The sequence below is a fragment of the Nuphar pumila genome, chromosome 3, assembly GCF_984573655.1.
Source record: "Nuphar pumila chromosome 3, dmNupPumi1.hap1.1, whole genome shotgun sequence".
NCBI classification, from domain to species: Eukaryota; Viridiplantae; Streptophyta; class Magnoliopsida; order Nymphaeales; family Nymphaeaceae; genus Nuphar; species Nuphar pumila.
Genome location: NC_143251.1, coordinates 132,778,170 through 132,850,258, shown reverse-complemented (window position 1 = coordinate 132,850,258; position 72,089 = coordinate 132,778,170). Strand labels below are relative to the sequence as shown.

At 38.9% G+C, this 72,089-nt stretch overlaps 2 protein-coding genes and 1 pseudogene across 6 annotated transcripts; 2 read left to right on the top strand and 1 right to left on the bottom strand.

Moving 5' to 3' along the window:
• Positions 1 to 14,882: 14,882 nt before the first annotated feature.
• On the top strand, positions 14,883 to 15,608 carry LOC149843895 (RING/U-box superfamily protein). The gene has a single exon (XM_090001984.1). It carries the CDS (start codon positions 15,004 to 15,006, stop codon positions 15,505 to 15,507), a length of 504 nt encoding a protein of 167 aa, XP_089858110.1. The 5' UTR covers positions 14,883 to 15,003; the 3' UTR covers positions 15,508 to 15,608.
• Positions 15,609 to 35,626: 20,018 nt separating this feature from the next.
• Positions 35,627 to 40,702, bottom strand: LOC149843894 (glutamine synthetase cytosolic isozyme 2-like; annotated as a pseudogene).
• Positions 40,703 to 41,718: 1,016 nt separating this feature from the next.
• Positions 41,719 to 71,726, top strand: LOC149843893 (transferases/nucleotidyltransferase). Of its 5 annotated transcripts, none has more exons than XR_016430931.1 (15): positions 41,719 to 41,889; positions 42,056 to 42,151; positions 42,507 to 42,584; positions 67,930 to 68,010; positions 68,116 to 68,335; positions 68,404 to 68,462; positions 68,643 to 68,692; positions 68,774 to 68,861; positions 68,978 to 69,241; positions 69,356 to 69,448; positions 69,562 to 69,666; positions 69,853 to 69,969; positions 70,042 to 70,150; positions 70,353 to 70,408; positions 71,402 to 71,726. XR_016430931.1 is itself a non-coding variant. In XM_090000140.1 (14 exons), the coding sequence occupies exons 1-13, from the start codon at positions 41,815 to 41,817 to the stop codon at positions 70,114 to 70,116; spliced, it is 1,401 nt and encodes a 466-aa protein (XP_089856266.1). In that variant the 5' UTR covers positions 41,719 to 41,814; the 3' UTR covers positions 70,117 to 70,161; positions 71,402 to 71,726. The 5 variants fall into 5 exon arrangements, 2 of the variants coding, with proteins under 2 accessions (XP_089856266.1, XP_089856267.1); XR_016430930.1 differs by having other exon boundaries at positions 70,042 to 70,161; XR_016430932.1 differs by having other exon boundaries at positions 70,042 to 70,171.
• Positions 71,727 to 72,089: the final 363 nt, after the last annotated feature.

Genomic DNA, 72,089 nt, shown 5'->3' with positions numbered 1-72,089 from the left:
TATGTTTGCCCAAGACCGTCCAATTGTACTTCCCATGACTCGCTGTCCAATTACAGGTTGATTTGTACAAGTGGGTGACTTAAGGCCACCAATATTGGTGAGATTGCACCGAAATGTAATGGTCTTTTGTTTAAGAGCCAACTACAATTCCGGCCCCAGTGAAGAGCTAGCTGCTTTGGTTCTATGGGTGTAAATGGGTCGGATCTTCACTAGACCCGGGTGAATCCAAACCCAAATCCAATTCTGAAGAACTAACGCTAGCTCTTGGCCTGGGTCCAATCAGATCTACTGTAATAAAGACATACCCGAGTCCTATAAGGATTACATAAAACATAAACAGGCGATGCCCAGTAAAATAATATATATTTTGTATTTTTGACACTGAAAACTTATGGATCTTAATTGGAACTTGGGTCGAACTTGGGTCTTGTATAAAATTTCACAAACCCTACACGGCTCTTGATGCTATTCGGACCATAGGGGTCCTAACTTAGATAGTTAATTTGAACCCATTCTTTGTTACCAAACAATTACCCTACCAAACCTAGTATGATTCAGAATTAAATCGTACTCTACCCATTAACACCCCTATTATTTGGTTCCTTGAATTAGGAAATTGGTGCTTGGTTCAGGAGACCTAAAATCCCATTTTGCAAAATGGGAAAGTTTGTGTTTAGAGATTACATTAAAAACAAAATGTATATTCCCCAAGAAAAAGCAAAAAACTCCATTATCCTCCTCAAGGTTGATCAGTTGGTTAGGGTGAGCATTGAGATGTTCAGAGGCCCCGAGCATCACGAGTTTGAATCTTCGTGTGATCAAAGGTATGGATCTGCACTATAGAATTGGTTCACTTCATTGAACCTTACCATTACTAATTAAGGCTTGATCATGGTGGATTTCTTGTCACTAAAAAAAAAAGAAAAGTAAAAAAAAAATCTCATGCTCTTGGTTTTAGTAAAATAATCTTTTGACATTTTTCAAAACAAAAAACAGAACCGGAATGTGAAAGCAACAGTACATGCATGTAGACTTCATGGATGAAATAATGTGCGGGTGCTTGCTCGGCGTTCTCCTCAGCCTATCGACGCCCACGATGAGCCCAAGCCTTTAAGTCAGTGGTGAGCAAGACCCTAAACCCAATGAGAAATGAAGATACCTTTTGGTTGTTCTCATCATCATGTTAGAGGCTTGTAGTGGGAGGAATGGGTGGATACCACTACTTACTAGTAGCTACCTTGCATGAGCATCATGCAAGTTACAATAACTGCCCTGCAACTTCCGTGAGTTATTCTGCTCCATCATGTACCTATGTCAAACTGTCAGGTTGGATCCTATCCATATTCCAACGTAATCAAGTCATTATTTTTGTTTGTTAATTAAATTGGACTATGGTGTAAACAAGGTTTTTGAAGGGCGTGCTGCCTATTAAGGCGTTTCTAAAAACCATGAATAAGGCATAAGAGTTGAGACGTATTAAGGTGTAAGCCTCAATGTGTTTCAAGGCATAAAGTTTAATAAATTATAAAAAAAAAAAAAATCTAAGTTGCTTATTTTGCCCAGCTTAAATTATGTTCATTTTTAGACAGCACCTAAGCCAACCTGATCAGATTTAAATTCAAACAGAAAAAAGCTAATATCAAATTTAGATCTGGCTAGCTATATATGCTAATCAAACCAGATTCAACTCAATGTAGGCCTTATTGAGTACGATTGATAATCATGAGCCCAGATTCTAATTTAGATCCAGTTTTGGAGCTGAGATGCTCAAAAATCAAAACCTTATTAATGATGAGGTTACTCTATAAGTCTAATTAGTTGGATATTAGAATATCCAAACTCCAAGTTGGCATCCTTATATGCAGGTGCAGATCACTAGATTTACGTTGGCTAAGTTGAATTCGCTTTGAACAATTAAAATAATATATAAGTTAAAATAAAAGAACAAAAAGTTTGAGGAAAAAATCCCTAATTCATTATCTAAAGAAAATTTATCCTCTTTGATTTTCTTCTTATCCGTCAAATAGCATTGTGACCTCATATCTTTTTCTGACTTTTGAATCGTTTTTAGGCAATTCATATTTTATAAGGGTGCTAAAATATGCGTCCCTTTTTAAATTTTTATTATATAATGATTTAATGTGGGAATAAGTGGTGCTCAATTAATTTTTATGGGATCCGTTGTCATTTAACTTAATCATTAATGGGTTAGGGCTAATTAGTTTATGGTACATGGCACCATTACCATACAAATACCTTGTACGTGAGACAAACTGAGAGTTTCACGCCTTTCATAGAGGTTTAAGCCTATTCAGGAAGCATGTTAACCTCAATATGCTTGGTTCGAGTATGAAACATAGGATTAGCATCAAGGTATGTGGCACCCAGATTACCACACCATAGGTTAGGGGCTTTCTTCAAAACTATGTTCAACTCTACCAGGAATTGTTTGAGCCAAACAAGCTCAGAGACACCTGCTACTTCCTTGTACTCAGGCAACTGTGTGTTGTTTGGTAGAGTTCTAAAACAACAAATTTGGTTCCATAAATGTCAAATAGCTACTAGTAGACTTACGATCATCTGCTGCCCAGTTACCATGAGAGCATGCAGACAAGCGAAGAGATTCAGAATTGATTTGCTCAAATTTAAGATTCCCTTGAGATATTTCAGAATTCGCTTTACATGAGTTCAATGTCCTTCCACAGGTTCATGCCTAAATTGACATACCTTGTTAACATAGTATGTTATATTTGGCCTGGTGAAGGTGACATACTGCAAGGACCCAATGATATTTCTATATCGGGTGGCGTCTTCTAACAGTATCCCCTCTTGCCTAAAGAGAATCACATTAGGAGTAATTGGAGTAATTGTTGGAATTATAAGCTAGACTCTTCGTATTCCTCCCTCATTTTTGGGAAACTCATTTTACTTTAAGGCTTGTTAGAATTATAAGCTAGACTCTTCGTATTCCTCCCTCATTTTTGGGAAACTCATTTTACTTTAAGGTCTGTTGGAATTATAAGCTAGACTCTTCGTATTCCTCCCTCATTTTTGGAAAACTCATTTACTTTAAGGCTTGTTGGAATTATAAGCTAGACTCTTTGTATTCCTCCCTCATTTTGGGAACTCGTTTTACATTAAGGCTATTTGCAGTTTTCTATGCAACTCTTTGGGTTCCCCTCTCATTTATTTTTTTTCCTTGAAAATGTAATAGACTTTTAGTTTTTCTATGGTAGGAATTTATTACGTAATTAAATTCTGGTTGGGCTTGAATTCTATATATAGCGCCATGTATCCTCATTTTGACAAGTCATTGGAATGTATTGAAGCCTTTTGTAGCCTTCTCCTTCTCTTGCACCATTTCTGTGTGTTTTTCATTCTAGAGAACAATCTTCTTCTCTAGTTTGTTGCTTTATTTCAAACAGTAACCACATGTTTACATTCTGTCATGCTTGTTCTGAGCAAAAGATCCAAAATATATTTTCTATAACACAATACTATTCCAAAGGACTTGTAATCCACTTCAATTCCAAAGAAATAATGTAGTGAACCCAAGTCCTTAATAGAGAATTCACTACCAAAATCGTGAATGACATGCTTGACATTCTTATAAGATTTTTCAATGATATTGATATCATCAACATATATGAGAATAAACATATGAAAATTAGTATTATGTCAGATGAACAAGGACAAATCGACCTTGGATTCAATAAAACATCAACTTTTCTAGGTACACACAAAGTCTCTTGAATCACGTTCAAGGTGCCTATTTCAATTGATAAATGGCACAATTCAATTTGCATACAAAATTAAAGTGACTCTTATCTTCAAACAAGGGGGTTGATTCATATAAATTTATTTATTTTAAATACCATGAAGAAAGATGTTATTAACATCTAATTGATGAATGGGCCAACCCAAACTAATAGCAACTGATAAGACCATCCTAACATAAGTGGGTTTGATAATAGGGCTGAAGGTTTCAAAGTAGTTGACCCCCTCTTGTTGATCGTACCCCTTGGCAATAGGGATGGCAGTGGACAGGAGGAAAATGGGGCCCTGCCCTACCTCGCCCCGTTTGGACCGGGGATAAAGGACATGAAACAGGGATGGAGGCGGGGATGAAGGTTAAAATCAAAATCCGTGCAGAGATGGAGCCAAGGATGGACTTACGCTTTCTCCCACCTCGCCCCATCCCATCTCGTCCATGTCCCCGCCTCGCCCCCATTTGGACCGAGAATAGAGGACATAAAATGGGGGTGGAGGTTAAAATCCAAACCCGTGCAAGGATGGAGGTTCAGATTTTGAGACAGGGCGAGGGTGGAGACCTTGCCCCCCGCCCCAGTTCACTACCATCCCTACTTGGCAACTAGACATGTCTTACACCAAGCTATGGTTTCATCTGAGTGCTTTTTAATCTTGTAGATCCGCTCATACCTCACAAGGTTAGAGGCTTTGTCACGAAGAACAAGAATTCTGGTCTTATTTGGGTAAACACCTTAATTTTTTTTTTAAAGTGTTACACCACTTAGATTAGATAAGAACTTGACGAAAGGAAGGTGGTTTGTGTTTTTCTTGACTCATTTCACTTAAAAGTAAAATTGGATATTTAGAGCCAAATAATAGTTTAGGTTTTAACATACCATCATGGGACCAAGTAACCATGTGATGAGTCCTAAAAAGCGTTAGACTTGGGAGATCAACAACACGATCCATCTCTGATGACAAGAAAACAAATACGTTACAACCACTTGAATTGATGGGTTGGATAGGCATTGGGATTTCAATATCATTTTCAGATCAAGACAAGGTTGGGCAAGCATTTGAGGAAAGGGCGCATAGTGTGGTTCAGTAGGTGATACTATTTCAACAAGACTCACTAAGAGTATTGAGTTTATGGAGTGACTCTCTTGAGAAGTTTCAATTGAGGTTTGACTCTCAATAGGACTAGGTTTCTAACTTTGGATCCACTTGAATACATTTTGTGGTATAAGAGGCTCTTTTTTCCATGCATGAGAAAATTTTTCTTTATTAAAGACAACATGCATTTAAATAAACATTTTCTTGGCAATAGGATTATAATATATGTATTCTTTGCAATTGAAACCATATCCTATAAAAAACACAAAGTTTGGACCTTGGATCAAGTTTGAACTTGACATAGATAACCAAATAAGGATAACAAGTGCATCTAAATATTTTTAGATGTTCCTACCCAAGTACATGTTTTAAGAGAAGCTTGTATGATAACTTTAGGTCTAGATTTAGTGTAGGAAGCTTGTTAATAAGATATACTGCAGTTTTGAAGGTATCTACCCAAAATTTATGATCCAGAGAGACATGATATAATAGAGTCAACCCCATTTCAACAGCATGTATGTGTTTTCTCTCTACGACACCATTCTGCTCAAGGGTGTGAGGACAAGACAACCCGCATTTGATGTCACCGCCATTTAAAAAATGTGTAAAACTCTTAGTGACAAATTCTCCCCCACCATCATTGTGGAATATCTTGATTTGACTACTAATTTATTTTTTATAATATTTTTAAAATTTATAAAACATGAAAGAGCATTAGACTTCTTAACTAACGAAAATAGCTATAAAAATTTTGAGAAGTCATCAACAAACAATAAATAAAATTGATAATCTTCATGGAATAACATCGATGTAGGCCCCAAAGGTTTGCATGAACCAGCTTCAAAAGTGCTTGAGCATAAAAAGTTGGGCTCACAAAAGACAACTTATGAATTTTACTTATCCCACAAGAAGAACATAACTCATGGATATTCTTGTTCAAAAAAATGTAATTTATTGTTCATTAATGTGTTTAAAACTTTAAACCCAGGGTGACCCAACTTGCAGTGTCACACTTCATTAAAACATCTAAATTTATTTAGACTAACTTTAGCAAAATTAACTTTAGTAGATCGATTGTTCTGTCTATGTTGTCTTCTTGGCCATAGGTAAAGCCATCCCTTATTTTGTCTTCTGAGGAGCATAGTCTGGTTCCATATATCCTTAACAGAAAAACCATTAGCATCAAACTGAAATAGATAATGTTGGGATGCCCTTGATTATCTCTATTTTCATGGTTTTGAAAATTTTAGAAAAAGAGATTAAAACACCCAGCCCATCTTCCTCCACTACCATGGCCTCGACCATGCCCCTTTTGAGTAAAAAAGGCGATTGCTATGATTCAGTTGGTTAGGGAGACTTTGGATTCAACATTTGAAGTCTCTTTTTTTGGTTTAGCAAGAGGTAAAAAATCTTAGATAACTTAAGCAGCTTATTGATAACAGAAGTAGTAACTATTGTTATAAAACTTTCATAATCTCGAAAGAAGACCATTTAGGGTAAATTGAACTAGGTCTCTATCAAAGAAATGTTTGTTAACTATACAAAGGGAATCTGCAAAGAACATAATATAATTTAAATATTTCAACATGGTCTTTTCCTCCTTTTTCATATTCTGGCGATCACACTTCAACTGGAGAATATGAATACTTGAATGAGATGCATAGAATTGTTCTAATGCAATCCATGCTTCCCTAGAAGATGGAACACGAATAATTTATCCCAGCACGACTTTTGTAACAATGCTCTTGATCCAACTCAATGCAAGTTGATCAACCTATTTCCATGAAATAAATTATGGGTTGAGTTTTAGCTGCTCACTTTCTCTGACGTATGAACTTGGCACAGAAAGAGAGCCATCAACATATTTGACAAGGTCCTGACTATACATCATAGACTCAATTTAAGAGCATCACAACAGGTATTTGTCTATATCCAGCTTGATGGATACCAATGAAAAAAATGCATTCCATTGCACTGTTGGATTGGGAATCTGGGAGGACAAGCTTGATGCCATACTATTTATCTAGGATTGGACAAAATGAATATAAAAAATAGAACACTGGTTTTGTTTGTTTCATAACAATTGTATTAAGTCCAACATTTGTTTGGATTGTACTAGGATGTTATGCTCCAAATGTTCATTGTTCGATGACGATGTGCGAACAACTAGGACAGACATCGGGATCTTGTCGAACCATGAACAACGAGTCACAAAAGATACAACCAACCACCAAGGAAGAAAAGAGGTAAATTGAGCAAAACCAATACCAAAATTTTCAAACATAGTTCAAAAAGAAAACAACAGAAAACACCTAAATGTCAATTATTCAAAAAACCATACCTTTGCTTGAAAATGAACAATATGAAACTGCAGCGAGGAACACCATCAACGAAACGCCTGCTCCCAAGTAAAAGATACTCATCGAAGATACGAACCAATTTGCACCCATCTACCTACTCCATCTATCAAAATTAAGCAAGGAGAAATGAGCAAAGAGAAACCTTTATTCTTATCCTTCGACGAAAACTCGACAATCGACCAACCATTGTAGCCATAGGAAGGCAACCAAGAGGAACCAATGCCACCCCAATGCCTTAATTCTTAGAAGACGAAAACCAAAATAAGTAGATTTGGAGTTCAGCAATCTGCTGAAACTATGAGATTTAGGAAACTCGAGACTTCATCGCCTATCTAGCCACAAAAGGGAAGAAGAAGAAGAGGAGTGCATAGAAGTAGCCATCCGCCCCTTTGCTGGCCTCGCCTCTTCCCTTCATTAGCTGACGGTGCACTGGAGAGAGAGAGAGAGGCATCATTGGGTGTGGCTCTGCCCTCCGCCTGGCCGCCACTAAACAAGAGAGAGAGAAGGCATGCCCATAGAAGCATTTGTTTTGTTTTTACTTCACTCCTCCTATCCCCATTCTTTTGTAACAGGGTGTGGAACGAAAATATCATACTAATGTAGACAAGGAGGATAGTGTTTTGTGTGTCCATTGTATCCCATGTTTGTTAAAAAATATATAATTTTAAGGCTTTTTGTTTCGCGCAATGTAAGGGATGTGTTGGATCATAAATCCACTGAATACTAAAACAGGATCGATAACATGCTCTCACTAAACCGTTGAAATCATGAACAAAATAAAACCAAAAGCGGAAGTTATAATTGAATTCATAGCGCTCTGGTTAATCATTGACGGGTATGATCTCCCAGAACCTGTATATTTGGTTATTTTCCTTTCTCTAAACCTGATGAGAGGGACTCAAACTCTTTCTGACTTATGGGGAATCTGAAGAGAGAGGGCCTTTATATATGGTTTTAAGAGCATAACCTAATGTATTTAGGAGTCTTTCTCCAACTCTACCCATTATAGAGTTGTAAACATGGCAGGTCTCTCCATATAGTGTTATATACCATTTGAGATATCACAGATCCCATCCGGATTAGACCATATGAACCGAGTCTGAACCAAAGACAGACTTACGATGTGTGGTTCAGCATATATATATGCCCACATGATTTTCTAACAATCTTTCACTTGGGCCACATACGCAACCTTATAATCACACATTGTAACCTTATGAGCTTAAAAATATTGTCTTATCAATTGAAATCTATACCAATCTGGTTCATTGATCATGTCAACATAGAACCAAAGTGATCTTCATTACAAGTAACGTAATTGGACCCATCAATGATCACATATACTGACACAACCAAATGATATGAATCAAATATGGATGTGAATCATGGAAATTACATGCAATGCGATCAAACATGCCTATTTCTAACTGGTCCTGCTGAAAACTTTAGTGAGATCACAACATAATGAGTACAAAATGCAACTGAAACTTTAACTTTATATCAAAGTGGTAAAAGCAACTTTATTATATCATAGAACGTCCAAATACAAACTCTCACTAAACCAACATATTATAAAATGATAAAACACCCATGCAAGCAGTATGCTCATGAAAGACATTGGGTGGCAAACCTTTAGTAAGCGGATCTGCAATCATGGACTTTGTGCCAATATATTCTATCGATATCTGACTATTCTGCACTTTTTTTTTAACAACAAGAAACTTAATGTCAATATGTTTTGAATTCGATGAGCTCTTTTTGTTATTGAAATATAGCACTGCTAAATTATTGTGACAAAATAACTTTAGTAGTCTTTCAATATTATCCAGAATCTGCAGCTCAGTGACAAAATTACATAGTCATATCCCATGGCTGGATGCTTCATAACAAGCCACGAATTCTGCTGCCATAGTGGAAGAAGCAATGAGTGTTTGCTTGACACTTCTCCAGCAAATAGCTCCCCCAGCCAACAGAAAAACATAGTCTGACGTGAATCTACAACTGTCTTGGCATCCCGCAAAGTCAGAATTAGAATATCCAATGATCTCCAACTGATCTCACTTTTTGTATATAAGCATATAACCTTTTGTTCTTTGCAAATACCGCACAACCAGTTTGACTGCTTTCCAATAATCCATACCTAGGTTACTAAGATATCTGCCTAACATCCCAACGATGTATGCTAAGTCTGAACGCATACATACTTGAGCATACATGAGACTCCCTACAACAAATGCATAGAGAATCTGTTCCATAGCCTTAATCTCATACTAGTGTTTGGGGCACTAAGCGACTTCTTTAACAAAAGGAGTATCTCCTAGTTTGCAATCCTTCATGCCATATCTTTCTAGAATCTTTTCGATATAGCTCTTTTACGATAATCTAAGAATACTCTGAGAACGGTCTTGATGTATCTGGATCCCTAATACAAAAGAGGCATCACCAAGATCTTTTATTTCAAATTTCTTTGTCAGAAATCTCTTGATTTCATGTAGTATGCACATATCATTATTAGCAAGCAATATGTCATCCATATACAAAACCAAGAAAATAAATTTACTCCCACTGAACTTATGGTATATGCATCATCAATCATATTCATCTCAAAACCAAACGAGAGGACAACTTGATAAAATTTATGATACCACTGACAGGAAGTTTGCTTAAGTCCATAAATGAATTTCTTTAGTTTGCAAACCATCTTCTTGGCATCGCCTAAGACAAAATATTCTGGTTGGACCATGTATATTGTCTCATCGATGTTCTCATTAAGGAATGCAGTTTTAACATCCATCTGATGTAGCTCTAAGTCAAAATAACACAAGTGTCGTCATAATTTTAAAAGAGTCTTTTGTAAAAATCGAAGAGAAAATCTTTGTGTAGTCAATGCCTTCCCTTTGAGTAATTTCTTATGCAACAAGACGGGTCTTATATCTTTCCACATTACCCTTTGAATCTCTTTTGGTTTTAAATATTCATTTGCAACCAATGAGTTTCACACCTTCAGGTAATGAGACAAGATCACACACGTCATTATCATTCATGGATTTAATCTCCTCATGCATTACTTTAATCCACTTTTGAGAGTTTGAAATTTGTGTGGCTTGATGGAGGTTGATCGGATCATCTTTCATTAGCCCAATATCACCCTCATATTCTTGTAGAAAGACAATATAATCATCCAAAATTACCCTTCTTCTTTCTCTAGTAGATTTCCTTAATGGCACTGGTTCTCGAGGTGTTTCTTTAGGTTGTTGAGTTTAAACTCCAGAAGTAAAAGCTTGATTTTGGACAAAGAGATCTAAGGCATTACTTTGATCCAAATTTGTGGGAACAATGTCAGGAATGAGAATTGGATCATTGTCATCTACAACTATAGGAAGAGAAATAGACTCTTCTTCAAAAGCAATGCCTTTTACTTTATCACTCTTCCCAAACTCAGCATCCTCAAATAAACAAGTGGTTCTCATTTCGAAAAATAACTTATTCGCAAGATCATAAAACTTATAGCCCTTGAACCTTTCAGAATACCCAATAAAATAGCAGCTAATCATTCTGGAATCCAAATTCTTTTCATATGGCCTGTACGGCCTAGCCTCAGCTAGACATTCTCAAATATAAAAATATTTTAAACTAGGCTTTCGGCCTGTCCATAATTCATATGGGGTCTTGGTTACTGCTTTAGAGGGTACCTTGTTCAAAACATAGGCTGCAATCTTTAATGTTTTTCTTCAAAGGGAATCTGGTAAGGAAGAATGAGAAATCATGCTCCTTACCATATCCTTAAGAGTCATTTTTCATCTTTCAGCAATACTATTCATTCTAGGGGTGCCTGACATGGTATACTGAGAGACGATCCTAAATTCCTTTAAAAATTTAGCAAAAATCCCTGAATGTTGTTCACCGGATCCATCATATTTGCCATAATACTCACCACCATGGTCAGATCTGACGGCCTTAATTATTTTCTCAAGTTGGTTTTCAACTTCGGCCTTAAAAGATTTGAATACATCCAAGGACTAAGACTTTTCATGAATCAAATATATGTACCCATAACAAGAATAGTTGTCTATAAATGTAATAAAATATTATTGACCATTCTAAGAAGTTGTAGGGAAGGGTCCACAAATATATGTATGAATTAGTTTTAAGACGTTTGTTTTCTTTTTGGCACCTAATTTTCTTATGTTTGTTCATTTTTCTTTTATACATTTAACATAAACCTGAAAGTCAGTGAAATCAAGGGAATCAAGAATTTCATTTGACACGAGCCTTTCAATTCTTTGTTTAGAAATATGACCTAACTGTTTATGCCATAACAAAACAGAATTCTTATTTGTTAATTTTCATTTTGTACCACGAGAACTTAATTGCAAGGTTTCATTAAATGAGACAATAGTATCAAGCATATAAAGGTTATCAACTGTAAATAAAGAACCGGTCCCAATAAGATTTGAATCAAGAAACAACTTAAATTCATTATTTTTAAATAGACAAGAATAACCATATTTGTCCAAAATGGAAATAGAAACTAAATTTTGCCTAAAAGATGGCACAATAAATGTTTCTTTCAAATCTAAAAAATTTTCAGTCTTTAATAACAACCTAAATGTCCATATTGCCTTCACTTCAATTATTTTGCCATCGCCCACATAGATAAATCTTTCAGCATCAATTGGCAGTCGACAAGTTAGGCAACCCTGCATAGACACACTTATGTGAGTGGTAGTACCAGAATCTATCCAACAAGTGTGTTCGGGCACAGAAGTCAAATTAACTTTAGAATAAACCACAGTAAAGAGTGTACCTTTCTTATCACGCCATGCATGATACTTGTTACAGTCCTTCTTCATGTGACCCTCCCTTTTGCAAAATAAAAACTAGACTTTGGGTCCTGATGTCTTTTCTGTTTCTTCTGCGATTAAGAGTCAACTGCAGCTTCCTTAGTCCTTTCCTTTTTCTTAAACCTTTCTTTAGAGGCTACCGTCAGATAAGCATTTTCAGTCTTTGCTTTTTTCATCATATCCTTTTCTTGCACACAGTGTGAAATGAGCTCATTAAGAGTCTATTTTTTCTTCTGGCAGTTATAACTGACCTTAAACATATTGTACTGTGCAGGAAGAGATATCAAAACCAACTGCACGAGTAAGTTCTTAAACAAGTCTAACCTTAGTGCCTTGAGTTTTGAAGCAAGATGGGACATCTCCATGATGTACTCCTAAATGTTTTATTTGCCCTTATACCTCATTGAGACAATACTCGAAAAAAGAGTACTTGTCTCAACCTTTTCATTTTTCGTAAAATATTTTTCAATTTTTTCAAGAAAATGTTTGGTATTGGCTTCTTTAGACATGGTGCCCCTGAAGAATTTTGGAATTGCACATTTCATAATCATGAGACTCATGTGATTAGATCGATCTCACCACTAAGAGTTCTTTTTATCCTCAGCAAAACTCTTATTCTGTAAGAGCAGGTGGTTGATCTTCTCATAGTGCAAGATCTAGATTCATACAACCAAGCACAATCATAACATTTTCTTTTCAGTTCTTGAAATTTGAACCACTCAAAATAAGGATGAAATTAATGTTTGCAAATGTCATAGAAGCAGAGGTATTAACTGAATAAGGAACAAGCAAATTCATAATTAACACATATTTTCACATGCAATAACATAAAACGATATATTTTTTTATAAAGCTTAAAGCACGGTCTGATCAGACCCACCTAAGGGTCATGGCTGGTCTAACCCGAATCAGATCAGACCCAACACACTGCAACCGAGTGCGGGTCCATGCAGAGGGTCGAGTCTAACTTGGATCGACCAGTACTAAAGGCATGGCCTCACTTGGACTGAACATGTCAGTGGCCCCTACTCGGCTCGGTTCAGCCCCTCAACAAAATGGGGTTAAATCAAGTCAGCAAACCCCACCCCTAAAAGATCCTCAAGCCGACCTGGCCCTAGACTGGGCATCGAATCGGTCTGGACAAAATGGCCAAGTTGTCGTGAATCAAAATCTCAACTCAGTTTCCTGAAGGGTTGAATGGGTCAGAACTGGATAGTCGACCCGCTTGGTTTCTGTATTGTCCGAGAGCTGAATCGGTAAACCTATCTGAGCAACCCACTTGACGGCCAAGACGTCACCGACGAAGATGGAAGTTGGATGCCGACTACCGTCCACCCAAAAAATAGGTGATGCTCGGATGTCCCTCTGGATGAGTGTCAGCTATGAATCCCCTTTCGACAGTGGCTGGGGCAAAATCGAATGCCCCACCGTTGTCATCGAAGGTAGCCGATTACCGGCCCCAATCCATCCAACACAGAATCACCGATCGAGGTGTGGAGCAAACTAAATGCCTCACCTGCCAGATCCCTAAAACAGATTTGGTCACCCACCGATGGCTGGGGTAAATCTAAAACCCTAGTCACCATCGTCAGACGTCCGACATGGGTGAGCAGTCGGTAGATAATCCGGCAACCCCGTCCGGAAGCATGAAAGAAGGAAGGGTCAAACGACCCTTCCTGTAACCATAATCAAAGCCAGAAAGGGATTCGATCGGCCCCTTTCCATCATTTTAATCCAGAGTGGATGGGCCAAATCGACCCTCCCTCTATCAGGTTGCATCTGAACGACGCGAGGAGGGTCGATCGGCCCTCCTCCATAAGCGCTATGCCTGAAAAGATGATGGTGCGAGGGGAGGGGAGGGTAGTATGTGGTGAGGGCTCCATGCCTCCTCAAATCGACAAGAGGGCTGGACAGAGTCCAACAACCTATTAGACATCGGTCTCAACAATCTTCTAACGATGCCGACGGTGGCGGCAAACAAATATTTTTTTTTTGATTGCTGAGAAAATCCGAATAGCCCTACTATCCGATTGGCAGTCAAACGAAGAGCCCGATGGCCCTTTCTGCCCAGTAATCCAAATGAGGACGAAACCCCTTGTCGCGCCGCCCGGTGGTGATACCCGATCATAATAGATCATTGTCGAAAACAAAAAAAATACACAAAATACATGAAATCATTTATTTTCAACGATTCAATGGGAACATATGCTCTGATACCGATTGTTGGATCATAAATCCATCAACTACTAAAACAAGATTGATAACATGCTCTCATTAAATTGTTGAAATCATGAACAAAATAAAACTAAAAGTGAAAGTTATACCTGAATCTATAGCACTTTGATTGATCGTTGATAGGTATAATCTTCCAGAACCTGTATATTTGGTCATTTTCCTTTCTTTAAACCTCATGAGAGGGACTCAATCTTTTTCTGACTTATGAGAAATCTAAACAAGGAGAGCCTTTATATAAGGTTTGGAGACCATAACTTAATGTATTTAGGAGTCTATCTCCAACTCTACCCGTTACAAAGTTGTAAACATGACAAGTCTCTCTACGAATTAGACCACGGTTCAGCGTATGTAGGCCCACACAATTTTATAACAGGGTGCGCCATCAAATGTACCCTCAATTTACTGAGAGTCCTTGTGTCACTTGGGACTCGTAGTATGAGAATCTCAGTAGGCATTCAAGTTGGACGTGGATCAGCTGAATGCGGGCCATGATCAATTACCTTAACATATTCAAGTCCCGTGCCAACCGCCGACCCTCCTCTTTAAAGAGTTCATGGATCTCTCTCGCTCTCTCTTGTATGACCACTGAAACGACCATTCTCGTGTCAAATAACCAGCAAAATCTCTCTCTCTCTCTCTCTCTCTCTCTCTCTCTCTCTCTCTCTCTCTCTCTCCACGACTACGACGGCAACCAAGGAGAGATGTCCTTGTTCAACTACTCAGCTTATTCTTCCCATAACCCTCCTCCCTCCGACGCCGCCACCAGCACCGGCCTCGGCTACGGCATAGCCATCGCCGTCTCCATCCTCGTCCTCGTCTCTACCACCATGCTCGTCTCCTACGTCTGCATCCGCCTCGTTGGCCGTGGCCGCCCGCCCGAGCTCCCACCACCGCCCCGCCTCCTCCCCACGACCGTCATCGTCGTCGTCCCCGGCCTCGACAACGCCACTATCGCGTCCTACCCGAAGCACTCCTTCAGCCCATCTCTGGGAGACGACGCCACCTGCGCCATCTGCCTCGCCGACTACCGTCCGGACGACGTCCTCCGGCGGATCCCTGACTGCCGCCACCGCTTCCACGTCGACTGCATCGATGCGTGGCTCCAGAAGAGCGCCACGTGTCCCGTCTGCCGCTCCTCCCCAGCCCCAACGCCAGTGGCTACACCTATGTCCGAGCTGTTGCCCCTCGCCGCCCACGGCCGATGACTGGAAACATGACGTCATATCAACTCCTTTTTTCTTTTCTTCTTTTCTTTTTTTTAATTTGTAAAAAATAGAAAGATAGAGAGGTTGTTTAATTGCGTTAATCAACGAAAGGACGAGATTACCCTTGACATGCTTTCTTTTTCCTTTGATCTGAAAATGGATCGGGTCAGGATCATGTGTGAAAACCAGTGTTGTCAGTATCAGTGCGAATCGATCATATTGGCCAGAAATCGATACGGTATAGGGATGATTCGGCTCCTTTTAAAAAATTCAAAAAATTGGTTAAAAATATTTTTAATACTTTTTTAATGTTTTATGACACGTGTCATTTTCTGGTTAAAAGTTGCCTGATCCAATTTGATTCAGCTCCAGGATCTTGGGATGTCAACGGGTTGGATTGGAGTGAAAAAAGATAAAACCAAATTGGATTAGGAGTCAGGTGAAAAAAAGTTAAAATCAAATCCGGATCTGACTAGCTTAAAACCTGATATTTACACTTAATCAGGTATGAGTTTTAGTCCCATTTGGATTTTAATCGGAATTGGATCGGGTTTCATCCAATTTCTGATTGGATCTGGATTTGGATACTAAATCCGACTAATCAGATTTGGATTCTGGTACATACAACCCGTTGACATCCCTGTTTGGATCACTTAGGGCTAGCTCTAGCTCCGACTAGAGACAGAGAACTCGGCTATGTTCTTCAAGTTGAGCCATGGAGTTAATTAGATGGAGTTAGGCTGGTTAAACGCGCCAAGCAATTCGTATCTTGGCTTGGTAATGAGTTCATTCAGGCTTGCTAAAGGAGCTCATACTTGGTTCATTATGAGCTCGTCAAGTTAAATGAGTTGAACCTGAGGGTAAGCTGTTCAGCTTGATTTTGCTCTCTCTCTCTTACGTTAATAATAGGGGTGTCAACTAGCCTGGTTTACCTGGACCCGATCCTAACCAAACCTTATAAGGTCTGAGCATGGTGATAAATAAGACCCGATTAAGACATGGGTCTGGACCCAAACATCCAATTAATACATGGACTCGGGTATAGTTTATGAAATTTTATAACAGACTCGACCCGACCCAAGTTTCAATTAAGACCTGCAATTTTTCAATGTAAAAATGATAAAAATTATTATTTTATCGGGTATGATCCGGGTTTGGTTCATGTAGTTCTTATCAGATCGGGGTATTGTTTTTCTCATAGTGGACCCGATATCCTACTCAAAAAATTGGTCTAAGTTTGGTTCTACCTGAGTCCAAACCAAACCCAACCAGTTGACACCCCTAGTTAATAATGAGAGGGTGCACCTTGGACGCATTCAATCACACTTACAAGCTGCATCTACTCAAACTGACCTCATAAATGTATTGAATATAGCCTACTTTAGGTATCCCATCTTGGATTGTGTTTTTTATATGTAAAAACATGATTTTGAAGTCGCTAATTTTGCCCCATTGGGGGGTTGGCATAGTGTGGTGCGGCCTTGGCTGCTAGACGTTGCAATCAAGGTTCGATTTTCATGGGCGTCCCCAGCCTGCCGGCATGACGAGTGTAGTTATGATAAGCTGAGCGAGCGTGACCAGGTCTTCGTGCCAGATGCAGTTTCTTCGGGTTATAAATTCAAAAAAAAAAAAAAAGTCACTAATTTTTTATTCATTAGGTGCCATTGATTTTTGAAATTCTTGAAAAACTTGCATTATACATCTTAATCACATGATGCAAAACTCATTTTCTACTAAACCATCACTGTAGATCATTTTGTAATGTTTAATCTACCAAAAAACTGGAAAAAATTATTTCCTCTACTAAAAGAGAGTAAGTCCACTTGGTGCACTCTATCAAATCACGTACACATACAAGATTTTTTTTTTTTTTTAACGGAGAAACCGCAGATCAGAGACCTACCTACCGTACTTACGATCACTATTCTGGTAGCATAAAACTGTGGGCTTACCCTTTGCCCTCAAAAAAGTCTGAACACTTCGGCTGACACAAAAGATGACCCTCGTGAGATTTGAACCTAGACCACCTGCCTAGCGGCCTAGGCCCCATCCCACTAAGCCAAACCCGTTTTGAGGCTACACATGCAAGAGGTTGAGAGTTGATTTCTTTGAATTTTTTCTTAATAAGTACACGTGTTTTAATAGTTCACATTTTTATTTCTTGTCTCTCTTCAGATAGGTTAGGCTTGGACTCAACTCATACTCGTAATGAGCCAGCTCAAACACAACGGTAGGCTCCAGTTCATATTTAATTTTGAACAAGGCAAGCTAGGCTATTTAACTCCTTCACCAGCCCTATGTTTGGAGACCCACACTGCATTAATTTTATTGACTAATGTGTACATGCAATAAGATAAGCACTGCTTAGATTAGTCTGGAATGTGGAAGACGTGTCTTGGTACAATTGGGCAGTAAGCGTGTGATCGTCATTCCTCCTACTACTACAATAATGTGAATAAATTGTCTTGACGTAAATCTACGTAGTCTTTTGTCCCTATCTTAACCACCGTTTTGTCCGAGCCTTCAATTCAGTACTCTTTTAAGGGGCGGGAAAGCTGTCAGGCAGCCCAATGGGCCAAGCCGACCTGACCCACTATGAGTCGGGTTTGAGTTAAAGTTTTAAGCCCTAACCAGTTAGTTGTTGGGTCGTGTTTCGGCCTTTTATATACATACCTTGGCCGGTCTTGGGTTGGCCTACAGGCTACCGGTCTGACCCGATAAGATCAAGCTACCTAATTCATTTTTTAGTCATATAAAAAAAATAGTAACTTGGTAATTAACTATTATCATTACCTAATTAGTTACATTAATTTATTAAAAACTAAAAACATAATTAGTTGGGTACATAGAAAATTGTTGATTATTACTATTTACCTAATTAATCGCATTAATTTTGTCAAAAATAAAAATTTAATGAGCTGCCTTCACGAGACTATTAGCTTATTTAAGAATTGGAGTTGATGACATTAGAAAATACCCTAAAAATGAGTCCAGCCCGAGCCACACTTAAAACCCGATGGGCTGAGCTCTAAATAAGCTTGGGCTAGGCTGAGCCTATGCCAACCCGACTTTTCGTTTTCATGATAGCACTTGTACAAAGTAATGGGGCGCTCAATTAAGGGGAAGCAGATCAGGTCATGCTGAACATGAACGTTTTTGCTCATGCCGACATCGTGGCCATCCGATTTGCATTTTAAAAAGCAAACGGACGGCCACGATGTCGGCATGAGCAAAAACGCTCATGTTCAGCATGACCTGATTTGCTTCCCAATTAAGGTGGCTGGTGCCTCCCCCACACCCACCCCTTCTTTAATAGGAAGGTTTCCCTTTTTAACTGGACATTGCCTTGTTGATGTACAATACCCCTGAGGTAACAGGCAGGAGCCTAACCTCAAGCTAGACAATAAGAAGAAAATTAACTTTGTGTCTAGTTCACAATATACAATCTCAATGGTGTGTCTCTTATGGCTTAAGCATGAGAGATTCATCCACGCCGGGTTTGGACCTGTGTTTGATTATCTGCATTTTTTGGGGGTAACAATGCCGACTAGGGCGTGCTGTAGCCTTGTGACAAAGGACACATACCTATGAGTACTTTTTTTTTAAGGCAAGATGGGGTTTGGCAGACACCTATAATGATACCATTGGGATTTGAACTTGCAACGTCCCAACACAGGTGACGTGCACTAGCTCTGCTCCTACCAGACAACCCGAGCCCCCATTAGTACATACCTATGAGTTTTGAATTCGTGGCATTACTACAACTTGGTGAAATTTACAAGTCACCCTTACTAGATGAGTCAAGCCCACATGGTTAGTCGGATTTGATTAGAATTCAGTGAAATCAGACTTGAAACCAATTTTCGAGCATGATATCGGGTTTGGACCCGGGTCTAATGAAGTCCACTATAAGAAAAAACCATACTCGGACCCGGTAAAAACTACATGAACCAAACCCAAACCCAAACCATATCAGGTAAAACCATATTTTTTAACATTGAAAAATTGTGGATCTTAATTGGAACTCGGGTCGGGTCTAGATCTGGTATAAAATTTCACAAATTATACCCTAGTCCAGGTATTAATCCAACTGTAAGACCCACAATTTTTCAATAAATTCATAAGCTATTTATGTAAAAATAGCATATGAACCTAAAATGTGAAATGAATTGATTTCAACGAACCAATTATGTTTATGACGTATATATCCTTGCAAATATATTCTCAATTAGTCAGGGAGTCATAACTTTTTCTTAGAGTAAAATTAAGAGATTTCAATTAGTCAACTTTCTTAGTTTCGTTGATATGAAGAAAATGGTGTACTCACAATTTTTCGTAAAAAATACCAGCGAAACCTTAAAAATCTGGGAGACCCACAAAAATATTTGACGGGTCTCATAAAAATATCTGACCAAAAATATCTTTTGAGTCCCACATAAATATCTCATAGAATTAATTAGGTGGGCCCCACAAGGATATATAAGTTATTTCGTTACTTTATCCCTAAGTTTGGGTATTGCATCAAGTAAGGAATTTTGGATTGAATCTACACCACATGTGGATCCAAGATTTATATTTTTGTGTATAAATAAGAGGAGACCCCTTCTTTAAAAAAAAAAAAAAAGCCCTCTCTGTCGCTTTTTCCGTAGAACCTCTCCTACCTAGCCTAGCACATATGCAGTGAGCTTGGACCTACTTAGCTCAGGCTGAGACTAGTTGGTCAAGACCCACTTGACCTGCCAAGTTAGCTTTTTTCTCTCCTCTTTGATTTTGGTCTTAGCCTAGGTCAAACCCACTTGACCTAGACTTAGCTTAGTTAAGGTAGGCTTGAACCTACTTAACCCAGTTTGAACCTAGTTTGGACATGACCTCTTGGTCTTGACGGTTTGATCTTCTAAATCCTTTCCTTGCCTAAACCCAACCCATCCGACTAAACCTAACCTAGTTAAGGTAGGTTTGAACCTAGTTGGACCTAAGCTAGGTCCAAACTGATTCTTGGTCTAGACTACATCGGATCGTCATTTCGTTGAAAGCTGCAAGAGATACTCTTAGTTACGATGATAACGAACGTAGAGGACATGCCAGCCACGACTTAGGAGTGCTTCAACCACCTTGTTGGAGCACCATCACATATCTTGGTAGGTTTGCCCACTAATTAGTGTTAAGGTTTTACTTTTCTTGATATATACATAAATATTTTTTGCATATTACATATATATTATTTGCTTAGGTATTTAAGATTACCGTCACGTCGAACGATGTCAATGCTCTTATTTTCTATAAATATATACATATATGCTTTTGCATATTTTATATATATATATATATATATATATATATATTTGTTTATTCTTTTAAGATTATCGTCGCGTCAAACAATGTCAAGGCTTCTGTTTTATGCAAATATATACATATATATTTTTCGTATATTATATATATATATATGTATTTGTTTATGCTTTTAAGATTATCGTCGCGTCGAACGATGCCAAGGTTCCTGCTTTCTGTAAATATATATGTATATGTTTTTCGTATATTATATATGTACTTTCTTTTGCTTTTAAGATAGTCATCGCGTCAAACGATACCAAGACTCCTGCTTTCTGCAATTTGCTTATGCATTTAAGATTATTGTTGCGTCGAACAATGCCAAGGTTTTTACTTTTTGCAAATATATATGTATTTGCTATCTGCAAGTTATTTAGTTTGGTTTTTCTCACCGAACATTAAATATGCTTTCATTTACGCCACCGGGCTATATTGCACAGGCTCCTACTTATATTACATATAGCTGCGCATAAATGAGACTTCAAATAGAGATAAACTCTTATCATTAATGTGATTCCATATGTCGCTCCTCAATCAAGTTTCTGATTGACGAAAGAAGTCTCTATTGAAAAGGCTTTGCTCTTGTGTAAAATCGTTTTTTCGTAAAAACCTAAGTCACTTACGCATGGCCTAGCTAAGACCTAAAGTTCCAACAAACCTTGATAGATAGAAAGTATGCACAACAGTGCACATCTATTCTCGAGTTAAGCATAGCGTTTCCTCTATCAAAGAGAAAAAGTACTGTCAAATTTTCTGAAAAAAATGTTTATCGGGCTTAAAAGAGCGCAACACTTTTTCCGTTAAAGAAAGTGCTACCAAAAATTTTGGAAGAAGCTCAACGAAGCTCAGAAAGATCGTAGCATGTACTCTGTCATACAGAGGAGGTGCTGCCTAATTACTAACAAGTACTTTCTATGGGTAAAAACGATCATCACGCTTCCTTTGTCAAAGAAAGGAAGTGCTACCATAGTTTTTGGCAAAAGACTTGTCTTGACTAGTTTGAATGGCATGATGATGCCCTTGTTGTTGGAATGCTGCCGAAATGGATCCCTCCACCTTCGCCTATAAGAGCACCTTACTTGTAAGGGCTGGTGCATCAGAGTAGTTATTGCACCTTAACTAGGTCAAGTGTTCATGGCGACTACATGCACCGAGTAGTCGATTCAATGTGATCGTGGTATATGCATGCTTATGTAGAATATTGTTGCACAACTAGACTTGTAAGAATCGGAGTATCAAAGTTTGTTGTCCACCCAAAAGAGGTGAAGTGCTCGTGAAAGTCGTTGATGTCGAAAGTAGAGTCATGCATGCATATGAATAAAACTTAATGATAGTTCTTAGACCACACGATTGGATCGTGCTTCGAAATACTGAATGAGGTTGGGCTACATATTTAATTAGTTTAGAACGCATTGGTTGCCTGAGTGGCATTCGAATGTCCTATAAAGAACGATTATACCACCGAACCTCTTCAGGACTTACGCTAGTTGTGGCAAATGGTGATGGTACATCCACGAGTAACACATATTTATTATAAATCAAAGAGTTAAAGAGACCTCCCTGTCACTCAAAAGGTTTTGAGGTTGGGTTATCCTTAAGATCTAAGGATTGAACTCGACTACTATAGTAGAGGATTCATTCAAAATGACCTGGTGGGGTTGATTATGCATAATATTTGCATTTTAATAATCATTATTTATGAAAGATCCATGTTAAAATTACTATAAAAACCCATTTTTTTTTTAGTTTTGAGAAACTGCATTGAATTGAATTTTATCAGAAAATCAGGTTTTTCAAAGCTTTCCCTGCAGTTTTAGTGTTTTTATTAGATTTAGATTTTTTTAATTGTAGTTCAATTAGTTTAGGCTTGTATTAGCTAAATTTTAATTAGTTTAGTAAGTTTTGATTTTTAGAAAAAACATATTTTTCATAAGAGACCTTGTTTTGGAAACTAGCAAAAATCTTCAATCTCTTTTTGAAAAAACTGTTTTAACCTAATTAGATCATTATAAACTCATCTTTTCTAGCCATAGAAGCTATTTTTCCAGCAGCCCTTTTTGCCTCCCTTGCCTCGTGCCTCCATCTTTCCTTCTCCTTTCTTCTCCATAGTTGATTTCTTCTTCTTCTCTACTACTTTTTCTTTCCTTTCTTATTCTTAATTTCATTGTTCCTCTAAACCCCATCTTCATCGGCTTTTCTTACCTTTTTCATCGAGGAAGTGTGCGGGCAACTTGGATCAACCACTTTCTCCTCTCAACCAGTCAGTCGGAGGTGATCCGCATGGAAAGCGTTGGAACGTGCTGTAGAGCCCTTTTCGCGCCCTAAAAGCGCCCTCTGAGGTATCTAAAAGGTTCTCTCAAGGGACCCTCAAACCCTCAGAAAGACTCCTCAGGGAGCCCTCAGAAAAGCAAAAGTTCAAGAAAACATGCATAACCTCAAGAATTGACAAGAAGACTCGAAGCACTGAAGCCTTCTCTTTTCTTTTTAGATTAGGGTTCTATTTCTGATATTTATTCATTTAATTGGGTCGGTAATAAAACCATTTATTTTGTTTAAGCCCTCTGCGTAGGGCCATACTCCCTTAGTTATTTAATTATTTAATTTATTCTTTTACTTTTGGCAATAAAGAGTAGTTTAGCTTGTGTGTTTGAATACAAGTATTTCCCGTTCCCTGAGATCGACCTAGACTCCACCACTTGTGCGAGCCGGTTTTTATATTTTTTGTGTCTGGCTTTCACTGAATTTTCATTAAAAAATATTGTTTTAAAAAGGGTTTTCATAAAACTCACACCAAATTTTGGCGTCGTTGCCGGGGAACGGCGAAATACGAGTATTTACTTTATTGCCTAGTGTTTGTTTTGCATTTAGGTTTTAGAACCACGTATGTGCATACCGTAGAGACAAGCTTATTTTTTTGCACAGCTCACCCACTAAGGTCCCCTTAGAGGTGACTGTGTACGATTGGTACCGTACACAGATTTTATTTTCTTTGCATAATCCCTGTTGTGTGCAACTGCGTGGTGTTTGTTTAGTTCTTGTTTTTTTAGTTTACTCGCTTTGTGGTTTGCGTGGTTTGGCCGCTAGCGCGTTAGTTAGGTAGAAAACCTCAAGTTAGGACGTGTGCTACACCGGTCTACTCCAAGGTGTATGCAATGGCTGACGATCATCATTTGATCTTTCCTTTGAGGGAGTACTTCATGCCAAATACGTATACTCCCGCATCCTGCATCACGAGACCTGATATAGGAGCAAGCCAGTTTGAGATTAAGGCCAACGTTATCCAAATGCTACCTTCATTTTATGGCCTTAGCAACGAAGACCCCTACCATCATCTCGATGAATTCCTCGACATTTGCTCGACTGTGCGAATCAATAACTTTGGAGATGACGCGTTAAGGTTAACGTTGTTTCTGTTGTCCCTCAAAGATAAAGCCAAGCATTGGATAAAGGATCTTGAGACGGTTCAGATTACTACTTGGGAATGAATGCAACGCGAATTTCATAAAAAATACTTCCCAATTGGTAAGATGAATCAGTTTTGCAAAGCCATCACCAGTTTTTCACATATTGAGGGAGAACAATTTCATGAAACTTGGAAGAGGATGAAGGATCTTCTCTGCAAGTGTCCCCACCACCAGGTGCCTCACTGGCAACTGGTGCAATATTTCTATGACGGTCTTACTGAGAAGAACCGTCAAATGGTTGATTCGTCGTGTGGGAGCACTTTTATGCTCAATAGTGAGGACGAGGCTTGGTCTTTATTTGAGACCTTAAGTGAGAACATGATGCATCATGACTTGTCTTTACGGGTCGATAGGACCACATCTGTGCCTAGTGGTCCTAGGAAAGTAGGGATTTTCGAAGTAAGGTTCGAGCGAGATTTGCAAACTAAGGTCGACCTGTTGACTAAGAAATTAAATCAATTCCTAGCAAATTCTTTGCGAAGTCCAGTAGGAAGAGTGTGTGAGCTATGCGCTAGCCCTGCACACTGTGTTTTTTATTGTCCGGCAATGTCGCTATATCCTGAATTCGTTTAGGAGCAGATGAATGTTGCCTAAGGTTTCGTTGGGCCCGAGCCTGATTCATTTGCACCCTCATATAACCCAAGATGGCAAAACCACCACATCAGTCCACCCCATCAGCCCTCCCAGACAAAACATAGACTGAGTAACTTTTTACAAAGTTACTCGTGTCCCATAGATTCACAGGTCCACACCCAGTATATTCTGCATTCTCCTCAGGAGCCCACATCGCGCATATCATTTTTGGAGAAGATGTTAGAGGCCTTTTCTGATATTAAGGCCACTCTTTGTTCCCACACACAGTCAATAGTCAAGCTAAAGACTCAAATGGGACAGTTGGCTCAGGCCTTCAGTAGGCAAAGCGAGGGGGGCCTATCTAGTCAGTCTGTTGTCAACCCAAAGGGAAAGGATCCTATGTCATTTGACCTGCACCCCACAGATTTACATCCTGCGCAGGTTAAATCTGTTGCATCCCTTAGGAATGAGAAGGCGTGTCACCCCATTCAGAAATCGATTCATGAATCCAATGTCATACTCACTGATGAGTCGATTTCCTCCATTAGGCCCCAGGAGAAGGGGCAAGGCCCACAGCTTCTACAATCATCATATATTCACTGAGCCCCAGTCTCCCAGGCATTCAGACCGCCGACTGCTTTTAGCAAGCAAGAGGTGCAGATGCAAAAGATGCTTGACCTAGTCAAGAAGGATCATGACCACCACTTGTTTGAGGTTGCATATATCGATAGTCGATCGGTCCTAGACTCTCCTTTTGAGATTAGTCTCTTAGAGGAGACTAACCTCTGTTCTTCCTGTAGCGAGAGTCATGATATTATTTTTTGGGGTCGAGTGGGCGAAAATACAGTGTGCAGTGTCACAGATGACACTCTTTTTCATAGAGAGCCCGATTGAGTGAGACTTCATATCCATTGATCTCATGGATGATGAAGAATTCATCAAGAGATCCGTCTGGCTGGAGACGTAAAACTTAGCACTTTATGGGAGGCAGACCATATTTGTGATGTACCATTAGTAGCTTTAATATTTTTCTATTTTTTTAGGTAGTTTTTCTTCATGAGCGTCAAGCCTAGATCATGTATGCATTGTATTCTTTCGCATATTTCTATGAGTTGTGAACTGTGAGACAGGTGAAACCTATGCAAACTCATTCACATGTCGTATCAGGTAAGATTCCACAAAGTGACTCAGATGACTTCTACTCTTTTTTTCTCTCATTTATTTTCGTTTTCATATGCATTCCCTTAGTTTCACACAAGCATGGCGGAGTGCCACTGAGGACAGTGTCATTCAAGCATGGGGGAGGGTGTAGTTTGCACACCTAAACTTTTATATCTTTGTACTTGCATTTTTTTATGTCAACTTATAAAAAATAGGCTTTTAAGGACTGAGTTTGATCTTATATGAACGTTTTACATAATCTTATACTTTTAAAGAATTTTTTAGGCCCCACAAAAAAAAATTCTGACACGGATCTAGAAAACCATGGTTGTTTATGTGGATTTCAAAGAAACGGTTATAGATGGATGTTAAAGTCTATTTTGAATCACAAGTATGAATATGGACAGTTTTATTTTTGAAAACTAAGCAAATGAACAATATTGCATTTATAAGCTCAAAAAGTGAAAAGGAGCATATGTATAGTTGTTTGATATCTTTGTACTCCCTAGTAGCTGGGCTTAGACACAAGTTGAAGTGTTTGAGTTTCATGTCGAAAAGGTTAACGAAGGAAGTCAATTCTTTGTTTACGTTAATATCTGTGGCCTATTTTGTTCGAGCAAGTAGAGCCTGAGGGGTGTTTACACCTGGTGCCCTAAAGCCATCTAGTTTGGGAGCCACCGTCCCAAAATCCCATTACATAGGCTTTATAGAGATCCTAATAGATCTTGACATTGCACATGACAGAGAAGTAGACTATACGTAAACTATAAAAAATTGAAAGTCTAGTGACTCGAGCAATTAAGTTTGAGGGATACTTTGTATCTGGTGCCCTAAGGTCGTCTAGCTGGGAGTCACTGACCAAAAGCTCGTTACACGGATCACGAAAACTAGAAATTTGATATACTGCTCAGTAAAAGAAAAGAAAAAAAAAGTGTGAAAAATTGAAAACCAAGAAAAAAAAAGTGCGAAAAAGAGAAAAGTTCACTGCTTAGAAGCAAATATTGAGAAAACCGATGCAGAACACATATGAGTAAGGATAAGTAAATAATAACATGTATGTGTGTGAATTTCTGAGACTGAAACATAAATGATTATGCTATTTAGAATAGTGAAAGGAAATATTTTATTCTGTGGTGGCAGGTAAAATACTCTAATCATGTTTTGATAATGTAATGGCAGGAAATATTTGTGAAAATAAACTCCTTAATTGCCTAATGCTTTGTGTTTTAAAATTTTTATGCATACATGACATAGATGTTTGTGGGTAGCATCACTACAAACCCTCACGAGACCTTACTCATCCACTGGGGTAACCCAGGGGTTGAAAGGGCTTGTTGCATATGCTAAATGCAACCGTGATTCCTATGAAAGTGAGTTTGGTCTTCATTGTGTCTAGTTTAGTATTTTTGTTTTTGCTTCAGTTTGCTCGAGGACTAGCAAACGATAAGCATGAGGGTATTTGATTATGCATAATATTTGTATTTTAATAATCATTATTTATGCATGATCCATGTTAAAATTACTATAAAAACACATTTTTATCGTTAGTTTTGAGAAACCGCATTGAATTGAATTTTAGCAGAAAATCAGGTTTTTCAAAGCTTTCCCTACAGTTTTAGTGTTTTTATTAGATTTAGATTTTTTTAATTGTAGTTCAATTAGTTTAGGCTTGTATTAGCTAAATTTTAATTAGTTTAGTAAGTTTTGATTTTTAAAAAAACATATTTTTCATAAGAGACCTTGTTTTGGAAATTAGCAAAAATCTTCGGTCTCTTTTTGAAAAACCTATTTTAACCTAATTAGATCATTATAAACTCATCTTTTCTAGCCATGGAGGTTGTTTTTCCAGCAACCCTCTTTGTCTCCCTTGCCTCTTGCCTCCATCTTCCCTTCTCCCTTCTTCTTCATAGCCGATTTCTTCTTCTTTTCTACTTCTCCTTCTTCTTCCCCTTCTTATTCTTTATTTCATTGTTCCTCTAAACATCATCTTCATCGGCTTTTCTTGCCTTCTTCATCGAGAAGTGTGCGGACAGCTTGGATCAACCACTTTCTCCTCTCAACCAGTTTGTCGGAGGTGATCCGCATGGGAAGCGTTGGAACGTGCGGTAGAGCCCTTTTTGTGCTCTAAAAGAGCCCTTTGAGGTCTCTAAGAAGTCCTGTCATGGGACCCTCAGACCCTCAGAAAGACCCCTCAGGGAGCTCTCAGAAAAACAAAAGTTCAAGAAAACATGCATTACCTCAAGAATTGACAAGAAGACTCGAAGCACTGAAGCCTTCTCTTTTCTTTTTAGATTAGGGTTCTATTTCTAATATTTATTCATTTAATTGTGTCTGTAATAAAACCATTTATTTTGTTTAAGCCTTCTACGTAGGGCCATACTCCCTTAGTAATTTTGAAGCCCGCAACGATGCCAAAAATTCGATGTCTATTTTTAAATCGTTGTAATTTTGAAAAGATTTTTATATGTAAAACATGTGAAAACCAGACACCAAATAATAAAAACCGGTTCACACAAGTGGTGGAGTCCGGGTCGATCTCAGGGAACGGAAAATACTTGTATTCAAACACACAAGCTAAACTACTCTTTATTTCCAAAATAAAAAGAATTAATTAAATAACTAACTAACTAAGAGAGTACGGCCCTACGCAGAGGGCTTAAATAAAATAAATAAATGGTTTTATTACAAACCCAATTAATAAAATAAAATAAAACCCTAATCTAAAAGAAAAGAAAAGGCTTTAGTGCTTCGAGTCTTCTTGTCCCTTCTTGAGGTAATGCATATTTTCTTGAACTTTTGCTTTTCTGAGGGCACTTCTGAGGGCTTGAAAGGACCTCAGAGGGTACCTTGAGGGCACGAAAAGGGCTCTACCACACTTTCCCACGCCTTCCGTGATTTGCTTCCGATGGAGGGATTGGGAAGAAGAGGGTGGTGATTCCAGCTGCGTGCACACGATCTCGATGAAGAGGAAGAGGCTGCCAATGAAGAAGGGGTTCGAGGCTTGATGCAGCGGAGGGGGAAAAAGAAGAAGGGGAGAAGAAGAGAGGAGGAGAAATCGACAATAGAGGGAGAGAGAGCAAGGGAGAGAGAAAAGAGAGAGGCAAGATGGAGGGGGTGTGAGGGCTGCTGGAAAAACAATCTCTATGGCTAGAAAAGATGAGTTTATAATGATCTAATTAGGTTAAAACAGGTTTTTCAAAAAGAGTCCGAATATTTTTGCTAATTTCCAAAACAACGTCTCTTATGAAAAACATATTTTTCTAAAAATCAAAACTTACTAAACTAATTAAAATTTAGCTAATACAAGCCTAAACTAATTGAACTACAATTAAAAAAATCTAAATCTAATAAAAATACTAAAACTGCAGAGAAAGCTTTGAAAAACCCGATTTTCTGATAAAATTCAATTCAATGCGGTTTCTCAAAACTAACGATAAAAATGGGTTTTTATAGTAATTTTAACATGGATCATGCATAAATAATGATTATTAAAATGCAAATATTATGCATGATCAACCACCACATCAGTCCACCCCATCTGCCCTCCCAGACACAGCATAGACTGAGTAACTTTTTACAAAGTTACTCGTGTCCCATATATTCACAGGTTCACACCCAGTATATTCTGCATTCTCCTCAGGAGCCCACATCGCACATATCATTTCAGAAGAAGATGTTAGAGGCCTTTTCTGATATTAAGGCCACTCTTTGTTCCCACACACAGTCAATAGCCAAGCTAAAGACTCAAATGGGACAGTTGGCTCAGGCCTTCAGTAGGCAAAGCGAGGGGGGCCTATCTAGTCAGTCTGTTGTCAACCCAAAGGGAAAGGATCCTATGTCATTTGATCTACACCCCACATATTCACATCCTGCGCAGGTTAAATCTGTTGCATCCCTTAGGAATGGGAAGGCGTGTCACCCTATTCAGAAATCGATTCATGAATCCAATGTCATACTCATTGATGAGTCGATCTCCTCCATTAGGCCCCAGGAGAAGGGGCAAGGCCCACAGCTTCTACAATCATCATATATTCACTGAGCCTCAGTCTCCCAGGCATTCAGACTGCCGACTGCTTTTAGCAAGCAAGAGGTGCAAATGCAAAAGATGCTTGACCTAGTCAAGAAGGATCATGACCACCACTTGTTTGAGGTTGCATATATCGATAGTCGATCGGTCCTAGACTCTCCTTTTGAGAGTAGTCTCTCAAAGGAGACTAACCTCTGTTCTTTTTGTAGCGAGAGTCGTGATATTATTTTTTGGGGTCGAGTGGGCTGGAATACAGCACGTAGTGTCACAGATGACACTCTTTTTCATAGAGAGCCCGATTGAGTGAGACTTCATATCCATTGATCTCATGGACGTTGAAGGATTCTTCAAGAGATCCGTCAGGCTGAGGACGTAAAACTTAGCGTTTTATGGGAGGCAGCCCATATTTGTGATGTACCATTAGTAGCTTTAATATTTTTCTATTTTTTTAGGTAGTTTTTCTTTGTGAAAATAAACTCCTTAACTGCGTGATGCTTTCTGTTTTAAAATTTTTATAAATACATGACATAGATGTTTGTGGGTAGCATCACTACAAACCCTCACGAGACCTTACTCATCCACTGGGGTAACCCAGGCGTTGAATGGGCTTGTTGCATATGCTAAATGCAACCATGATTCGTACGAAAGTGAGTTAGGTTTTTATTGTGTCTAGTTTAGTATTTTTGTTTTTGCTTCAGTTTGCTCGAGGACTAGCAAACGATAAGCATGGGGGTATTTGATCATGCATAGTATTTGTATTTTAATAATCATTATTTATGCATGATCCATGTTAAAATTACTATAAAAACTCATTTTTATTGTTAGTTTTGAGAAACTGCATTAAATTGAATTTTATCAGAAAATCAGGTTTTTCAAAGTTTTCCCTGCAGTTTTAGTGTTTTATTAGATTTAGATTTTTTTAATTATAGTTCAATTAGTTTAGGCTTGTATTAGCTAAATTTTAATTAGTTTAGTAAGTTTTGATTTTTAAAAAAACATATTTTTCATAAGAGACCTTGTTTTGGAAATTAGCAAAAATCTTCGGTCTCTTTTTGAAAAAACTATTTTAACGCTGGAATAATAAAATACATGGAATAATAAACCTCCAGATGGTTTCATTTGACGCTGAAGATAAGTTCTTTTGTACACCAAGTGGTGAACGAGTTAATATTGAAACAATGCACTAGTTCTAGGTTCAGTGATGTATGAATGCATGAATGAATGAGCGTTGTTCTGATGATTCTTGCATAACCTTTGTGGAAGGTATTGAGATCGGTATACTAATAGATCGATATGGCAAAGACTCATGTTGTATCCGCGTGACTAAGCTAAATTCGATGAGCTCTTGCTTAGATTCGTGGGATACAGATGTGCCAAGTCTTGGAGACTAAGTGCATTACATTCTAGATAGTTATTTGGGACTTGATTTGCTCAATTTAATTCTAACCTATTTCTAACAAGTGACATTTTTATTTCTCATAAGCAAGCTGGGGAATAACCTCCATAGGCTTCAAATACAAGGCACCTATGTTAAGATCGAGCGTCCTAACCATCTCGGTATGGTTGAAATAGAAAAAATTTATTATAAGAATTAGTACTTGATTAAAGATGTTTGGCATTCATGAATATAAGTTAAAAGAAGGCATGACAATAAGTTATAAAAAATAAAAAAATAAACATTATATATACTTTTGATTGGTTTTAATTTATAAACAAGGTCAACATATACATGAGTCATTTTCTTGAAAACCAAGTTGGGGTTGGGGGGTGGAGGATGAAATTAGAATCCATAATAAATTAATATAAGAAATTTTATGGATAGTAAGTTTGACTTCATATTCAGCATGAAACCTGGTTGAACCAAGGGTGGTAAAATAATAAGGGGTAATTGCTTAAAGGTGACAAAATTTTTGGGATATTTCAAAAAACTAAAAAAATAGACATATGACATATTAAATAGGACAAAGTTTGGTTGGCATTTGAAAATGGCCCTTTATTAATATTAGGAGCATAGGGTAGGGTTTGGTTTGCCTTTGTAATTTGACAGAAGAGTTTGTCACAAGATATAAATTTTTTTTTTGAGTTTTTAGTCTGAGAGAAACCGCCTCAGGTGCAGAGACTTAGCCGCGCTGGCTCAACCTGCAATATTACGGTCTCTGTTCATGTCACAAGCTACAATTGATTGAAAGGAACATGCCATCTTACAGAGGGACATGCAGCAATATTTGGATACTTTATGGATGAATTAGGGTTGGTGAAGGGTGCTGAATCAATTCATAAATATAAATATAAGAAGCTTTCACATATATGATCCAATTAAATCAGTGCAACTTGTGGGCCCTAGCTCCTTGCAGCAAGCTGTAAAAACAAAACCCATGAAAGGCATTCCTTGCCACGAGATTGAAGTAAAAAAAATATAGACTCTTTTTGTGTGCAAGAAGAACCTCAAGGGTTTTACCAATTAAAAGCCTTCCAATGTGTGGTTGGTGATATGAAAGGTTTTTCAAAATAAATAAAAAAGTTGTAAGAACGAGAATATGTATGCAAGCATGCATGTTAGTATTCATACATTGTAGTGTACAAGTGCTTGTCAGCATTTACTCTTTGCATGTGCATGCACGCCACATGCAACTCCTGTTTCAAAATGATAAAATACCAAAAGTTTCAACTTTCAACAAACCATCTATCCTTGGCTGTCACTTATGCTACTTACAGGTTGTGAAGAAGTTGAGATGAAGGCATCGGATCAAACCCTGCTGGTGCACAGGTTTAAATATAGAAGTTGGGTCACATAAGGCAAGGTGATTAATCATGAGTCCCACTTAGGGTTTGCCTCGCTGGGGAGGGGTCAATTAAGTAGCTGGATTCTGGGCGAAGGCTCTTGTTATTAAAAAAACATATAACAAACAAACGGGGGCTCCGCTTGTTTGATAGGAGCAGCTAATGCACGTCACCTTGTGTTGGGAAGTTGCGGGTTCAAAACCCAATGGTATAGTTGTTGTATAACTGGTAGGGTCTGCCTCAACCCAGCTTGCCTTTAAAAAAAAACACATATGACAAGTTTGGGTATAGCCACATAAGGTTTCAAATATTTAAGATAGACACCAAACCTTTCAAGAAATTGGTGGGATGACCACCTAAGTTTGCTTCTTTTTCCGAAGTTACTTATCTACCCTTAAGTGTAGCTACAGAAGTAGAAGAATGCAAAAATGAGATCTAATTAAAAAAGAAAAAAACAGTTAAAATTGATTATGAATATTTAAAACCTCAAATATTTGAAAAAGCAAGCAACCATTTGAAAGATTTCTTGAAAGGTTGGAGGACTATCTTAAATATTTGAATTCTCAGGCAGCTAAATGTAAATTTTCCATATGTTAGTCTCATATATGTAAACTACCTGCCACTTTATCCATAACTTCCTATCTACTAATCTATTTCATAATTTTGCTTAATAAAGAATGTGAAAATAAGATTTGAGAAAAGCAATTTGTAGGATTAATTTATATGTTAAAATTTTTTTTTAGAACAATTTTAAAATTTCCACCCACTCTTTTGTCGTATTTAATATACCCACCTTATTTGTTAAATACCCCAAACTTTTAATTTATGTTAAGCAAATAACCCATGAGTTAGCTCTCATCAATGTTATATTTTTAAGCTCGTTTGGTAGTACGAAATATATTATAGATATATTTTACATGTATTTTTTAACCCTATTTTTTCCAGAAACAATATATTTTTTCTATAAACAAGCCAACTTGAACTCAGCTCGTCTAGCCTGGCTCATTTTGAGCTCGAACTTGGCTTGGCTCACCATAAAAATGGGTGAGCTTGAACACTTCAAGCTCAACTCATTCAGCTTCTTTAACTACCAGCCCTACCTCGGACATGAAAACGGACTCAGACCTGATGAAATGAGGCATCAAATTCAGATATCACTGGGTCTAGTTTTAGGCTGGGCCTTACAAGAACTAGATCCAGGCCTAACCAGATGGCGACCAAGCCTATCCCTGACAGGTCTGACCATAACCTTCACTTATATGGGCAACTGAGCTCGCACCCTTCCTCTCCTATGATGGGTGTGAACAGATCGGATTAGTCGATATGGACTTGGACCCAAACTGAAATGAGATATGGTGAGTTAGAGTTGAATCATATCTGAATCTAATATGGTGATACTGCCCCCAGTAAGAAAATGGTTGGAAAAATCATTCTTACATGTATAAATTTATAAACAGCTACAAAAAATGCTGCCAGGGTCGCTTGAGTGGCAGCAAGCCTGGGGAGAAGGTGTTGACACCTTCGTCCCTGGTTTGACTTCCACCTAGGGGTGGCAAAATCACTACAAGAAAACTGTGGATTAGCGACGGATAGCGTCAGTCGCATAATCCTAGTCGCTAATTAGCGACAGAATTTATTTGTTGCTAATATGCGACAGATTAGCGACAAACATGATCTGTCGCGAGTTTGTCGCTAAATAAGCACTTATTTGGGTTTGCGTCGGATTATATTCCGTCGCTAAAATAGCGACGAAATATAATCCGTCGCAAACCATCTAAAATTCATCACAGAATATTACCGACGGATATTATCCGTCGCTAATCTGTCGCAAAATTTTTTATAAAAAAATTAATAAAAAGAGCCCCGAGGCGTGCGCCTCATACACCTTGAGGCGAGGCGCGCCTCAAGCCGAGGCGTACACGCCTTGAATTTTTTAATCAAATGTGGACCCCCGCTCACTGACCGCGCAGCGGGACCTGTGCCGGGGGAAACACTCGGATCCCCTCCTGTAAGAAAAAAAAACTCTGAATCAGGCTCCACAAGTCATCACGAGTCCCCTATTGTGGTCCTCTAGAGCCATCCACCAGACTCTTCCAAGGCCTTTCTTCTCCAAACACCAGCAGTCCCATTAAACCCAAAGAAATTCAAGAATATGCCATTCACTTGTTGCTCCACTTAAAAATGAGAATTGTCATAAAAAAAAAGGCAAACAAAATATCCAAGAAGCTCATTCTCAATTCCATGGAATTTCTTAAGGTACACTCAGCATAATACCTCTCTGTTGGCAACAAAAATATACAAAATTTTGAAGCAAAAATGAAAAGAAAAAAAAAACCTTAATTACCCTCTAGACAATAACAATCAATCTAAATCTAAAATAGGATGCCAAGTCTGACTCTGATTAGAAACATCAACTTACAGTTTCTCTGTGTAAGTCAAATTTTCCAATAGTGGGGGTATAGGATCAGTCAAAAGGTTGCAGCTCAAGTCTCTGAAACAAAAAAAAAAACAGCAAGTTATTTCAAGGTTGTCATCCATCATATAGTCAAGGTACAAAAAAAAAAAAAAAAAAGAAAGAAACCTTTCAACACAACAAAGTTTCACTAAAAAAATGGCATTTGATATCTGAGGTTGTACTTTCTTGTACTCAAAATAGTAAACATTTAACGACTGAAAACTCAATCTTTCATGCCTTTAATTGAAAACTATGAAGGCTATCCTCTATATGAGTTGCATGCTATCTTATCAAGCAAGTAAAAATTTCACAAGTTTATGACAGAGGTGCTCACAGAACAACAAGAGCTTGCATCAAGGCAATCACAGATGGGATGTCTCCACTCAATCTCTTCCCTTGAAATGATCTGGCACCAATGCAAAAAATCAGCAAATTGGCCAAGTGTACAACTTGGATAACTGTTTCAAATTATTAAAGACACATACAGAAGAGAACAGGTGCTGGCAGGAGATTCATGGGAATGATACAAATTTTCAGTTTTTTGTTTTTGTTTTAGAAAAGATCATCACATTCGCCATCTTCTTGAAGGCTTATAATTTTGGGCACAGACTCAAACTAATAAATGTAGCTATTGGAGAATCTCAACACTTAAACACAAGACTACCAAAAGGATGAGTTGTGTATAAGATGGAAACTAAGTCACTACAAGATTAAGAGAAGAAGTGACCCACCATGCTCCTTTTGGAACAGAACTACATCTTGAAAGAAAGGAAAAACAATTATGTATGTATACATGTTAACATTTCTTAATTCTGAAACCAACCCATACAGACTCAAGAAAAATAAAGAAAAAAGAAATGGAAAATAATACCTTGGGCAACCATGCATGTTAGAAAACAAATTGCACAACCATGCATGCTTGGTGAGATGGTGGGCCTATGGGCTACAAGAGGTTACCAACATTAGTTAAGACTGTAAGAACTTGAGATCAATAGACCTACATAAATAATTAAATAAAGCACAATTTTCTAAGAAAAACTATGTTATTCTCTTGGATTCATCATCATGTCATCCATTAGCAATGTCTTAATTGGCCTGTAATGCATCAAGTAGTAACAGAGGATGCACATGCTTGGTGAGATGGTGGGCCTGTGGGCCACAAGAGGCTACCAAAGCAGTGGCCCTACCATGAACAGCACATGGTGACAGTCTTTCCCTTAGCTTGACATGTACAACTTGCGCAAATATCTATCGAGAATTCCTAGCCTCTTCAAGCATGCTAAACTTAACTTTCTAAGATACCTAACACAAGGTGGCAGGAGTTGAAATCAGAGCAAACATAAGCTTTCAACCAAAGGCACCTCTCTAACCAAAGCATATTTATCGATGCATTAACTAACACCAGAAAATGTGTGTGTGTGCTTCAAAAGACCTCACCTTTTCATGCTTTTTCAGTGTCACGACCAACACAGATGGAGGCACCACGATTTGCAACACCCTACAATTAAAGAAAAAAAAACAAAAAGGGAGGAAAATGTTCAATTAGTTGATAAATCAACAGACAAAAAAAAAGATAAGAATGAAAGCTTCTAGTCGATAATGAATCAGCAACCAACTTTTTTTAATTGCACACACACACACACACACACACACACACATGCGCGCACGTGCGCGCGCGCTCAGTTGCTTACCCATGAGAAAGTGTTGATATCTGCTGTCTCATGGCACCCTGTCAGTCGCCTTTCATTACCCTCACCATAGGCAGAAATTAATGTGCTCCTTGTGTCTCAAGCCTAGTTTCCTAATAGCCTCCTTGATGATATCGATTCCACCATCGCTTCTCATTGACTTTGTACTAAGAAAACAGATAATCATATCATTTTGAATGATATTGAGAAAAAAGAGAGCACTTTATTTTCTTGTGAAAGCAAGTAAAAATATAAAGAGAGTATTGCACAATATGGCGAAAGGCTGCCAAATACAAGAATTGGATAGTTGAGAATTATGAATATTTGGACACCAAACACAACATTGATAAGATGGAACTCATGACTAGGCATAAAATGGAGTCATAGCTTTTGTATGATGAGTGAGAAAAAACTCACCTGTAGTTGGTATGAGCACCAACACCGTTTCAGTCACCCTGTTTTTCATCAAAGAGAGAATTTAACATAACTATTGATGAATGAAAACTAAAATAGCAAATGTTTATACAACAATGCTATCTCTTTCACATCAACAAAATCCCAGAAATCAAAAAACAAAAAAACTTTACATTTCAGTTAATGTAGAGAAAATACAAAAATGAAAGATCTAAAATCAAAAGTTGTGATTAATCGACACAATCAGTAGAATGCTTAAAAGAAACAAGTAATGCAAATATCTATGCACCAATATGAGACAGTTTTACAATTTCATTTTGTGATTACCCTATGTATGTTTGATAGCAAACCAAAAAGAAACAAAACAATCAATGCAAACAGACAAGGGATATTTGAATTACCGGAATAGGTTTCGGGTCAAAGGAGAGAACAACTCCAGCAATTTCTGTGATCCTCTATTTTATCAAAGAAAAAGAGCATGCATAAGCACATTGCAGAAGAAAATATGAACATCAGAAATAAAAAAAATGAAAAACCCATAACTTAATCACAAAAGCAATTCTGGATACCTCAAAAATGTAGCGAGCAACCCATAGCTCATCTCCAGCAGAAATACCAACAGCAGGACCAACTTGAAACTCCCACTGTTAATACAAAAGCACAAATCTGAAAATGAAAAACAGAACTAGGGAAGCAGGAACAGAGTAAGCAACTATTTGAGATTTAAGAGTCGTGATGGAACAAACTTTAGAGCAAACTAGATAAATCATGTAGAGATAGAGATTGACCTGTCCAGGCATAACTTCACCATTAATGCCACTAATGTTGACTCCAGCATAAAGGCATGCTTTGTAATGTGAGTCGACAATGTCACGACCAAAAGCTTTGTTAGCTCCAGTAGCACAGTAATAGGGTCCAACTACCCATCAGAGAGGGAGGGTGCGGCAAGGCCGCTGACAACTTGGAACTCCCACTGTCAAAATAAAATCTGCTTAGGATTTCTTTCCATCCTCCTCCAGCAGGTGCATGCTACTGTAGACCAAATACAACGAGCACTATAAACAACCACCATGACTAAACCACATTTACACAATTCCATGAAACCAAATTTAGTTTTTTTTTTTCAGGTCATAGTACATAAAAAAATGAAAACAGGAAGAAGGAAAGGGTAACTGCAACCTTTTTGGAAGAAGAAAATAGACCACTTAAAATCATGTTCCTTTTCTTTTCACATTGTGAGGAAAGGAAGAAACAAAACTTCGTTTTCATAAATACATTATGGTTGCTAGGGCCCAGGCAACTGAAGTTGTTGCATGTGCTTGGAAAAGATGAAAAAGCCTACTTTAGTTTCAAGCTTAGTTCAGTATGTCACCAAACTTGCACATTTCATACTCACTAACATATGCATCTCAGTTTGATTTGGGCCAAAAAATCCTTTTATCTACCATTTCAAACATTCAGGTTCCACAGATCCTATTGATAGCCAAGAGGACATCCCACTACACTAATTGTGTGTGACATGCGCAAGAATGAGAGCACAATTTCAAAGATGAAAATGGGTGATTTGGGTACGGCAGACAGAGAGGCGAGGTGGGCTAGGACGCCGCCCGGCTTGGTGCCGCCGCCGACGGAGGGGTCGTCGCCATCGCCGGAGATGACGCGAACGACGACGGAGTCGACCTGGGGGAGGAGGGAGGCGAAGCACCCTAAGCAACTCTATAACGAGAGAGAAGGAGGGAGAATTTAGCGCCCTAATTTAATAAAAAATTAGCGACGGAATTAACAAGCGACGTTCCGTCGCAAAATTCGTCGCTAATTAGCGATGAATTTTGCGACAAAATATTTCTGTCGCTTATTAGTAGCTAAATTACGACGGTTCTTGCCACAGATATTTTTTGTTGCAAATCCGTCGCTAATTAGTGACGAATTTTATGATAAAAAGTTTTCCGTCGCTAATGTCCCAAATATTTCGAAGGTTAGCGACAAATAGTTTTCTCTTGCTAGTCTATCGCAAATTTGCGACAGATTTTTTTCGTTGCTAATTGAGGTTTTTCTTGTAGTGAATCTGATACGACCCGCCAACCCGCTTCTTAGCCGGGTTCGTGTCGTAAACTGGTCGACCCGTCTAACCCGTTTATTAAATGGGTTGGGTTCGTGTTAGGGGTATGCCAACCCGCCAACCCAGCTGACCCGTTTAATAAACAGGTTAGGTGGGCGGGTCAACCCGTTTACCCGAACTTGACCCGCCAACCCGTTTACCTTACCCGCCCGCCAACCCGTTTACCCATTTACTCGTACCTGACCCGCCAACCCGTTTACCCGGCTCGACCCGACCCATTTATTAAACGGGTTAATCGTGTCATGTCGGGTTACCCGTTTAATAAATGGGTCGGGTTCGTGTTGAGGTATGTTGACCCGCCGACCCGACCAGCCAACCCGACCCGATTGCCACCCCTACTTCCACCAGGTGTGCAGGTGCCTTTAACTAGTGGAACCCGTAAGGGCTTGGGTGTTGGTGACCCCACCTAGGGTTTACTTTGCTGGGGTGGGCCCATTAAGAGACCCGGTTCTCAACGACGATTCCTGGCCATAAAAAAATCTGAATCGGAAAATGTCCAACGTTAATTAGCCCGATTCTGATGAAATCGCACATCTCCATTGAGTATTAAAATCCATATATTAGAAAATATTTTTGGGTCCAGATCGAATTCCAATCAAATCCGATCCTTTTGAAACTTAGCTCCTACATATCATATGGGGCACAAGAATTGGTCGTTGTACGTGGTGCAAAGTGATTGGATTTGGTTGAATCTCCGAGATTCATAAGGTTGCAAATGGTCAGGGTTGATCTGGCACCGGATGATAAATGGGTTCACTTTTAGATCCGGATCCAACTCAGAACACATGGCAGAATTCAGGATCTGGATCTGATCTGAACATCTCTGATACTGGATTCTTAGAAAATGGGTCAAGTATATTAGTTTTCATATGAAATAGACAAAATGGGTTTCATCAGACCCGATTCCAACCTGGCTCTAACCTAATTATTTATCCAGCTTTGTCTTGGATCCAAACAAGCTCGACATTATTTGTTCCAAATCTGACCTGGATTCATATGTGATTATCTGTATGGAATAACATGAACTGGATCCATCTCATAACCGGTTCGAAGCTCTGACCCTGCTTGCAACCTATCTGAACCTAACGCATCCTTATAGATCTAAACTTTCAAGATCGAGCATTTCAGATTTGGGTTGTAATTCGGATTGTACTTTTTATCAGATCCGAATTAAATCTTACCCATTGATACGTTTTACATGCAAAACCCTTGTTTTCAATCTTTCTTTCATCGGATCGAGCATGATAGTTCAAAATCAAGTTCCGGATTTAGGTCTACAACCTCTGATTTAGTTTGCATCAGGAATATTCGAGTTCAGACTTCGGACTTTCTGCCCAATATTCGGGCCGAACTCTTATTCCATCAGTTTTTATTGTCACTCCATATGTTGAATTAATTTGGTTAATCCAGGAGAGCATGCTTCATGCTTGATCCAATCAAGCATGAAACAATGCCAGCAAAGTAGGGTTGCAATTTAGATCAGGGTTGACGAGACACTGGATAATGAATGGGTTCACTTTCAGAACTGGATCCAATTCGGAATACATGATAGAATTATGGATCCGGATATGACCTGAACATCTCTGATACTGTATCTCAGAAAATGGGTCCAGTATATTAGTTTCCATATGAAATAGACAAAAATGGGTTGGGTCAGACCGGCTTGAACCTATTTATTTATCTGGTTTTGACCTGGATCCAAATAAACCTGATGCTTTTTTTTTTCTTCAATGCGATCCAGATTTGTTTACGGATTATCTGGATCCAATAACGTGAATTCGATCTATTTCATGACCGGGTCGGCGCCCCTACTGTACTGGCCGCTGGGGAACATATTGGATTGTTAGGTTCACGGATCTATCATGATCCTGCCTGATCCAAACCGTTTTGATTCCTACCGACTCACCGGAATCGGATTTTATCCGATATTCGATCAAATTTGATTCGGTTTAGTTGCATTTGGTAAGCCAAAACTATATCCGACTATAATTGGATGTGAATACGGTTTTGATTTTTTTTACCGAATCCGACAAATATATGAATTTGACTAATATCCGAATTCGTTTACATTTTAAAAAGCGGATCTGGTATGAGCTGTTCACCATCCGAATCCAAATCTGAATCGGGTTAGTCGAATATGGTATTGGCCACATCCAATCCGAATTTGAACCGTTTACATCTTGCATCACGCATGTCTGCATACGGATTCGGAGACAGGTGGGTTCGGTCCAAACCTGAAACACTGTGGTATAAAAGAGATGAGGGAGGATGGGAGAAAGTGACCGGAGGGAAGGAAAATGGGGGCCATGGGTTTTCAGGTGGTGGTTCTCGCTGGAGGCGACTCGAAGGAACTCTCTCCTCTCGTCTCCAAGGTATATCCATCCTCGATCCTTCCCTTTTTTTTTCTCATTTTCCCTATTTTTTCGCTCTGCGAGCTCTGATCGATCAGCGTTTATCCCTAGAAAACGAATCGCTAGTCTCTGCGTTTCTTCTCCTCTCTTGTTTCTATCCGATCGTTAACGATAATCTACGATTCAGGACGTCCCGAAGGCATTGCTTCCCGTCGCGAACCGCCCGGTGCTCTCTTTCGTCCTCGAGCTGCTGGAAGCGAGCAATCTCAAGGATCTCATCGTGGTTCGAATCGCTTCTCCTTTTATTATTTTCCGTATTTTCCCTAGTTTATTGCTTCCGTTGGGAATTATATGAATTGCATTTGGTTTAGTATCAGAATTGTTGTTATTATTGATTGATTTCCCCCTTTTTTGTTGTTCTTTGAAAATTCCCTTTCCTTTCAATTTTGTGTTGTAATTCTATTTCGTTTTGTAGGAATTGTTGTTTTGTTGACTGTCAACTTTCAACTTTTTTTGAGTTAATCGGACAAATCATTCGAGCTAATTTTCATATTGAATCAGAATAATATGCTTTTTCTTATATACTGAAATGTTTGTACGCTAGAGATTGATATATTTTTAGTTTTTTTCCTTTTTAGGTGGTAGAAGGGGAAGATGCTGCCCTTAAAGTGGGGGGATGGATATCCGGCTCCTACACAGATCGCCTCAATGTTGAGGTTTGGTTCGCTGAGTAGTCCACTTTTGCTGTTGTCTGACATCATTGGTTTAGTATATAATTTTACCTAAAAGATAGAATAACCAATATTATTTAGGATTTCGTTTTTAATTAATCTTTTTAATTCGACACCTTCTCTAGCTTTCACATTTTTTCATGACATGAAGGGAATTCTTTAATATCGTGAGTGGTCACCATTTTGTACCTGAATTATTGTTTTCAACGTGTTATTACCAATATCTTTTGTTTCTGTATTTAAGAAATTTTGTTCCATGTTACTATGAAACATTCATTTCTATCCAATAGCTGAGATGCGTATGCTGAGATGGATGTGTGGAAATACAATAAAAGATAAGATTCAGAACAAGGAGATACGTAAGAAGGTAGGCGTTGCACCCATTGAAAATAAGATGAGAGAGAATCGTTTACGGTGGTTTGGACATATTCGGCGAAGGCCTAATGATGCTCCAGTTAGAAGGATGGAGAAATGGGAAAATATATTAGTTAAAAGAGGTCGGGGTAGGCCTAGGAAGATATGGATGGAGGTGATAGGAAAGGATATGAATGCTTTGAACCTCACCGAGGACATGGCATTGGATAGAAATGATTGGAGGAGAAGGATTCATGTGGAAGACCCAAAATGACTTTCTTTTTTGGTTCATATCGCCGACCCCAATTGTTTTGGGATGAAGGCGTAGTTGTTGTTGTTGTTGTTTGTTGTTACTATGAAACATTCATTTAACATGTCTTTTTGATAAATGCAGATACCCTCTTTGAGTTTCCATAATTCCTTTAATAACCTGATAAACATATAAGCATTTCTATCAAGCATTGAATTCCCATTGAATTAGTTGGTACTTGGTACTCATCTTTTTCAGAAGTCTTTTTATTCAAATTAAATTTTGTATGACAAACATTGCATTAGAGAAAGTTTCTCTTTCTATGAAATATGCACATATTTGAAGATATTGGATATATGTAAACTGGTCATTTCTTAGAGTAAATAGGAGGAATATTCCTTTTTTGTGGAGTTGAACAGTTGATTTCCTGTTCTAATCTTTGTGGCACTGGAGAGAATAGAGATTGAATAATGATGGAGAGATGACTTCATCTATTCGAAGCATATTTCCTTTGTTGTTTTTTCACTATGCATTAAGATTGTTCTATGTGGGGTCCTTAGACTGCTTGGGTCCACCCAGCCTTCTTGATGCATAGGTGCAGGTAATCAAGATCATGTTGCAGGAATGGGGGGAAGAGATATTGGGTTTAGGGAGGATAGGGTTTCCATGATTGCCTAACCTTGGACAACTTAGAACAATTTAGATGGCAAAATGGATTCATAGACTTACATGCAACCAGATGAGTAAGAACTGGGATCATATGATCGTCTTCATATTGCACCATTTCAAATTTGATATGTCGGACAATATTGCCTGGAAAATTATTTCTTAAGTTACTAATAAAGTTGCTGATTCTCTGCCTTCGTGTAGACATGATATTGCATCCTATGTAACATGGGTACTTCTACCATGCTCCCGTACCCATGTCGTGCCTCATTCCAAAAACATGAGGGTATTTATGCTCTTGGTGGTGAGTGGTCTCTGCTTTGAGTCCTAGGGATCAAGAATTAAGGTTTTGTGGAAGAAAGAGATTGTGATGCTGGTTTCTTAAGTGGTCATTCACATTTGTATCCTTTTCAGGTCTTCCAGCATTGAATCCATTTCTCATGGATCATGCTGAACCATGTTTTGGTTATCTACATATGCATTCTCACCTATGTCACATGGACTCGGCTAGGGAGGCGCCGCACCCGAGTCGACACGCCCCGACACAGGTGCGGACACGGGTGCGGCTTCGGACACGGCCTGGACTCGGTCAACGAGTCGAGATTGAGTCCGTCCACATTTTGGACTCGGTCAACTTTGACCGAGTTCATAAATGTCTATTTTTAGGGCAAAAAACAAAAAAATCATTATATATATATTTTAAAAAAATATATAACCAGACTGTGCAACTGCAACTGCAACTGCAACTGCATAGTCACAGACTGTGCAACTGCAACTGCATAGTCACTGCATTGCACAGTCTGTGCAACTGTTAACGTATACAGCAAGATGGACATGTCCTATAGCCCATTAGGAGAAGTCTAATGGGCTACAACAAGATGGACATATGTACACAGTTGAAGTCTCCTAATGGGTTATGTTAGTCTACAATTAACGTATGCAGCATTCCCCTAATGGGCTATAGCCGACTTATTATTGTTATATATATATATATATATATATATATATATATATATATATATATATATATATATATATATATATATATATATATATATATAGCCGAGTCTTCGTATCCAAAATTTTTGAAATTGTGCCGCACCCGCACCCATGTGACATAGATTCTCACTAAACCCTCTATACTGATATTGTTATTAGAGATTATTTAGTAAAATTTTAGGATTATAGGTATTTAGTCATTTTAGTGCTATTGCAGATACACGTATCATGTATACAAGGTGAAAGCATTGGTTTCTTACTTGCACACATGTGGGCCTATTGTAGCATTCTTGAGCATAACCTCTGTAAAATATCTTTAAAGATGTGCACTATAAGCACAAGCTCCACGAAGGGATACGTGTACAAAGACACACCAAGAACACTTGAATAAAGTACACAAAAGTACAAAGAGAACACTTGAAATGCAAAAGATTGAATCTAGTGAGCAAAGGTGAGCACAAAGGCTCCCAAAAGAATGAGTTACAATACTGGGGATACACCCTTATTTATAATACAAGCGGAGACCAAAAGGAGGGGCTCCTACTAGGCGTTGGAGCCCCTCCAATGGTTAGAAATCTAACCGTTGGAGGGGGGTCCAACGTCTCCCCCTCCTTTGACTTTTAGTCAAAAAGGTAGAAAGAAAAAGGAAAAAGAAAAATAAAGAAAGAAAAGAAAAGAGAAAAAGGAAAAGAGAAAAAAAGAAGAAGAAAGAAGAAAGAAGAAAGAAGAAAGAAGAAAGAAGAAAGAAGAAAAATTACATGCACATTCACAAGTGTGAATATGCGTAAAATGGGAAATAACAGAAATGTCCCTGGGGCTACATAAAGAATATATATATATATATGTTTACATGAGTTGATACAATTTAACACCCCCTTCAAACTTAGGGCGTGATGACCGAAAGTTTGCCAAGAAGAAAATTAAATCTAGGGTAACATAGCGCCTTTGTGAAAAGGTCTGCCAACTGGTATTCTAAAGTCACATAAGGGAGGTCTATGATTTTTTGTAAGTAGGCTTCTCTGACATAGTGACAGTCCATCTCAATGTGCTTGGTACGCTTATGAAAAGTGTGATTTTTAGCAATATAGATTGGACTTTTATTATCACAATACAATCGTGTAGGTCTTTGGATCAGTTTCTCATATCCTGCAACAATTGATGAATCCACACAATCTCCATAGTCGTGGAAGCCATGACTCAATATTCTGCTTCTGTCGATGAAAGAGACACCTTCTATTGTTTCTTGCATCTCCATGAGATCAGTGATTCACCTAAAAAAATACAAAAACCAGTGGTGGAGTGACAGTTATTTGGGTCACCTCTCAAATCAGAGTCAGTATATGCAATCAATTCTAAATTAGAAGACGAGAAAAAAATACTCCCTTATTTATTGTGCTCTTCATGTATCTGACAATACGAAGTACACCACTCATATGAACTGAAGTGGGAGCATGCTGAAATTGACTTACAGTATGAACAACATGAGATATGTCTTGCCGTGTGATACTAAGATACATAAGTGATCTCACAAGCTGCCGATAGGGAGTAGGATTTTTCAAAGAAATTCCATCATCACCCTTCATTTTTGAGCCCACAACTTCAAGGGTCTCACAAATTTTTTCATCTGTAATGTCATACCTGTCAAGAATCTCGCAAGCCAGTTTAGTTTGAGACAAAAAATAACCTCTATGAGAGTAAGCAACCTCAATACCCAAAAAATATGTTAGATACCCTAAGTCTGACATTTCAAACCTTTCTTTTAGAGTGGATTTGATATTTCTGATTCCCTTAGTATCACATATCACTGCCTGTTATTAGCATATTATCAACATATAACAACAAAATTACAATTCCTGCATCATACTTTTTGACAAAGAGAGCAGTGTCAATATAACAAGAATTGAATCCAGTTTCAACCATTACCTCATTAAATCGATCGTACCAAGCCTTTGGGGCTTGTTTTAAACCATACAAGGCTTTTCTAAGCCGAAGAACTTTACCCTTTGGTATATTCATGCCAGGGGGCTCCATGTAGACTTCTTCGTTTAGGTCCCTATTCAGAAAGACATTTTTAACGTTCATTTGATATATGTTTTATTTTTTAATTGATGTAGTAGTGATTAAACATCTCACAATGACCATTCTTGCCACAAGAGCAAAGGTTTCTTCGTAATCAATACCATATTCTTGGTTATAACCTTTTGCTACAAGCCGGGCCTTATATCTCTCAAGAGTCCCATCACTCTTGGTCTTAACCTTAACGACCCATCTACATCCTATTGCCTTTTTTTCTTCTGGAAGACTCTGAAATTCCTAAGTTTTGGCTCTATTAAGGGCACTAAGTTCATTATTCATTGCATCTATCCATTTTAATCTTTCTTTAGCTTCTTCGAAGTTTCTAGGTTCTTCATACGAGTGAATGGTGCTAAGGCATGCCCTATGTTTTGGGAAAAAAGATTCATAGGATATAAATCTAGAAGGGTTTCTCTTAGGTCTTTCAGTTCTTCGTAAGTTGCTATCTTGAGAGGGCTCACTAAAATCACTATATCTTTCCATCGCACTTCTAAACATATTTCTATCTCTATGTGAATATGTAATTGGTTCATTTAGTGCTTCTTCTACCGGTTGAACAGACAGGGGATCTTCATTATCAATGTTCTCATTATTTGTCTCATCACCACTAAAGAAATCTTCATTCCTATTTAGTAATTCAAATAAAAAGGAATAATCAGCATTATGGGGGAGGGTTTTGTCATTCTCAAAGCCACTTTCATTTTTCAAAAAAGTGACATTTCTTGAGACGTACAATTTATCATTTTGAAGGTCATAACACCTAAAACCTAAGTCACAGGGACTCGGCAAAACAGGTGCCGCACCCGCGTCGACGCGACGCGAGTGCACGTGCGTGTGCGGCACTGGGTGCAATCAACACGACCCTGAGTGCGGTCAACGCACCGAGGGTCATTTTTGTCCACTTTTCGACGTTAAAAAAAATCTCCGATGAAAAGGAGGATTAGGGCAAAAAAAATTTTTTGCCCTAATCTCTCCTCTCCTGCTCAGCTCGAGCTCTCTCCTACCACCGCCCCGACGCCCCAACGCCACCTCCTAGGCTCCTCCTCTCCTTTCGCATGTATGTACCCTCTCTCGCTCTTTTCTTGTGTCGGTAGGGGAGGGGCCGAGCCTCCCCTGCGCCCTCTCGCTCTCTTGTTGGGTCGGTAGGGGAGGGGCCGAGCCCCCCCCCCCCCCCTCTCACTCTCTTGTTGGGTCGGCAGGGGAGGGGCTGAGCCCCCCCCTTCCCTTCTCGCTCTCTTGTTGGGTCGGCAGGGAAGGGGCCGAGCCCCCCCTCTCGCTCTCTTGTTGGGTCGGCAGCTATGTCACATGGGTGCGGGGGTGCGACAGGGGCAAAAATGTAATATATATATATATAGAAAGGGGGTCTGGGGGTTTCCCCTAGCGCGGGGGTTCCGCAGCCCATTTCATAGGGCAATTTAAAAAAAAAATCCAAAAAATGGACCGAAATGACCCTGGGTGCGGTCAACGCACCCAGGGTCGGGTTGGCCGCACCTGCACCCGCGTCGAGTCGCGTCGATGCGGGTGCGGCACCCTGCTAGCCGAATCCCTGTGACATAGGTCGGCAGGGGAGGGGCTGAGCCCGCCTTGCTTCCTTTGTTTTCAGCATGGGAGGGGGTCGATTCTTCGTCCCTGCTCTCTCTTATTTCAGGGGAGGGGCTGAGTCCCTCCCTGTTTTTGGCAGGGGAGGGGCAGATCCCCCCTCCTTGCTCCTGATTTTATATATATTTTTATATCAAGATAATGTCTGTATAATTGATTTGAAATTTTGAATGTATTTTTTTGTGTTTTCAAGATTAAAATGACGGATAAAGGAAAATGACTTACGTCATCCTCATCCCAACATGTGAGTTTTGCTACTAGTTTTGCTGATAGTTGTAGTGGGATTGATGATGTGGGGCCACTATGGGTACATGTAGATAAACTTGCAAAAACTGGAGAAGGAGGTGGTGAAAACATGAGATTTCGATGCAAGCTCTGCGAAAGAGATTTTGTTGGGTCTTACACAAGAGTGAATGCTCATTTGTTGAAGATACCAGGACATGACATTTCAGGATGCAGAAAAGTTGATGAGGCAATGCGAAGACAATACAAGAAAATACAAGAAGAATATGAGAAGAGAAAGGCAATGGCCGATTCTTGTGCAGTTAGTGTGCCATTTGCAAGCCACCAAGAAGATGCTGAAAAAAAAGAAAAGTCAATGTAGGAGGTAGATGAACGATACAAGCAACATTCAATACATATGGAAGATAATAATTAGATAGAAAAGTTGGGAGGTATTTTTATTCTAGTTCACTCCCATTTAATGCGGCTAGAAATCCTTATTGGAAGGATTTAGTTACATCCTTGGCAAATTGTAATTTGAGTGGCTATGTGCCTCCAAGTTCAGAAAAAATATGAACCACACTTCTTGCAGAAGAGAGGGCAAATGTGGAGAGGTTGTTGGAGATTAAAAAATATTCATGGGAGCAAAATGGAGTTTCTATTGTGTCTGATGGATGGACAAATATTCAAAGGCGTCCATTGATCAATTTCATTGCTTGTTCGCTTAGTGACCCAATATTCTTGAAAGCAGTTGATGCATCTGGGGAATATAAAAATGCAGAATATATGAAGGGATTGTTTATAGAAGTCATAAAAGAAGTGGGTGATAAGAAAGTGGTACAAATCATTACAGACAACGCTCCAGTTTGTAAAAGTGTAATGTTGAGTTTGGAGAGTGAGTACCCTCATTTTTTTGGACTCTCTGTGTAGCACACAACTTAAATCTGGCCCTAAAGAGCATCTGCAACCCCCAAGAAGAAGAAAATTCACAAGAATATGCTTTATGTTCATGGATTTAAGATTTAGAAAGAAATGTCAAAAGCATTAGGAATTTTGTTGTTAACCATCATCATGCTAATGCTATATTTAATAGGCATTCTGACATGAAATTGTTGAAGGTCGCTGAAACACGTTTTGCATCCATCATTGTGATGGTGAAGATGATTAAAAGAGTGAAGAATGCTTTGATTAACATGGTGACTGATGAAAATTAGACATTCTATCGTGCTGATGATGATATCAAGGCTCAAGAAATTAAAAAATTCATTCTTGATGATGAGTTTTGGGACAAAATGGTATACTTATTCAATTTACGCAACCTATTTGGGAAATGTTAAGAGAAGTTGATAAGGATGAGCCCATGCTTCACAGAGTTTATGAAATATGGGATAATATGATTGAAAAAATACAAGCTATAGTTTTCAAGCATGAAGAAAAAAATCCTGCATTGGATGATTCAGAATTTTTTAATCATATTCATTCAATTTTAGCCAGAAGATGAGATAAGAGCAACACTCCTTTGCATTGCTTAGCACATTCTCTTAATCCAAAATATTATGCAAATAAGTGTCGGGCTTGTGGTATTGGTCGTGTCTCTCTAAATTTAGACCCAAAGCTATCAAGACATAGAAATATGTGTATGACAAGACTTTTTCCAGAAGCATATCTTCTACACTATGTCACATGGGTGCGGGTGCGACGCAATTTAAAAATTTTTGGACACAGGGACTCGGTTATATATATATTTAAAAAAAAAAAAAATATATATATATATATATATATATATATATATATATAATAAGTCGGCTATAGCCCATTAGGGGAATGTTGCATACGTTAACTGTAGACTAACATAACCCATTAGGAGACTTCAACTGTGTACATCTGTCCATCTTGCTGTAGCCCATTAGACTTCTCCTAATGGGCTATAGGACATGTCCATCTTGCTGTATACGTTAACAGTTGCACAGACTGTGCAATGCAGTGACTGTGCAGTTGCAGTTGCACAGTCTGTGACTGTGCAACTGCATTGCACAGTCTGGTTATATATTTTAATATATATATATATATATAATGATTTTTTTTGCCCTAAAAATGGATATTTTTGGACTCGGTCAAAGTTGACTGAGTCCAAAATGTGGACGGACTCGGCCTCAACTCGTTGACCGAGTCTGACTCGGCGTTGACCGAGTCTGGGCCGTGTTCGAAGCCGCATCCGTGTCCGCACCCGTGTCAGGGCGTGTCAACTCGGGTGCGGCGCCTCCCTAGTCGAGTCCGTGTGACATAGCTTCTACATCAAGTCACACAAGAGTTTGAAAAATTTTCATCTTTGAGATTATATTGACCGACATTATTCGCGAGAGAAGAAGATAATATAGATCCTATCACATGGTGGTCAACATTTGGATCAGAAACATCTCTTCTTCAATGTCTTGCATTAAGATTGCTATCGCAGCCTGCTAGTTCATCTTGTTGTGAAAGAAATTGGAGCACATATTCTCAAATTCACAACATGAAGAGAAACAAATTCACCAGCAAGTGTGCAAAGGATTTAGTATATGTTCATTCAAATCTTCGATTACTTTCTCGAACCAATGATGAATACAGGTACTAATTTGCTCTTACTTATTTGATTATTTCTTAGTTTTTCATTTAAATATACTTGTATTGTATTTAACATTTTCAAATTGGGTTTGTAACGCAGACAAGAAACATTCAAATTTTGGGATATAAACCCAGAAGAGTGTGACTTCGAGTGAGAGCATGATTTCAACATAACAAACATGGATTTAGCTGAGTCCAGTATTCCTTCTAATGATACATTTGATGATGAAAAAGAAAATCATTAAGATCAATTACTTCATCAAGATATACTTTGGTATGTAATTTAGTTCTTTTCTGCTTTACTTATTTGATTGATATTTAGGTTGATTTATGTAATTGCTTTACTTATTTGATTGATATTTAGGTTGATATATTGCATGAATGATGATTGATGAATGATATTATGACAATGTTAACTGTTAAATGTTATCTGTTAAAACTTCAAAATTATATATATATATATATATATATATATATTTATTTATTTATATTTACATTTTTGCCCCTGCCGCACCCCCGCACCCTAGGTTTTTTAAAGTGCCGCACCTGCACCCGCACCCGCACCCCTACCCATGTGACATAGCCTAAAACCTTTTTGAGTTTGTGAATAACCAAGAAAAGCACAAGGAATGATTTTAGGAGATAACTTATCATTTTTATCAGTGAGAACAAAATATTTTCCACCAAAATCCGTAATCTATTATAATCGGGTTCTTTTTTATATAAAACTTCAAAAGAAGATATTTGACTTAAATTTTTAGATGGAAGACGATTTATTAGATAGACAGAGGCCAAGGCAGCTTCGGCCCAAAATCTTTTTGGAATCTTTTGAGAAATAAGTAGAGTCCTTGTAGTTTCAATAATATGTTTGTGTTTTCGTTCAGCTAAGCCGTTTTGTTGAGGAGTTTGGGGACAAGACCTTTGATGAATGATCCCATTACTCTCTATATAGCTTTTAAAATCATTTGAGAAAAATTCACCCCTGAATCTGTTCTAAAGATTTGTAACTTCCTATTGAATTGGGTTGCTATCATTACATGAAAATTCTTAAAAGTGGAAAAGATTTTATGCTTATGTTTTAGAAAATATATCCAATTGTATCTCGAATAGTCATCAACATAAATAACATAATATGAGAAACCTCTCTTATACTATAGGTGCGGGTCCCCATACATCCGAATGCACAATTTCAAGGCTTAGTTGAAAACATAGATCTTGAACCAAAAGGTATGCTTCTCATTTTTCCCAGAATACAATCATTACAACTGAAATTTTTTTACATAATGTTTTAGCAAAATGAATATAAGAAAGCTTGTTAATATTTGGATGTCCAAGGCGTTTATGCCAAACATTTGTATCTTTATGTTGGGCAATGTTACAAAAGGAGGTTTTTGGAATTTGAAGAGACTCCATGAAATAGAGGTCACCATTCCTAGAACCTTCCCCAATCAACTTTTTGGACCGGCGATCCTGTATCCAACATTTATGTGATGAGGATTTTATATTACATCCATGATCCGAAAGTTGAGAGACGGAAAACAAGTTCAAATTTAATTTTGAAATAAATCAAACTTTAGGAACAAAAAAATCTTGTTTTTCAAAGTCTCCAATTTCTTTAATTTCAAGAGAAGCCCCATCCGCAGTAGAAACAAAGGATGGTGAGAGGTTTTTCGAATAATTGATCAATGTAAAAGCATTTGGAGTCATATGAAAGGATGCAGCCAAGTCTAATAGCCAAAGAATTTTACCTGGATGAGAGAAGGAGGACGCAACGACTCCAGAGATTGATTCCTTGAGGAGTGGTTGAAGAGCTTCAATAATTTGATTTAGAGATAGATTGACACTGTTGGAGGTAGACGACGTCTCCTCTTGGAAGGTTGTCGACATTGCCATCATCTTTTTCCATTTGGGACACACGGGTTTTATGTGCCCTGGTTCTTTACAAAAATGACACATGATTTTACTATAGTCTCTTCTTCCATAATGTCCTTTTTTTCTCTTCCTCGATTCTTGTTAAAGTGGGGAGGTTTATAAGATTTGACATTGCTCTCCGGTTTAGATATAACGTAAGCTCCCTCATCCTCGTTTTTAAAGGGGTTGTCCAACACATTTTGATTGGTTTTATTCATTCTCAATCTAGTTTCTTCTCCACTTAATTTGGTAAGAACATCTTCTAAAGGTGGAGAAGAAAAAAAAGATAAAAGAGAGGATCTAGACTGTTCGAACTTATGTCTAAGCCCATTTAAGAAATTAAAAAAGTGATCCTTTTCAAGTTGTTTTTGTCTCAATTCGATTGCCTCTCCACTCCATTTAGGTTCAAGGAGAGCAAGTTCATCCCAAATAGCCGATAATTCGGCAAAATATTCTCTAACCGACATCTCTTCTTGATGAAGAGTTAAAGCCTTTTTTTGAAGGTAATATTTATGGGATAAGTTTCTTGACGTATACATCCGTTCAAGATACTCCCATACTTGATATGCTTTCTTGAATTTCAATATATTGGCATTAATCTTTGTTTCCACTGAAGAGAAAAACCACGAAAGGATTTTGTAGTTTTACATCTCCCACTCTTCATGCCTTTTATTGTATTCCTCAAAAGCTTTTTCTCTCTCTTCTCTGTCAAGAACCTTAATCTCCCCTTTCTCAAAGATAGTGATTTTAAGTTCGGGTTCGAGAATAGTTTCTTGAACATATCCCCAAAGACCCTTACCTTTGATATGGGCCTCCATGTTCCCGACCCATATATGATAATTAAATCCATTTAATTTGAAGCCAAGAGAGAAGTGAGAGTCCTTTTCGCCCATTAGCGAGAAGAAGAAAGAGAAGAGATGTGTACCACAAGGAGATATAAGGTCCTACTCGACGTAGGATGCTTCTAAAATATTGAACGAAGAAACTAGTCTTTACTCCGATCACCAAAACTTGATGGCACACTTTTCAAGGCACTCAATAGAGAGAACAAAATACACGATCTTCTTTTCTCCCAACCTTGCTCTAATACCATGTAAAAATATCTTCAAAGATGTGCACTACAAGCACAAGCTCCACGAAGGGATACGTGTACAAAGACACACCAAGAACACTTGAATAAAAGTACACAAATGTACAAAGAGAACACTTGAAATGCACAAGATTGAATCTATTGAGCAAAGGTAAGCACAAAGGCTCCCAAAAGAATGAGTTACAATAGTGGGGATACACCCTTATTTATAATACAAGAGGAGACCAAAAGGAGGGGCTCCTACTAGACGCTGAAGCCCCTCCAACGGTTAGAAATCTAACCGTTGGAGGGGGGTTCAACGTCTCCCTCTCCTTTGACTTTTAGTCAAAAAGGTAGAAAGAAAAAGGAAAAAGAAAAAGTAAAAAAGAAAAGAAAATAAAAGAAAAGAGAAAAAGAAAAAGAAAAAGAAAAAAGAAAAAAGAAGAAAAATTACATGCATATTCACAAGTGTGAATATGCGTAAAATGGAAAATGACAGAAATGCCCCTGGGGCTACATAAAGAAATATATATATATTTCTTTATTAAATTAGCTATTAAGGTTAAAAGAGAGTGTTATAGAAATCTAAGTAAGAGTCGTGATAATGAGAATTTGGAGAAGTATATGATAGCAAAGAAGGAAGCTAAAAAAGTTGTTCGAAACGCGAGGGCTAAGGTATATAAGGAGGTTTATGACAAGTTGGATACCAAAGAAGGCGAGAAGGATATTTATAGGCTCTCAAAGATGAGAGATAGGAAATCGAAGGATTTGGGTATGGTTAGATGTATCAAAGATGAAACGCAAAGGGTTTTAGTCAAAGATGAGGAGATTAAGGAGAGATGAAAAGATTATTTTGATAAGCTATTTAATGATAGTCATGCTCAAGATCTTGGAGACTTCTCCATTCCTTTTCATGAGATAAATCGTGACTTCATGCGCAAGATTCAAAAGAAAGAAATTGCAGAGGCTTTGAAGAAAATGAAATCAAGAAGGGCAGTTGGCCCAGATGGTATACCTATCGAGGCTTGGAAATGCTTGGGAGAGAAAGGTTTAGAATGGTTGACAAATCTTTTTAACTTGATTTGGCGAACAAATAAGATGCCTAATGAGTGGAGGAAGAGTACTTTGGTGCCTTTATATAAGAATAAGGGTGATATACAAGATTGCACAAACTATCGTGGTATAAAACTCATGAGTCATACTATGAAACTTTGGGAGAGGGTGATTGAGTCTAGGTTGAGGAAGGTTGTCATGATATCGGAGAATCAATTTGGTTTTATGCCTGGAAGATCAACTATGGAAGCTATACATCTTCTTAGACAACTTATTGAAAGATATAGAGAGATGAACAAAGATTTGCATATGGTTTTTATTGATTTAGAGAAGGCATACGATAGAGTACCTAGGGACGTTCTCTGGTGGACAATGATGAAGAAAGGTGTTTCTCTCAAGTACATTAGTATAATTAAAGATATGTATGAAGGAGTAGTAACCAATGTCCGCACTTATGGAGGGGTGACAACCAATTTTCCGATAACGGTTGGGTTATATCAAGGATCTGCTTTAAGCCCTTTCCTATTTGCGATAGTGATGGATGAACTTACGAGATCAATTCAAGAAAATGTACCGTGGTGTATGTTGTTTGCTGATGATATTGTTTTGATTGATGAGTCTAGAGCTGGGGTTAATGCTAAGTTAGAATTATGGAGACAGACATTGGAAGCTAGAGGTTTTAAGTTGAGTAAGAGTAAGACTGAATATATGGAATGTCGGTTTAGTAAGCAACGAAGTAGTGATGGGAGTGTAGTGAAGCTTGGTGAGCAAGATATACCGGTGAATGATTATTTCAAATATTTGGGATCCATCATTCAAAAGTATGGAGAAATTGATGGAGATGTAAATCATAGGATAAAGGTTGGGTGGATGAAATGGAAAAGTGCTACTGGAGTGCTGTGCGATCGTAGAATGCCATTGCGGTTGAAGGGAAAGTTTTATAGGACGACTATTAGACCCGCTTTACTATATGGTACGGAATGTTGGGCTGCCAAGAGACATCATATTCAAAAAATGAGTGTAGCTGAGATGCGGATGCTTAGATGGATGTGTGGAAATACAATAAAAGATAAGATTCGGAACGAAGAGATACGTAAGAAGGTAGGTGTTGCACCCATTGAAAATAAAATGCGAGAGAATCGTTTACGGTGGTTTGGACATATTCGGCGAAGGCCTAATGATGCTCCAGTTAGAAGGTTGGAGAAATGGGAAAATATATTAGTTAAAAGAGGTCGGGGTAGGCCTAGGAAGACTTGGATGGAGATGATAGGAAAGGATATGAATGCTTTGAACCTCACCGAGGACATGGCGTTGGATAGAAATGATTGGAGGAAAAGGATTCATGTGGAAGACCCAAAATGAATTTCTTTTTGGTTCATATCGCTGACCCCAATTGTTTTGGGATGAAGGCGTAGTTGTTGTTGTTGTTGTATATATATATATATATGTATATATATATCCCTCTATATATATATATATGTATACATGAGTTGATACAATTTAACAACCTCTCCTTTCCTGTTTGCCTTGTATGTTATATCTTAGCATAAATGCTCGTGCTCGTATGGTAGCATGAATATGTATGATTTCTATAAAAAGGGACTGGATAATGTGAAAATCTCTACAAAAAGAGATTGTGTGTAACACCACAATACAAGAAATACAAAGAGTGCACAAAGGCACAAAGGAGAACACTCACAAGTGCACGGATACACATGCACAAAAGCATGAAACAAAATGAACTTCAATTCATAAGTTCTCAAGAAGGGCTTTACAAAAGCATTGATATTGTATATGCTCTCACAAAAAAAGATATGTTTACAAGGGCCACTAAGGCCTATTTATAATGCAAAAAGAAGCCACAGGGTGCAGCTCAATATGACTCTTGGAGCTGCACCCAACGGTCACATTTGTGACTGTTGGGGCAGGTCCAACAGCTATATGGAGTTGTCCCTTTCACAACAATTCAAAAGAAAAAAAGTGTAAAAAAAAAGGTGTAAAAGGCAAAAGTAAATAAAAAAAGAAAAAGTAAAAATGTGCTCATTAGGGTGGCTGACACCTATTGAGTAAAAAGACTGAAATACCCCTGATGGGTATTTCAGTTTACAGTTAAAAGAGACATAATATTTTAACACTCCCCCTCAAACTTAGGGTGTCACGACTGAAAGTTTGCCAAGAAGGAAGTTAAATCTTGGAGAACACAGCGCCTTGGTGAAGAAGTCTGCCAGTTGATATTCTGATGTAACATAAGGAAGGTCAATGATTTTTCTTAAATATTCTTCACGAACATAGTGGCAGTCCATCTCGATATGCTTCGTGCGCTCATGAAATGTGTGATTTTTGGCAATGTAGATTGCACTTTTATTAGCACAACATAATTTTGTGGGCCCTTGAACTTGAATATTCATATCTTCCAAAAAGTTGCGAATCCAAACAATCTCCATGGTAGTAGATGCCATGGCTCTATACTCAGCTTTAGTGGATGAAAGCGATACTTTTTGTTGCTTCTTGCATCTCCAAGAGATTAATGATTCACCTAAAAAAATGCAGAAACCAGTGGTGGAATGACGATTATTTGTGTCACCTCCCCAATCAGAGTCAGTATAAGCAATTAAACTTAATTCAGACGTAGAAGATAGAAATACTCCCTTGTTTACTGTACCCTTTATGTATCTGATGATACGAAGGATGACGCTCATATGAACTGTAGTAGGTGCATGTTGAAATTGACTAGCAACATGTACTGCATGAGAAATATCAGGCCTTGTAATGCTGAGATACGTTAGGTATCTAACCAGTTGCCGGTAAGGTGTGAGATCTTTTAGGAGAATCCTATCATCAATCTTCATCTTTGAACCTACTATTTTAGGAGTTTCGCAGACCTTGTCATTTGTGATTCCTGATTTATCAAGAATCTCACAAGCAAGTTTAGTTTGAGACAAAAAATAGCCTCTCTGAGAATAGGCAACCTCAATTCCCAAAAAATATGTCAGAAATCCTAAGTCTGACATTTGAAATCTTGAAGTCAAAATAGATTTAATGCTCTTGATTCCTTTGATATCATCACATGTTATTAACATATCATCAACATATAACAATAATATAACAATCCCTGCATCAGATTTCTTAACAAACAATGCAGTGTCAGTATAGCATGAAGTGAAACCATTTTCAGTCATTACATTGTTAAACCTATCGTGCCAAGCCTTGGGTGCTTGTTTCAGTCCATAAAGAGCTTTACGAAGACGAAAAACTTTATTTTTAGGGATTTTCATACCAGGTGGAGCATCCATGTAAACTTCTTCATTAAGATCTTCATTTAAAAAGGCATTTTTGACATCCATTTGGTAAATATTCCATTTTCGAATTGAAGCAATGGTGATAAGACATCTGACAGTAACCATACGAGCTACTGACGCAAATGTCTCTTCATAGTCAATCCCATATTCTTGATTGTACCCTTTAGCTACAAGACGAGCCTTATACCTTTCAAGAGAACCATCACTCTTAGTCTTGACCTTGAACACCCATCAACATCCTATAGTTTTCTTGCCATTGGGAAGAGATTGAAATTCCCAAGTGTTAGCTTTTTTAAGAGCTTTAAGTTCACTCTTCATGGCTTCTTTCCATTCAGTACATTGTTTGGCTTCTCCAAATTTTTTTGGTTCAAAATAAGAGCGAATGGCACTCAAACAAGCTCGATATTTAGGAGAGAAAGAATCAAAAGATACGAATCTAGAGGGAGTCCTTCTAGTTCTTTCAGTTCTTCTAGGATGAGAATCATGAGTGGACATAGTCTCACTAGGTTCACTATATAGTTCAATAGCACTCCTAAAGGTGCTTCTATCTCTATGATAATAAGTGATGGGTTCTCTAGATACATTTTCTTCTTGAGGGGTAGAAGGGTTAAAGTTATTGTTGATCACAACCATTTCATTTTCACTATTATATGTTGATTCATCATCACTAGAGATATCATCATCCTTAGATAAAAGGTCAAAAAGAAAGGAGTAATCGACATTTTCTAAATGAGATTCATTTTTTTTCAAAAGCACTATCATTTTCCAAAAAAGTTACATTCCTTGAAACATATAATTTATCATTCAAACCTTTTTGAGTTTCCGAATAGCCAAGGAAAGCACAAGGAATGACTTTTGGTGAGAGTTTATCATTTTTATCGGTAAGAACAAAGCACTTACAAACAAAAACTCTCAACCTATTATAATCGGGTTCTTTTTCATATAGAATCTCAAAGGGAGAAATTTTATCTAAATTTTTGGATGAAAGTCGGTTGATAAGATAGACGGAAGCAAGAGCCGCTTCGGCCCAAAAATTTTTAGGAATATTTTGGGAAATGAGAAAAGTTCTAGTGGTTTCAATGATATGCCTATGCTTTCTTTCGGCCAAACCATTTTGTTGTGGGGTCTTAGGACACGATCTTTGATGGACAATGCCACAATCCTCAAGATATTTCTTAAACTCATTAGAGAGATATTCACCTCCTGTAAAAGTCGGAAAAAAATATTTTGGATCCGGACCCGGATCCGACCCGGGTAAGTAAGTCGGCTGCGTGCTTTTAAAAGCACGCAGCGACTGAGGGGGGGAGGTTCTCGAAACCTCCTTCCCCCTCTCGTCTCTCGGTCTCTCTCTCCTCACCGCCATTGACCGCCGACAGCCTCGTTCCCTGGCAGCAACTGGCGACCATCGGTGACAGCCTCGTCGGCTCTCCCCCTCGGTCACCCTCTCGCTCTCCGCAGCGGTCGACGGCCACAGTCACAGACGACCGAAGCCGCCGACCACCATCTCCTTCCCTCTCTCTGTTGCGAAGGCGCCAACGACCCCAGGTACGCCCCTCTTTCCCCCTATTTCTCCCGTCTCTTTCTCCCTCACTTCTCTGTTGCGCAGGGAGGGGCTGAGCCGCCTCCCTGCCTCCCTCAATCGCAAGGGAGGGGCAAAGCCCCCTCCTTCCTGCCTTAAAACCCCAGGGGCGGGGCAGAGCCCCCTCCCTGCGATGGGTTTTGCAAGGGAGGGGCCCAGTCCCCTCCCGATGCCTCTGTTAGCAGGGGAGGGGTCGAGCCCCTCCCTATGTGCTGTTACGGGGGAGGGGGTCGAGTGCCCATCCCTGCTCCCTGCGCTGTGTTTGGTAAGGGAGGGGCTGAGCCCCCTCCCTGTGCCACTATTAGGAGGGGAGGGGTCGAGCCCCCCTCCCTACTCCTTACTCCCTGTGGGGTCACGGGAGGGGTCAAACCCCCTCCCTTTGCCCACTCTTAGCAGGGGAGGGGCCGAGCCCCTCCCTGCTCCCTATATCGGCACAGGAGGGGCTCGCCTCCCCTCCTCTCTGTCCCCTCTGTTACGGCAAGGGAGGGGTCGAGCCCCTCCTCCCTGCCTCCTGTTACGGCAGAGGAGGGGCTCGACCCCCTCCTCTCTGCTCCCTTTTAGGCAGGGGAGGGGCTGAGCCCCCTCCCTACTTCGTGTTACGGTAGGGGAGGGGCTGAGTCCCCTCCCTGCTCTTTGTTTGGACAGGGGAGGCGGTCGAGCCCCCTCCCAGCTCCCTGTTATGGCAAGGGAGGGGCCGAGCCCCCTCCTTGCTCCCTGTTACGGCAGGGGGAGGGGGCCGAGCCCTCCCAGTGCCTTTTTTTCTCGTTAGGCAGGGGCATCGCCCATGCCTTCGCTGTTTTTCGGCAGGCCGGAGCAAGCCCCCTCGCCTCGCTTTTCTCTGGCATCAGGCGGGCCTCCGTTCGTTGTTGAAAGGCAAGGTGCGACCTCCTACTTCCCCCTTAGTGGCTTGCAGGGAAGGGCCTCGCTTCCTTGCTCTCTTGGCTGGAAGGGCGAAGCCTCCTCGGAGTCCGCTGGCAGCAAGTCAGCAGGGGCTCGCAACCCCTGCCCCTGCTTCTTGCGCTTATAGCAGGTGCGCATGTGTACGATGCCCCTGCCTCTGCTTCCTTTACGTCAGGACGGTGACGGTGCCCCTGACCTTCTATTTTGGTGTTAGCTTGCTAAGATCGTTACTTTTGCAGCTCGTGCGACGGATCCTGCTCGCGCTCCGCAACCCAAGCCGTCCATCGCTTACACTCGCAGACGCCAGCAAGCTTACAACTCCCAAAGGTAGGGGAAGATTGCACATAAGACTTGGACAATTGAATTGAGTTCAATTGACTAAAAAGGACAATTAAATAAATATATATGCATATATATATCATATATATTTATATGAGTACGCATTTAACTCAAGGACGCAGTTTCACGATCCTTGTCCTTTACTTTGCCGTCGTGCATCACGCAAAGGTTCTGCGTTGCACTTATGCTTACGGTCTTTACTTTGCCGTTGTGCCGGGAGTTTGCGTTGCACTTCTGCTTACCGCCTTTACTTTGCCGTCGCGCTTTGCGCCTAGGCTCTTGCCTTTGCATATGTGTTGGTATTGCCTTGCTATTGTAGATGACGTGCAGGTTCTTGCTCTTTGCGTATGCTTTAAAGGCATCCTCGTGGAGGATGCAAGAGGCATTTACCACTCTCCATCTTGCGACAAGAGTTCAGTCAGGAGCGAGCGACACATCCTCGTCTAAAGAGAAGGATACCTCGCAAGGATCCTGGCTCTTCGTGTGTGCAATCCTGCAGAGTCGACTTGAGATTTTAGAGAGCTGCGCAAAAGCATCAAAGACTGCTCCAAATCGAAGCATTTGGAAGGATGTGACTGGCTGGTTCTGCTCACCTTTTTGGCATATCTCGGGTGATCTCGAATTGGGGGTTCGAGCGAACTTCTTAGCGGGTGTTCTGTTGAGAAACCCGTATCCCGTCTATCGAGGTCGGTATCGAGTCATGCGAGACATGTAGATACCCCGATAGCGGATGTGATTCGAGATAATCACATGCATAATGTTGGCACAAGGTACTGCTGTTTCAAAAGATAAAGTAAAGTTGATAAACTTTACATCTTTGTGAAACACTCCTGTTGAGGCTTCTATTGAGGAGCTATACCCCCTTCATCCTAGAGTACTTGTAGTCGTGCACGACACGTCTAGTACTGCGATGATCGGATGAGACGGTCGTGCGACCTCGAACAACGCTAAATGCAAAATGTTGTAATCACATAAATGGCCTCACATTCGCCTTCGCAGACAAGATGCTTGAGTGGTTTAAAGATCACAGCATAGAATGGGTCGTTAGTTAAGCAACCCCTAACGTACCTATTCGCTTCTATGTGTCTGTCAAGGGAGATGACAAAGCGGTACAAACACCAATGGACAGGTTGTTAACAACCACCCTACGGGCAACGATCCGGCCTCCCCAGTCATTGGAGTTAGGGGAAAGGGGCTACATTAGTTAGCTCAACACTTCTGCAGAAGTTGGATGCATCCGTGGCACAACCTCCTTTGGGGAATCCTCTCTCGGCTAAAGTCGTCCCTTTGGAGCAAACTCAACTAGCTATTCGGGTTATTGAAAATACATAGAATAACAGACGCCCGAACTAGTTTCAGTTGGTTCTACGTTTTGCCTGCGCGTACCCGCAGATTAGTAATTATCGAAACATAAGGTCTGTTCACACAGGTCGTTGGGTCGGGAGATTCGCTTGCACTACTGATTCACTTGCACTACTGACTTGCTTGCACTATTGATTCGCTTGCACTACTAATTCGCTTGCTTGCTCGGTAGTTCAGTATGCTACTCGTTGAGCTGTGCACGCCTGTCAAGGCATTACTCTAGTTGGTTAAACTGCTTACGCAGTTCTTTGCGGAGTAATAAGGAGTTTCTCATACTAGTTAAATGCTTATAATAATAGCATTATGCCAGTTGCTACATATTAGCATGTGACTTGCTTTATCCCTTGGTCGAACTGTTTGGTGCTTATTGTAGCGTAGCACTTGTTGACTTGCATCTCTTATGATTGATGTGATTGCATACAGCTCGTAATCTACGAACTGGTGGCAACTATGATTGATGTGGTCGCTTGTCTTATAAGTTGCTTACATGTTGTGATATAACTGCTGTCGTACGATTGCTTATGAATGGATTGTGATGAAATGGTTTATGCGATAAATTAAATTACTTGTTGATGGACTGAGCCATTTTATGGTAATTATATGTTTTACGAGCATTGTTATGAGTGCTTGTCTTATTCAGTTGGTTTGTTTGGCTGACAGGTAGAGTTAGTTACCCTTCGCCCATAGAATCAACTGAATTGCCATATCTGCGCGTTCTCATGTGTCGTTTACACATGCTTTGAGGGCCTATTTGAGGATTGCAATATTCCTTGTGGCAATCATACGATGCGTAGGATTATATGCTTCTGCGTGGAGTGATACGATGCATATTGCTGATATACATGCTTGTGCCCATATTGTAGCTACTGACATCGAGAGCAGTCAATTGTTCGGAGCAGTTGATTGTATAGATGCGTGTATCACCGAGTAGGGTGTTTGTCGAGCACCTGATCTCCAAAGGATTATCTGCGAGGGCGTGTATGATCAAGACCAGGTACCCGGCTAGAGTGGTAGATTCTCTGTGAGGATGTACACTGTCCACGAACGGGTAGCCGCAAAGACGGTGAACTCCTGTGAGGAAGTGTATGGTCCAAGACCAGGTATACCATCTAGGGCGAAAACCCTTGTGAGGTTATACATTTCCCAGACCAGGTGATCCGGCGTTGATCTTGTCGTTTGTATTAGTGGCTACTGACCCCGAGAGCGGTCATTTGTGTTGATGCGTGTATCGCAATGATTTTCATTGGATATGGCATTTGTTGGGGACCGACTTCCCAAAGGTTTCGCTGTGGGGATATGTATGATCAAGATCAGGTGACCCGGCTAGAGCGGTAAAATCTTTGTGAGTATGTACACTGTCCACGAACGGGTAGCCGCAAAGACGATGAACTCCTGTGAGGAAGTGTATGGTCCAAGACCGAGTATACCCTCTAGGGCGGTAATTCCTTGTCAGGTCGTATATCTCCCGGACCGAGCGATCCGATGCGGATCTTGTGTTTTTGCTTACCACAGAAAGTTATGGTGAGCTGTGACGATCTTCTGAGATTGTTTGTGATAGCCAACTATGAATTCATAGTTTCGGCTTTCTGTTTTAGCATGATTACATGCTTGACTCAGGTGTGAGAATCAGATCGTTAGCGATTTGAGTTAGTGATCATGTTTTGGACCTTCTACGGAAGGGTGAGCTTTTCTAAGAAGGTATGACGCCTTAGTGCGTCATAACCGGTGACGGTTAGCCGCGTAAGACTTTGAGAGACGAGGATAGATTAAGGTCGTTCAGGACAAAGCGTTGGTTAGAAGTAGTGAGTGACAAACTATGTTCTGGTGGTGATTAGATGCAGAGACCTCGTTCTAGGAACGAGGACAAGCTTGTTGCGTAGTAGTTCACAGCTTACGATCAAATGGATCGTATGCTGTGTTTGTCAGTTGCATTGCTTACTTGCTTTGAACTGCTTACTGTTTGCACTACTTATTCGCTTGTACTACTTACGCGTTTGCACTATTCACCTGCTTGCATTGCTTACCTGTTTAACTGCATAACTGCTTTAAACTGCGTAGCCTACTGAATTAAATGTACTTAATTCAGTTTCTTGTAGTCTCTCTTGTGCACCTACTAGTTTTCGCGAAACTAATCCATTCTATGGGTACAGGTGATGATTAGGTACTTTACGAGCGATGGCGATTGCAAGATGACTTCAAGACTTCTTCTTCCTGCTCTTAGCTCGCGTCTTGGACGCTTTGGGTTTGTATCGGATTTCCCTTGAGATACCCGAATTTTGCGAGTTTTGGTTCTTTTAGCTAACGTGCCCAAAGTTGTCAGCTTGCCTTCTGATTTATCAAAGAAAAATCTTCCGCTGATTTCATAAACAAACTCTGAAGGAAAAAGATATTTCTAGTCTCTTGCCTGTTTTTCTGAGAAGGTTCGCAAGTTTGAAATTTGGGGCGTTACACCTCCGGAACCGGTCCTAAATATTTTTAAATTACTATTAAATTGATTTTTGATCATCATATGATATGTTTTAAAACATGAAAAAACTTCATGCTTATGTTTGAGAAAATATATCCAACAATATCGTGAGAAATCATCCACAAAAATCACATAGTAAGCAAAACCACATTTGGATATGACAGGTGCCGGTCCTCAAACATCCGAGTGAATAATTTCAAAAGGTTTAGTACTAAACATAGTTCTTGGTTCAAAATGTATACTTCTCATTTTTCCAAGAATACAATCATTACAAGAGAGTATTTTTACAAAGATCTTTAACAAAATGTAGATAGGATAACTTGGTAATGTTGGGATGACCAAGTCTCTTGTGCCAAACATTTATGTCTTTATGTTGGGCCACATTACAAAAGGTGTTTTTAAGAATTTGAAGAAAGTCCACATAGTACAAGTCTCCTTTCCTAGAGCCTTCCCTAATCAATCTCCCGGATCGGTGATCCTGTATTAAACATTTATTAGATGAGAATTGAATGTTACACCCAAGGTCCGTGAGTTGAGAAACATAAAGCAAGTTTAAATTTAATTTTGGTATAAGTCTAATTTTTGGAATAAAGAAGTTTTGGGTTTTAAAATTTCCAATTCCCTTAATTTCGAGAGAAGTACCATCTGCGGTCGAAACAAAAGAAGGTGACACATTTTTAGAATACTCGGAAAGAGATGAAATGTTTGGGGTCATATGAAAGAATGCACCCGAATCTAAGAGCCAAGAAGTTTTACCTGGAGGAGAAGAGGTGGATACGGCGGCACCGGAAATAGCTCCCTTTAGAAGAGGTTGAAGAGCCTCCACAATTTGATTGAGAGATAGAGCTTCTTTTGAAGATTCCTCTTTGGATGGTTGAGATGTAGTTGCCATTGCTAGAAGTTTCTTCCATTTTGGGCAAACCGGTTTGATATGACCCGGTTCTTTGCAAAAGTGACACGAGATTTTGCTATAATCTCTTCTTCCTCCTTGATTACCTTGATTTTGATTCTTAAAATGAGGGGGTCTATATGTTCTTAAATTGTTACCGGGTCTAGAAACGACATTAACACCATCACATTCTTCTTGATTTGTGGACATTGCAAGCACACTAGGATTTTGCTTGCTAATGCTCATACGGGTTTCCTCTCTACTTAATTTAGTTAAGACATCTTCAAGAGAGGGAGAGGTAAAAGAGGATAGGAGAGAAGATCTTATTTGCTCAAACTCGGGCCTTAGCCCATTCAAAAAATTGAAGAATCGGTCTTCTTCTAATTGCTTATGACGAAGCTCTATGGCTTCTCTACTCCACTTGGGTTCAAGCATGGCAAGCTCATCCCAAATTGAAGAGAGTTCCGCAAAATACTCTCTTATAGACATATCACCTTGAACAAGAGTTAACGCTCTCTTTTGAAGATAATACTTATGGGACAAGTCTCTAGAAGTATACATCTTCTCAAGATACTCCCACGCTTGAGAAGCCTTTTTAAACTTTATAATGTTGGCATTAATCTTTGTCTCAACGGAAGAGAAAATCCAAGACAAGATCTTGAAATTCTTCATTTCCCATTCCTCATGTTTCCTATTATATTCCTCAAGAGCATTAGTTCTTTCATCTCCCTCAAGGATTTTGATTTCTCCTTCTTTAACCAAAGTAATTTTAGGCTCTGGTTCCGGAATCGAGCCTTGAATGTAACCCCAAAGCCCTTTCCCTTTGATGTGAGCTTCCATATTTCCGGCCCACACGTGATAATTTGAGCCATTTAGCTTGAAACCAAGAGAAAAATGGGAGTCTTTCTCACCCATTAGAGAGGAAAGAAGAAAGAAAAGAATACTTACCACAATAAGATTTTAAATCTTTCTTGTTGTAGTAATCTTCTAAAATATTGAATGAAGAAGAGTCTCCACTCCAATCACCAAAAAGTTGAAGGCACGTTTTCCGAGGCACTTGATATTGAGAAGAATCACACAAATTTCTTTCTCTAAACAACCTTGCTCTGATACCATGTGAAAATCTCTACAAAAAGAGATTGTGTGTAACACCACAATACAAGAAATACAAAGAGTGCACAAAGGCACAAAGGAGAACACTCACAAGTGCACGGATACACATGCACAAAAGCATGAAACAAAATGAACTTCAATTCATAAGTTCCCAAGAAGGGCTTTACAAAAGCATTGATATTGCATATGCTCTCACAAAAAAAAATATGTTTACAAGGGCCTATTTATAATGCAAAAAGAAGCCACAGGGTGCAGCTCAATATGACTGTTGGAGCTGCACCCAACGGTCACATTTGTGACTGTTGGGGCAGCTCCAACAGCTATATGGAGCTGTCCCTTTCACAACAGTCAAAAAGAAAAAAAGTGTAAAAAGAAAAAGGTGTAAAAGGCAAAAGTAAATAAAAAAAGAAAAAGTAAAAATGTGCCCATTAGGGTGGCTGACACCTATTGAGTAAAAAGACTGAAATACCCCTGATGGGTATTTCAGTTTACAGTTAAAAGAGACATAATATTTTAACAGATACTTCTTGACTGGGCTTTTGATTATTGATGCAATGGTAATTCACAAATGTGCTTTTGTAGGTAGCAGCAGTTGCTGAGGATGTTGGAACTGCAGGTGCCCTTCGGGCTGTGGCACATCACCTTACTGCAAGTGATATCATGGTCAGAAGAGATTATTTAGTTACTTTTCTTTAGATGCAGCCATTGCTAGATCCTTTATGTTTTCTGCTGCCCTCTTTGCTAATATTTGTTTTCCTGTGCTTGTAGGTTGTGAGTGGTGATCTGGTTTGTGATGTGCCACCTGGGGCAGTGGCTGCTGCTCATAGGAGACAAGATGCTGTAGTAACTGCACTTCTTTGTTCTCCTCCTGCTACTGGAGCTTCAGAGTCTGGTTCCACTGGAGGAAAGGACAAGGCCAAAAAATGGGGATCACACAACATCATTGGGCTGGATTCTACAAGACAATTTTTATTATTTTTAGCATCAGGTCTGCCTAATAGCAGTGATTTCTTGTTTCCTTTTATTGGCATTCTTACAACAGTTTAATTATTGCAGGGACTGATGTTGAGAAGGATATTCAAGTTCAAAAGACCATACTTCGAGCTGCAGGACAGGTAAGTAAAGGTCTGGATAAAGACAAAGTTCTTGGAAATTCTCCTTACACCAGCCAAAGATTCATTCTTTGTTCACAACCGCTGCTCATTCATAGTGAATGTGCTCAAAATCCATTAGAAGCAAAAGTTTTGGTGTTAACAAGTGACTATTCATATGTTCACTCTTTCCATGTGTTACAGATGGAATTACGGTCTGACCTTATGGATGCTCATTTATATGCATTTAAGAGGTATAATAACTTCTTTTAATGTTTCAGGGTTTAACATTTTGAAATGTTATGCATGACTATGGTGCTATAATTTGTTGCCAGGGCTGTCCTACAAGAGGTTTTGGATGAAAGGCCTACTTTTCAGAGCCTAAAACAAGATGTATTGCCATACCTTGTGAAAACTCAACTGGTTAGTTGTGTACTTGGGTCTAAAGCCTTCACACCTTTTGTTTCTTTTCAACATCCTTGACTAATTTCCATACTACCTGCTTACCATATGTTGTGCACTTGATGTCCTATCTGCAGAGTTCGGAATTATTACCATCTGATCGCAAACCCAAAGCTGAGGAAGTTTCTAATGAGAAACTCACTGCACAGAGCAGCCGATCATGGCTGTATCAGCACCTAGGTATCATTAACCCTGGCATCAGTGAGCCGCAACAATCTGGTTCTAATGGTTTAGGAAGAACTCCAAGGAAAATGCACAAATGTTATGCTTATATTGCTGGCAAGAACAAGTACTGTGCCCGTTTGAATTCCATTCAATCTTTCAACGATATTAATCGAGATGTAAGAACATGTTATTAGTCAGTTTATTATCACCTGTTTATGATTTTGATTTTCGCAATTCCTTTCTTTTTTGTTTTTCCAGTTAGAAATGTTAAAGTTTCTTCTCAAATGCAGGTTGTAGGGGAGGCAAATCACCTCTTAGGCTATTCTCTTTCTGACCATGGCAATATAATCCATCCTTCAGCGGAGCTTGGATTGAAAACCACTGTGTGACCCCTCTTCTGCAAGTCTAATTTTGAGCTTCTTACATCTTCCAAAGCCCTAATATTCTTTTCTGAAAATTTTAACTTGTAAATTCCTCTCGTACTTTGATTTGTCAGGTTGGGAATCAATGCATGCTTGGAGAAGGTTCAAAATTGGGCGACAAATGTAGCGTTAAGCGTTCTGTTATTGGTCGTCACTGCAGGATTGGTTCTGGTGTCAAGGTATAACATCCTTCTATAAGCACTTTTTTTTTTTAGTGCTTGTTATCTATGAGGTTTGTTCAAACAAAATCTTCTGCAGATTGTCAATTCAGTTGTTATAAGTCAACATATAGCATCCTTCTATAAGCACATTTTTTTTAAGAGTTCATGTTGGCTATGAAATTTGTTCAAACAAATCTTTTGCAGATTGTCAATTCAGTTGTTATGAACCATGTCACCATAGAAGATGGGTGTTTGGTCCAAGGTTCTATTGTTTGCAGCAATGTGCAGCTTCAAGAGCGTGCTTCTTTAAAAGATTGCCAGGTAAATTTATTTCTCACTACTAACGCCCAACTTTTCTCTCAATACTCACTGGTTTCTTGGATATTTCTCCAGGTTGGAGCAGGTTATGTTGTCACTGCAGGTAGCGAGCACCGGGCTGAGTTGCTGGCCAAAAAGGAGAAAGCCTGACTCTGTCGGTTTTGCAGAATAAGATTAGCCTCAGGTTCAATTCCTGTAAGATTTGGTACATTTTAACTGACCCTTTTATCCCTTGAATCTGTACTGATGAACCTTCACATTGAAAAAATTATTTCTATTCTAAAAGTGTTTGTCATACTCAATTCTTTTGATGAATAATATTTGTTTATTACTTGCTATATGATAATGTAATAGCTTCCTCTTCAATGTTATGTTATTTTCGTTAGGATGTGGTGGAATGAGGAAGGTTAGGCTCCATGTCACCAAAGACTTCACTTTTGAGGTAAATAAATGTATGATATGACAAGTGCAATGCAACCAAGCTTAGTTAACCAAATTCCTTGAGCAAAATATCATATTTCACCGGAGTTTCCATATATATGAATTATTAATCCAAACATCAGTTGTCACACAGTATCCTGTGCACCTTAGATGGCTGGTTCTCTCTACTTCCATTTGCTACAATTGTGCTTGTTTTAGCTCTCCCAAGGAAAGGAGGTATCTACTTCATTGAGTGTGTTTGGTAAAATCTGAATTTCTAAACTTGATCATAACTTTCTTGGCGATGGAGATTTTCCTTTTATTTATACTACCAAAAAGGATGTGCACAAGTGCACATAGAAACACAAAGAGAGCTTTAAATTTTGAAGTGATTATGTTTTACCTTGTGAAATGATAACCATTAAGCAATTTAGTGGAGATAAACCACAGTTAGCAGAACTCTGTACATGTCCTTTTCAAATAAAAATTTTGGAAACAAAAACAAGAAAACTCTTGGTTTTTCAAAATGCTGGCAAAATTCGTTCTTTTGAGACAAGGATTAATAACAGGAAATAGAAAAAATACTTTTCATAAAAATGCAAACATGAACAGCCCCACATCTTGGTTTGGATCATATTGAGTCCTGAATTTGGATCGCATAGTTCCTGTAGGATGGCATGATTTTCAAGGAAAATTCTCTTGTAGATATCCATTTTCATAACTGAATTGTACCTAATCCATTTTTTAACTAATTGAATATGCTGCTTTTTCATCCATCTTGAATGCAAAACATTTTTAAGCACCAATTCATTATTTGGCAGTTTCTTTTTTTTTTGCAGTTTTACATATAATAACTGAGTTAGCAGCACACATATTTGACATATGCTTCTTTTAAAGTACATGAAACTATTTTCATGTTGGACATCTTTCACATGATCGGTTATACTCTCTCTCTCTCTCATGATTTTGACGTAACTTTTCATTGTGTAGTATATTTGTTTTTTCCATTTTGCAGGGAACACGCATAACGTGGTAGGGACAATTTTGGTATGGAAGTTTCCATGGCGCAACTTTGTTAGCATGCTGATTCAGAACTAGTGAGCTTGTTTATCAGATTCATCTATTATCCATGATAAAATTTCATTAAGTTTGTACTTCAGTTTTAGGTTCAGTTCCAATCCTGATGGTCTTGTCTGATGATAATGCTAGTTTTTGCTTGGGGGTTCTCATGAGTCATGAAATCTCCAATGACGATGAGTAGTTGTTTGGTACTTACTGTTTGTAATGCATATAAGTATAACGTATGGAAAGGTTAATGAAGTTACCATAATGTTTGTCAAGATGGATTCCCTTCAGTGAACTTTTTTTAGTAACTATAATATCAGGAAATGAAAGTAATTTGGATAATTTGAACATCTATTTTACATTTTCTTTTCATACCGCAAGGTCTTTAAAACTTTTGATCTCTTGTTATTGCCTATTCAACGCTAGCAGGCATATTTCTAAGAAAGAAATTATGTTCATCATCATTTAGATAATGAAATCCGGAAGCAAGCACCATAGTTTTGTTACAAAGCTCTAACCGTCTCTTAACTCTGCTTATGCTTAAATTAAGGTTTGTAATTTGTATCGTGGAGCACTGAAATTTAGCTTTATCATTAAAATTAACATGTTGAGAAAGAAGAAATCTTTGATTGGATGAG

Coding starts and splice junctions, on each gene's coding strand:
- LOC149843895 (XM_090001984.1), top strand. CDS start 15,004: ATGTCCTTGTTCAACTACTCAGCTTATTCTTCCCATAACCCTCCTCCC.
- LOC149843893 (XM_090000140.1), top strand. CDS start 41,815: ATGGGGGCCATGGGTTTTCAGGTGGTGGTTCTCGCTGGAGGCGACTCG. Junction 68,693..68,773: donor CATTTATATGCATTTAAGAG/GTATAATAACTT, acceptor ATTTGTTGCCAG/GGCTGTCCTACAAGAGGTTT. Junction 69,970..70,041: donor CTTCTTTAAAAGATTGCCAG/GTAAATTTATTT, acceptor ATATTTCTCCAG/GTTGGAGCAGGTTATGTTGT.